At 39.3% G+C, this 72,089-nt stretch overlaps 1 protein-coding gene across 1 annotated transcript; it reads left to right on the forward strand.

The window, feature by feature from the left end:
• Nucleotides 1-15,769: 15,769 nt before the first annotated feature.
• Nucleotides 15,770-58,753, forward strand: hsd11b2 (hydroxysteroid (11-beta) dehydrogenase 2). Its single transcript, XM_033985776.2, has 5 exons — nucleotides 15,770-16,150; nucleotides 39,881-40,093; nucleotides 49,203-49,388; nucleotides 53,362-53,499; nucleotides 58,071-58,753. The coding sequence occupies exons 1-5, from the start codon at nucleotides 15,874-15,876 to the stop codon at nucleotides 58,472-58,474; spliced, it is 1,218 nt and encodes a 405-aa protein (XP_033841667.1). The 5' UTR covers nucleotides 15,770-15,873; the 3' UTR covers nucleotides 58,475-58,753.
• Nucleotides 58,754-72,089: the final 13,336 nt, after the last annotated feature.

The following is a 72,089-nucleotide window of genomic DNA, read 5'->3' on the forward strand; positions in this document are numbered from 1 at the left end:
GTCAAAATGAAGTTCAGATAGCTTTTGTTAGTTCAGTCCATACAGTGGGTCTACACCAGTGCTTCTCAATTATTTTCTGTCATGCCCCCCTATGAAGAAGAAAACATTTCACGCATTTCTTGTTCACTGTCCTGTGTCACGATCTGTTCACTCTCTCCTGTTCTTTGCTGTGTGCGTGCTGCGTACGCGCTGTCTACAGTACTACATTGTCATATGCAGAGTCATACGCACCTCCCCTGGCATTTTAGAACCACTAGTCTACACTAACAGTGAGGCAGGTAATTAAAATCAATACTTTTATACGCAGACCACCTGCCTCTGTGGGTGCAAAGGTCAGAGTACCTCTTCCCGCTTGGACCAAGCTCTGTTGTTGTGTCCTTAGGCAAGACACTTAACCCACTTGATCAGTGGTGGTTGGAGGGAGCCTTGGCCAAATACACATCAGTTCATCATAGTCGGTGTAACTGGTAGTCTGCAGGTAGGCCTGTCACATAATGACTATATCGATTTATCCTTTAAAATATAATAGCTGGAAAAATAGATTTTAGGGCTCAAAGTTTATTGTGTGTATAATGTTTTTTGCAAAAGTGTTGTGATTTTGAATATTTCTGTTATACAATAACATTTGAGCTGTAGAAGGGTGAGTCACGTCTATGGCTAGTTATTGCTTCATGGTGTTTATTTGTTGCAGCTCAGGCCTTTTAATAATACAGTATATTTAGAAATGGTTCACTGGGATTATCTTTCATCGTTAACGTGTCAGTGATATAAAGTAGTTTCAATATTATCATTTATCAATGTGTTATTGTGACAAGTCTATCTGCAAGTAACTGTATTTTTGTGATGACCTTCCTCTGTGATCACAGAGTCAGGAGGGTGGTCACAAAATGGCTGGTCACTATACTGATCAATAATGTTGCACAAATACAGAGGAAAAAAAGTTTGAAGTAAAAAGAAAATGTCCAAAGAATTGATGAAATATTATGCAAGGTAAGTTTATATGTATAGCTCAATTGGTACACAAGGTAATTCAAGTGTTTTACAGAATAAGAAAAACATAAAAATCAGAATACAACAAATGAAAACATAAATAATCATTGTAAAATGAACATTAAAGGAGAAAAGTGCACAATAAAAACCTTTCAGTCATATGCACAGCTAAACCTTTGGAGCCTGGATTTAAACATTGTCAAAGTAGAGGCCTGTCTCACATCTTCAGAAAGACTGTTTTAGCTGCATAAAACTGAAACGCTGATTCACCATGTTTAGTCCTGACTCTGGGCACCAGCAGGAGGCCGGTCCCTGAAGTTCTCATAGTGCAAGATGGTTCATATGGCACTATCATGTCAGAGATGTACTTTGGTACTAGGCCATGAAGAGACTTGTTCACAAGCAAAGCTGCTTTAAAGTCTGTTCTCTGAGCCACAGGAGCCAGTGCAGAGACCTGAGCACAGGACCTATGTGCTTGTACTTCCTGGTTCTAGTCAGGACCTGAGCAGCAGTGTTCTGGATCTACTTCAGCTGTCTTAATGCTCGTTTGGAGAGGCCAGTGAACAGGCCATTACAATAGTCTAACCTACTAGAGACAAATGCACGGATAAGTCTCTATAAGTCTGGTTTTGACAGTATATCTTTGATTTTTGCAATATTTTTAGATGGCAAAAAGCTGCAGATGTTATTGACTATTAGAGTATAAGTTATTCGAAGTTCTGTACAATTCCTTGAAGTATAGGTGTGTGAGCTCCAGTCACACGTATAAATGTTTTGTAACGGCTCAATGTGGTTATGATTTGTTGGATCAGCCCAGTTTAAATTCAATTATGAATGGAAAACACAGTCATTAGACACCACACACAGGATCATGTTTGGTCTGATACTACGCGAGCTGAAGGTGCGGCCTGATAGTTGCCAAGATTTGAAATTAAAAGCTGTCTATTAGATCTCAATTGATGTCATGTCTGAAGCGGTTATGCAACTCCAGATGACAATCTCTACAGTCACGTCAAGGAAACATGAAATCACTGTTTTGAAACTGAGCCTTACTATTGAAAACATGGATTAAACAATGTACAGTGCGGTGGAGGAGTCTGGTTCAAGCTATTGTCACAGATTAAAGAGTAAAATTAAAAGTCTCAAATGTAATACAAATGTAATACAGTTTCTACTAAGATGCATCCCCGATTTCAGTTTTGTTCAAAGTTTGAGTAGAAGAAAAGTAAGTTGTTTCTTAATCCACATTTTCTGTTCAAATGGCTGATTGTCAAGTTTTTGGTGCTTTCTAAAACATACATGACTGCTTACTCGTTAAAAAAAAGAGGGAAAGAACTGCATGGAGGACTAAGAAACAATGTGCAGAATAAGCAAGCATCGCACCAAACTGTTATTTACCTTAGAAGTTATACATTTTGTTAAGAATGTTATATATTTTGTTTCACATTTGAGAAACACATGCAACAAACTAGCAAAATTGACTTTCCAGAGCTTTTAACCACGTCATAGTTGTATCCTTCCCATTTACCATCTGAAGTGATTTTTTTTTTTTTTTTTTTAAAGTGATAGAGTGAAAGCAGGTTTGAGTAATCTTGATTTAATCATAATCCTGTACATACTTCATTCTCCAGTTTTATTTTCTCAATCACCATGTAGCCATTTTTTTCTGCTCACTGGTGTGATGCAGCTTTTCATAGGAGGGGCCAACAGCTATGCGTTTCTTTGTTATGATGAGATTTGCAGCAATGTCTGCTCGGAAGTCAGACTTGTTTCTTTTATTGTCATTTTAGATCAATATTAAGATTTAAAATGTACAAATTATAACATAATGATCCACAGATGCCATAGATTATAACTGACACAAACACAATAGGTCTGCTTTAAATTACTTTTTCTTGCTGGATTCTCCTCAGGTTCTTATCTCTAGTGCACACTGCAGTCCAGAGGTCCCATTTTTTTGTAAATAATAAAAACATGGGCGCTCCAAAGAACCGCAAGGCAGATCTGCTCTTTCTTTTCTATATTTTTTGTCTTTGGACCCAGCATGAAGTCACAACTTTTTATCGCATGTGCATGTCTCTGCCATAGACTGTATAAAGAAGTGGGCGTGAAAGTGATTGTGACATCACTCATAGCGTTCAGCTCCAGTCAAATAAAGCTCATCGAGGCCAGCAGATATACGGGTGAATTTGGAGCTGAGTTCCAAATTTGGAATTCCAACAATGAGTATCATAACAACCAAACAGCCAATTAGGAGTGAGGCTGTTGAAGGTAACACCCCTTCCCACCCACACCACTGGTTTAACAGTGATAGTGCGTGTTACAACACTGTCAATCAAACTTGTTGCTAACATTAGCAAAAACAACCTTGCTGAAAGAAGACTCTTGATTTGTCTGTTAGGAACACAGTAGTGAAATAAAAATATCAAGACCATGTAGAGTGGGTTAATACGAACATTTTAAGAACAAAATGACGAGTCCGAAAGCAGCAGTTACAGAGAGAGGGATGACTATTTTTCAATATAAAGTGAATTGGAGCCGATGGAGCAGGAGGCACGCCCATGATCAGTTACTATTTGGTCTCTACCTAGTAGTGCTCTTATCTCTAATGCCTCAAAGACATTTTTCTTGTATGTTATTGCTTCTGTTCAGTACATCGTATTCTCACAAATCGTACATCGTATTCTCACAAATCTCCTTCCCATCAATACAAAGTAGCCTAACTGTGCAGTTACGTAAGTAAAAGGCAAACTACATCACATCTGCAATAAATAAACTTCTGCCAATTCTGTGTATCTCCTCGCTATGTTGTCATTAGTTTTGCTTTAATTGCGTCATAAGTTTCATAAGGACTTAGGCTAAGGGAGCACGTTTAAAGTGAAAATGAGGACAGCTCAGTTGAAATATCCATGAAATGTGCAATTCACTCCATAGTCACCAGTTAAAGTTTGATTTATGCACACAGAGACACAGGTATTTACATCCTGTCTGTCAAAACAATGGTTCCAGTATGGGTATGTTCACCATTGACATGGCATTATGCAGCCTCCTGTGAGGTAAGGTAGAAGAACAGACTCAAAATCCTTACAATTTTAAAGTTAAATTGTTGAAATTAAGAGTTTTATATTAGGTTGAGTAGAAATTCTGACTTGATCGTAAGTACATAATCTTAGTCTTTTTTTCATATTTAAACTGGGTACATTGGTTTCCCCTATCAACACAAAACATGCACGATACAGAAGGTTGGAGGGATGGGAGGACATAATTGCTTATGGGGGCAATAAAGTGTAGCTTAACCCAAAACAAATTTTCAGTATGTATGATGAAGTATGATATTGAAGTAAACTATTTTCGAATATTTTTATTCCTGGTAGTGCTTGGAGGGGGCGATGGTGCAGTTTAACAGTCTTGTCTCTGTTAGTCTGCGCTCAGGTGGCTGAGGCATATAAACTTATTTTAAAAATGGACTTATAACTTAAGTCCAGAGCACCCTGTATTGCTGTATTGGTTCTACCTGCTACATCTAAATAAATAGAAAATAATGCATTAATTTTCATTTTTAGACTGAAGTATTCATGCGTGCCCCTCCATCCTCGCCTTCTCTGATTGGTCATTTCTGGGTTTCTCAGAAACCTGATATTAAATTTCTTCGAAGAGTTGTTGCGGATTAACATTACTGAGAAGCCAAAACGTTTCCAAGTAGCAAACTTAATTCTCACGCAGCCTGTCCACGAGAAATTTGCCAGACTCTGTTACCAAAATACCTAGAAGTTGGGAAGTAGTTGCAGATACAGAAGAGCTGTATTTACTATGGGCGTAGCAATGACATTGGATTAGACAGGTGCATTGTTTTAAGTGTTCTAGCACAACTGCTCATTTTCAACACTTGCCTATAGGGAGCTTTTAAGGAGGTTTAGAGTCCAGAGAGAAGGCAAGGCAGGCAAGGCAAGTTTATTTGTATAGCACAATTCGTACACAAGGTAATTCAAAGTGCTTTACAGAATAAGAAAGACATTAAAATCACACAAATCAAAACATAAATAATCACAAATAATCATCATAAAATTACCATTAAAAGAGAAGAGTGCAGAATAAAAACCTTTCAGTCGTATGCACAGCTGAACAGAACTGTTTTGAGCCTGGATTTAAACATTGTCAAAGTCGAGGCCTGTCTCACATCTTCAGGAAGACTGTTCCAGGTTTTAGCTGCATAAAACTGAAACGCTGATTCCCCATGTTTAGTCCTGACTCTGGGCACCAGAGGAGGCCGGTCCCTGAAGTCCTCAGTGTGCGAGATGGTTCATATGGCACTAACATGTCGGAGATATACTTTGGACCTAGGCCATGGAGAGACTTATACACAAGCAGAGACTTATGTGCTCGTACTTCCTGGTTCTAGTCAGGACCCGAGAAGCAGCGTTCTGGATGTACTGCAGCTGTGTTAAGGCTCGTTTGGAGAGGCCAGTGAGCAGGCCATTACAGTACTCTAACCTACTGGAGACAAATGCATGGATAAGTCTCTCTAAGTCTGGCTTTGACAGTATACCTTTTTTTGCAATGTTTTTTAGGTGGCAAAAAGCTGCAGATGTTATTGATTTGATGTGGCTGTTAAATTTCAAGTCTGAGTCCATTATTACCCCTAGATTTCTAGCCTGAGTTGAAGGTTTTAGAGAGAGAGACTGAAGGTGACTGCTGACACTTTCTCTATGTTTCTGTGGGCCAAAGATGATGACTTCAGTCTTGTCTGAGTTTAGAGAGAAGAAGCTCAAGTGCTACCATATAATTGGAATTTTATGGAAGTCAAATTTTACTTATCCAGGTATGAAAATAATCAAAACATTTCTTAGGTAAAATTGAGTTTTCTTGGTTGAAGCATGCTACCTGATATTATTGGAAATATTTGGGTTTCAAATGGCATTGCAACATATTTTACATGTATAAGTTGTACGTATAGTTTATAAACTGTATAAAGAAGTGGTCTAAGGGAGTGTGACATCACCTTTAGTATTCGGTTCCAGCCAAATGAAGCCAATTGAGGCTAACAGTTATAGTGGCTAATTTGGAGCTGAATCCAAGCATGTGTATCATGGCAACTAAAGAGCCAATCAGGATCAAGCGTATTGAAGGTAACACCTCCTCCTGCTCACACTGCTGGTTTGGCAGGGGGCAGGCTCTTAGCAACACTATCCATTAAACCTGTTGCTAACGCTAGTGACTACAGTAACTACAAGAAAGAAAGGCACCTGATTGGTCTGTTATCAATGTTAATAACATGATTTATGACAGCAGCAGTTATAGAGAGAGGGAGGACCATTGTTGAATTGGCTCTGTGAAAAACAGCGCCCAGCAACCTCACCGTTAGCTTCCTGTCCAATTATATCTTTTGCTGAGCCACTCTGAAATGAATAAATATTTAAAGATCAGGCAGTGGACAGGGAGCTGTGTGGACGTCCCTGACTTGTTTAACACTACATATATAAATAAAATGAATACTTCACCAGAGGACACCTTTGTGTTTAAAGAGACATGTTTGTGTCTGATGTTTGTGCCTCAGTGTTAATGCTAATGCTAATTTTGAAGCATAATAGATATTAAAACGACACCACAAACTGAAGTATTCTCCATATAAAAACAATCGGGTAGTCTTCATTTTAATGAATTTTAATTTTAATAGGTTGTTTACACTTTTAACAAAAGTTAGCATAAACTTTGAGACATAGCAAGCTAGGTAGTGTCCTGCTATGCACAGAGCCTATAGAGTCGATGGCACTGAAGTCTGACCTGTCCTCCAACTCAATTAGGTTAATAATTATTGCATAAAAATGATTAAGATAGTGTTTATTATTAATAGCTATATGATATAGCTATATGATATATGGTCCATTAAATTACACTGTGGTGTCACAAGAACAACCAATGTAAATGATCTATGTGTTTGGACCTATGCCTTATGGGTATTTCTTATTAATAAAAACATATTGATCCAATCCAACCCAACTTGTTTTATAGAGCACTTTAAAAACAACTATCAACCAAGCTGCTTTACACAAGAACAAAACAGTTAAAAACGAGAGACAAAACGGCAAAGTAAATACTACAAAAACTAAACTGATACTGGTTCTTGCCCTCATTCGAGCGAGGCCCAGTCCTGACCTGCTTCTTTGCCTCTTGTTTCAGTCAAGGATCTCAGAGCTCCAAGTGTCTTTAATCTGTGCTTTAGAGTCACCTCCTAACCCTGATACCCTCATGGATCTGCTACAGCGGGACATCCCAGGCAGGTGACCATGGCGCACGTGAAAGATGGCAGGCAGGAAAAGGAGATGAAGAGAGAGACAGACACACAGAGAGAAAGATAAGGAGAGGGAGAGAGAGAGAGACGTGTGAGGATTATGGGAAAGGGGTTAGTGTCGTGTGGAGCTGGAGGTAATGGTGTCAGACAAGGACGTCCCAAGAGCTCTGACCTGCTCACCTGGACCTGAGCGTGGAACGGCATGCTAATGGTCACACATTTACATATAGATCTTTACCCATGCTGGGTAGAGATCTATTTGTCAGCTGGACACATTGTTATAAGACGTTTTGCTGCTCATCCAAGCCCCTTCTTCAGTTCTGACCAGATTGCTAGTGGACACTGCCATATATCTATCTGAAGGATGGAGCTAACTACACTGAAACTGTAAACAGTTATTGTCTCTAGTTTCAACCTTAATGACCCAGTTCAGCCTATAATGGCTTCCTATTGTTCTCTTTGTTCCTGTTTTGTTTTGGGTCTGAGGATAGAGTTATAGATGGGGGAGAGATCATGTCTCAGGCCCCCATTCCTGTTTAAGGAAGGATTGTGTTTCCTAACAAAAATGACTTCTTTAACCCCCCTCTCAAACCATTTCTTTTCTCTGGCTAAGATCTGAACTTCACTATCTTCAAAGGAGTGGTTAGTGGCTTTGAGATGAGGATGTATGGCGGACTGGGGTCCAGAGGAACTCTCACATTGATGTTGATACATTCTCTTATGGAGTGGCCATCAGAAGTTTACATACAAACCCAAATGATGATGTCACATCTTTGGAAGCTTCTGATAGATTTATTGACAACTGAAAACACACTGCTCTTTTGTGTAACATCATAAGAAAGTCAAAAGAAATCAGCCAACATATCAGGAAGTCTGGTTCATCCTTGGGTGCAATTTCCAGATGCCTGAAGGTGCCATGTTCATCTGTTCCCACAATTATATGCAAGTACAAACACCATGGGAATGCCCAGCCATCATACCGTTCAGGTTCTGTGTCCCAGAGATGAATGTGCTTTGGTCTGAAATGTGCATATCAACCCAAGAACAAAAACAAAAGACCTTGTGAAGATGCTGACTGAAGTGTGTCATTATCCACAATAAAACAAGTATTGTACCGACTCTGTCAGGAAGAAGCCATTACTCCAAAAGAAACATGAAAAAGCCAGAGTACAGTCTGCAAATGCAAATATGGAAAAATACCTTAATTTTTTTGAGACATGTCCTATGGTCTGACAAAACTAAAATTGAACTGTTTGACCATAATGAGCATTTTAACATTTTGAGGAAAAAGAGGGAAGCTTGCAAGCCTGACAACACCATCCAAACTGTGACATACTGGGGGGACAGGATCATGTTGTGGGGTTGCTTCACTGCAGGAGGGACTGGTGCCCTTCACAAAATGTGGACTGAAGAAACATCTTAAGACATCAGCCAGGAAGTTAAGGCTTGGGCGCAAATGGGTCTTCTAAATTGACAATGGCCCAAAGCATACTGCCAAACTGGTTACAAAGTGGCTTAAGGATAACAAAGGCAAAAACAATGTTTTGAACAAAAGCCCTGATCTCAAACCAATTGAAAATTTATGGGCAGACCTGAAAAGGCATGTGCGAATGGTCTACAAACTTGGCTCAGTTACACCAGTTCTGTCAGGAGGAATGGACCAAAATTCCTGCCAACTATTGTGACAAGCTTGTGGAAGAATATCCAAAATGTTTGACTCAAATCATACAGTTTAAAGGCAATGGTGCCAAAGGAAATGTATGTAAACGTCTGACTTTGAATACAGTAATAGAAATTGTCTAAAGAATCTGTCTCTCATGACAGATAATCCTAACTGACCTAGAACAAGAAAGGTTTAGCCTGATTTCATGTCAGACTGTAAGAAAAGATTTATGTTATATATGCATATGTGTCTTTACTTCTGGTTTCTGTGTGTCTAGAGAGATGAATCTCACACACACACACACACACACACACACAAGCACGCACCCCCCCCCCCCACACACACACACAAACAGACACAGAGAGAGAGAGATACACACACACTACAAGAGCTGTGTTTTATTTTTTTTCTCTCAAATACTGTGCAGTTCAAAGACAAATAGCATGAAGTACCGCCATGTATACCTTTTATTTTAGGAAAGTAACTATACTCTGATGCCACTACATGAAAAAGTAACTGTACCAGAATATTTTCGCTACATGTATTCACTTACTTTCCACCTACAAATACAGTAGCTAACAAATTTTAGCTCAAATGCTAACTAGAGTTGTTTCTCAGCCCCCATTGGCAGATATTTGGCTCTTTGACCTGTGTGTGTTTATTGACACACACAGGTCAAGGAGTGATTTTACTGGTTGCCAGCAGAAATGAGACATGAGAGAGTGCACTCGGAGTATAACCTGGAAGCATGTAAGTGGTGCAGTGATGACACAGGAGAGGAGAGGCTGCAGTCTCTGTGTGTCTCTGTGTGTGTCTGTGTGTCTCTCTTTGTGTATGTGTCTGTGTGTCTCTCTTTGTGTGTGTGTGTGTATGTGTCTCTCGGTGTGTGTGTGCATGTGTGTGTATGTGTCTGCGTGTCTCCATTTGTGCCTCTGTGTCTCTCTCTCTGTGTCTCTCTGTGTATCTCCGTCTGTGCCTCTGTGCCTGTGTCTGTGTGCATGTACAAGCTGCAGTGGTGATACAGGAATGAAGCAGCTGCAGCTGTTGTCTCTGTGTGTCTCTATGGTGAAGTCAAGAGTAGAGCCCAGAGAACAGGCCTACCCAAGCAAAACCTAAGTATGTTTGTTTTCACTATCTCTGTGGACTGTGAGGTCAGACTCGAGACATTTGGGTAAAAAAGCCTATGAGTGACTGCGGTTACATGTGCACTAGAGTGCTAAAATTACCTGTAAGCAGCAAAGTTCTGTTTAAAGACCCACACTTCAGATTTTGTGATTTACATGTCAGTGAAATCATCTTAAATGTCCAGGATCATAATCAGATAATATTGTTGTGCATGTGAACATAGCCACTGTCAGTCTGGGCCCGTTTCAACTCTGATATTTAGCCAGTGTGTTTTCTTGGAATAAATGCAAACATATTTTCTATGTACTCTCTAAAAACTACAATCAGCTAAACAAGGTGTGAAAGAAACGGGGGAGGGAGAGAGAGGGAGAGAAAAGGGAGAGAGAAAGGGAAGGAGAGAATTTCCGGCATAAACAGTTACTTCAGGACACACGTTTTATAACAGAGTCATGAGACACTACAGTCACGATGAGACTTCTTTTTTTTTGTGCATTAAACTCCCTCTGTACCCCCACCCCCCATCTCACACTCAACTTTTTTCTCCCCCTCTCCATTTTTTTCCCTCTCCTCTCACCCTTACCCCCTTACCCTAATGGTAAATTGTTAAATTTTAATACAGCGCTTTTCCACCTTCAAGGCACTCAAAGCACTTTACATCAACAAACCACTCACCCATTCACATGCACATTCATACATCAGTGTACGCAGACACTGGGGGTGAGAGGGGTTGAGTGTCTTGCCCAAGGACACAATGACAGCATGTATCTGTGGGAGCTGGAATCCAACCACCAACTTGTGCACCAGCGGATCTGACCGAATGCTGTTTTTCTATGTTGAGAGCGGGATTTGAATCACAAACCTGAGCTACTCTTACCTTTCGTCCCACCCACCTACCCTCCTCCTCTCCCTTCCTCTTTCCCTCTTTCCCTCTCTCCTCCTCGCTCCCTCTCCCTCCCTCCTTCTCTCTGTCCCTCCATGTGTTACAGTGTGAACAGGTGACTCATATAGATCCAGCTCATCTCCAAATGTGAGTGTGGACTGTGGATCACGACACAGAGACAAAGGCAGGCCTCTGGTCACTCGGAGGCACTCATCATGTTCACTGGCCTTTAGTAAAAAACATTTAGACACCAACTCTTCAAAGTCGTGTTAAGTCAACACAAAGTACTTGGTCAACATGTTTTTAATGAGAACAACTTTTTCAGTTTTACAAATTTGTGCCTGAGAAGTTCCAGAGTGTACACTAAAGTAATCCAGCCTATTTCAATAGGCTAAACAAATCAAACTAAAACATGGTCGTTGCCACTCAACAAATCGGATCTGTGTGGTAGTGTCGCGTGCTTGTCTCCAAGAAGATTGGTAATTCTAAAGATATGCTATAATGCAAAATTTACTTTTTTGAGCTTTCTATCATGTTATAACACTGTTCCCTCATCAAAAACATGCCTGAAGAGGTTTTAAACCTCATCCATGCAAGTCTGAGTAATCTAGCGATCTCTCCTGGGCCTTATTTGCACCCTCCTTACGGTTAACAATAAGATTCTGTCCAATGCTCTGCCCACAAGCCTACAAAACATAATACAAAACAATACACAAACCTGGTGTGATATGCAATAGTTTCGTTAGCAGGATACACACTGATTGTGTTGTGATGGTGCCCTGAAGGGGGAGTTAATTAGCAAAGGGAGGGGGAACTTAGAGCATCAAAAACAGGTGAAACTTTCAACTTGACAAATATAGCATTTTCAAAATAATAAAAGGTAACCTGGTGATCTAAATATGTCACATTAGGAGTTAATACCCTGTAGAAGAAAAAATACACCCTCTTTAATACCACACAGGAGTAAAATACCCCCTCTTTAAAGAAGAAACATTATGTTTTGTCTGCTCTAGTCTCTAACAGCCGTGGATCATTATGTTACATAACCCATCTGAAGTGCAGCCCTGGTTCCCGCTCCTTTATGATACGTCAGTGTAAACGTTATCAGAGTGCTGGCTGCTGACAGACTCACCTGGAAAAGCTGCATTTCATGGCAGTGAGCTCTGAATTTGTTTGTTTGTTGTTTTCATTTGCCACGTGACACTCCTGAATCCTGCATGTATCCTGGTCGTGAGGAACCAGCACTAAATCCACTGTTGTATGTTTTAGGATGAGTAAACAAACCAACCCAGACACAGGCAGAATGTGCAAATTCTACACAGGAGAAGCCAACCTGGGACCTTTTGATTTTGAGGGGAGGGAGCTACAGTCACTCAGCCTTGATTGTCACCATGACAAGTTACTGGTCAGATCTGTGGAAAGGCAACCCTACTCACTCTAAGAATATATGTTTTACAGGCGTTCTTAGAATAAAAACATTGGTAATTGAATAAATGCAAAATACATTTTGCAACACAAAATAGTGTCCATAACTTGTTCCAGTGTTTAGATGGTTGATGCTGTGCAGTGCCCTCTGGTGTAGAATATTAACACCTGCAATTATTTCTTTATTTTAAAGAGGAGTCTTACATAAATTCTTGGCATTACTTTTTATTATTATTATTAATATTATTTTCCATGTGTACCCTCTACCTTCAGTTTAATGGTCAGTTGCCACATCTCTGTCCCTTTGCTCCTCTGGCTCCTCTGGCTCCTCTCTGCTCCTCTGGCTCCTCTGGCTCCTCTGGCTCCTCTCTGCTCCTCTGGCTCCTCTCTGCTCCTCTGGCTCCTCTCTGCTCCTCTGGCTTATGTCTGCTCCTCTGTGCTCCTCTGGCTCATCTCTTCTCCTCTGGCTCCTCTCTGCTCCTCTGGCTCCTCTCTTCTCCTCTAGCTCCTCTCTGCTCATCTGGCTCCCCTCTTCTCCTCTGGCTGCTCTCTGCTCCACTAGCTCCTCTCACTTCCTCTTTGGTACCTCCTCTCTGTTTTTCTCATGCTTAGCCCTGCTCCTACTCTGGCTCCTCTCCTCCTCTCTGCTCCTCCTCTCTCCCCCTCTCTGTTCCTCATCTCTTCTCTCTTTTGGCTCCTCACTGATCCTTTCTGCTCCTCATCTCTGCTACTCCTCTCTGCTCTCCTCCTTTCTCCTCCTCTCTCCTCCTCTGCTCCTCTCTTCTCCTCTCTGCTCCTCCTCTCTGTTCCTCTGCTCCTCCTCTCTGCTTCTCCTCATCTCTACTCCTATCTGCTTCTCCTCTCTGCTCCTCTTTCTCCTTCTTTCTACTCTCCTCTGTTGTTCTCTTCTTCTCTGCTCCTCTCTCCTCCTCCTCTCTGCTCCTCTATCCTCTCTGCTATTCTCCTCTGCTCCTCTCTCCTCCTCCCACATCCTCCTCTCTGCTCTCCTCTCTCTTCCTCCTCTCTGCTATTCTCCTCTCTGCTCCTCTGGCTCCTGTCTCCTTGTCTCTGCTCTCTTCTCTCCTCCTCTCTCCTCCTCCTCTCCTCTCTCCTCTGGGCTTATCTCCACATGGGGCTGCGGTCTTGACCTTGCCCGCTCAGAACACACAATCCTGCTTTGACAAATCACCTGCACTTTCAAGGTTGGACCATTTTCTATTTTCCATATGTTGTTTTTTTGTTCTCTCAGTCCATGGCTCTCACTCTGTAAACCACAGCGATAAAATGGGACTTTACTCTTAAAGGCACTGTACCTGATTTTCATCATCTTAAAAATGTGGAAAAACAGAACTAGTTCATTTTTGCAGTGGTTCCTCGCTTACCTTATGCATTCAGAACATGCTAATCACTCACCACAATGAGTTTATAAGCGCTGTTCAAAATCTAAGACCAGAGCAAAATTAAAGCGGAGATCAGGAAGAAGCTACATAGAGTTCCTTTAACTAAACCAGATGGGGTGAAACACAAAATAATCTAAAAATGCTAACATAAAAAATACAGGAGGGATGGAATAATATTTTGATTTCAGTAAAATACATTACTTTTTAGAATACTTTTTAAACTGGAACTTATCTGTTTGCACAATTAAAGGTCCAATATTACACAAACTTGACTCTTGTGAGCTTTAAGCCATGTTATAACACTGTTACCTCCTCAAAAACATACCTGGATTTGTATTTTATTTCATTCACACATGTCTGAGCCACACTTTATTATTAGTCTGTCTACATCTCCAAAGTGCTCCGTTCCACCTTGTGATGTCATGGAGTGATAGTTTACAAGTTTTCAAGTCTTTTTACCTTTAGTTCAGTAGAGGTTGACAAGCTAAAATCACCCAAATGATTGTAGTGAAGTGGAGCACTTCCTGTATTACCACATGACATCACAAGGTGGAACAGAGTGTTTTCTATTTGAGAGAAGAACTCTGTCTGAGTCTCTGTGTTAAACATGTGTGTATGAAAAAAAAACAAAAAAACAACACAACTCTGGTATGTTTGTAATGAGAAAACAACATAGATCAGAAAACATTTAGCTTAATTAAAAAATAGGTCATGTGCTATTTTTTTTTTTTAGCAAAAATAACTGATTAATACTTTAAATGAACTATATGCAAAATTTAGATTTTAATTTTCATAAACATGACCTCTTTGTGTCCCAGATACGAGCTAAAAATGTGTAAATCAAATATAACCTTTACTGATAACAATTGTAATATTGTTTTTTTCTTGTTTACAAAAGCATTGGAGATGATGGCCAGATTTTTTACAATACAATTTGGTGTTTTGGTTGCTGTCCATACACTGAGAATAAGACAAACTTGTATGTGTCCTCTATTTGGGGCATAAGGAACCGGCTCAGTTGAGATTTTAATACCATTTGAGCACTGTAGAGTGCAGGCTACATACTGCTCTTTTATTTATTTATTTATCGGTTTATTTGACAGGGACAGTGTACATTAATAGCATTGCTGCAAATGCACCAGAACTTAACTTACCTCTTTAACTATATTCAAAGTTTCCAGTGAGAATAAAAAAGTTATTGTTAAACCCTGATCATCCCAGTCCTAAACTTCAAAGAATGCTCCCTAACCAGCAAGTTGAGAACAAGAGAGAGACAGAGAGAGGACGTACACTGCAAAAACTCAAATGTCCTCAAGTTATAATGACTTGAATTAAGGAAACATTATCTTGAGTTTAACTTAGTGCAGTAAAATTATCTACCAATGCAACAAGCCTTTTTGTGTTTAAAATACGAAATATACATTGTGTTGTTTCTGTTTTGCTGTGCATATGACTGAAAGGGGTTTATTCTACACTCTTCTCTTTTAATATTAATTTCATCAAGGTTATTTATGTTTTGACTTCTTTGTTTGCATTTTAAATGTCTTTCTTATTCTGTAAAGCACTTTGAGTTACTTTGCGTTCCAATTGGACTACACAAATAAACTTGCCATGCCTTGCCTTGTTACACTAAACATAAGAAAAACACCTTTTTACACTTAAAATACAAGTCTTCAGTTGCTTGAGTTAAAAAAATAAAATAAAATAATAATAATCCATAGGTAGTTAAGTCAAGTCTTCTCAAATCAAGTTCAGTCTTCTCAGTCTTAATCTAGAGTAATCCCATCTAGATGTGAGTTTTTGCAGTGTAGAAACATGTTGTCGGCGCAGGCTAATCTGCTAATGATTATTGATGAGGAGTGCAGCCAGGGCGGGCCGTGTGACTTGTGCCTCTTAAACTTTGTATCCGTTTGGCTGGAGATTAAATGCTGCTGCCTGCTCAGTCCCTCCCACTCTGCTCCCTGCCTCTATATATGCACTCACCCTGCACTAGGAGAGACAGAGGAGCTGAGCACACCGGCTTACCAGCACCAAAAAAACTCCAAAAACTCACCTCAAAGTGCCAGCTACTCCTGGGACGACCCAAAGTCTCTCAAAAACCATGGAGGACTACACTTTGCCGTTCATGCTCTATCTGTGCGTGCTCACTGTGTTCCTAGGGGGTGCTGTGAAGAAGATTTTGGCATCCCAGCTGAGTGCAGCATCTACCTTCGTGGCGTGGTTAGGTGCGACAGTATTGGTGGAGAGGTTGTTGGCGTTCTGTCTGCCTGCCGCACTGGTGTTGGCGGTAACAGGGCTCACCTGGTTGGTTTATCGTAATGTAAAAGCCAAGCCGGTGCAACTTCTGCCAGCCAATGGGAAAGCAGTTTTCATCACAGGTAAGATTAATTAAATGTGCTCCTCCTACTGGACAGGTGGGCTCGTTACAAGTTAGAAAATGTTTTAAAATGGCACAAATTTGCGATTGTCTTGTTGCAAATGTTGAGTTTTGCGTTGAAATTGTTTGAACCTGACTGGACCGATAAAATGCTTTTGTTGCCTATTCTGCAATGCTACTTTTGAAAATGAAGTTGCTCCCTTCATACAGTCTTTGGTTTGTTCCCAAGTTAAATTGGAATGTAAAAACTGATGAAATTTGGTTAGCTAAGCTGGAAAATTTGTTATCTAAATGCATGTAAGCTCATGGTATTTGATTGGGATTCAAGTTGTGTGGATATATTCCTTATATTGGCTGTCATTTTGTGAGTTAATTTAAATCTGATCAGGTCTAAGGCAATTTGTAGAAACCAAAACTTAACCACAGACAAAACTGCCTACTTAATGTTACATATACATATTTTTGTAAGATCATGACAAAGAGAGACAGTACTGTGAGCACATGATCACATGCAGGTTATGGTAGGGTTCAAATCTGAGGTCTACTGGCATTGTCTACACATATGCTCAAATTACCTGTGTGCTTGTTTACAGACACCAATGAGCCAGAGATTGAGGACAAAGTTTTTAAAAGGTGAAATAAATATATATATTTTTTAAAAGGTTGCATTCTGTCAACTGGACAAAAGTACAAAAAAAAAAAAAAAAAAAAGAACAACCTTTGCTATGGACCTTACCTTATATATATATATATATATATATATATATATATATATATATATATATATATATATATATATATATATATATATATATATATATATATATATATGACATTTAATACATTAAACGTATCTGTCTTGTGGTAATTTAACATTGTTTTTCTATTGCAAGAATTCTATGAATTCTTTAAATGATTTTCAGAATTCCAGTGTCCTAACCTCCCTCTTATCAGATTCCTCCTGTTTACTGTTTCTGTTGTTGTTTTCAGTGTTAAAGGGATTATAGTAGACGTCATTGTTTGCAGCTTGACACACAATAGCCTCAATCAAGTCACAGATTTTTAAACATTTTTTTAACCAAATTCTTTCAAGAAATGCCATAATCTGCTCTCGATAAATCCCTGTAATGCGGGTTTTAAGAGGTCTAAGCAACAGTTATGAGATATTAAGTAATGCTAATGGTCTGTGTGACTTTAAGGTCCAAGTTGGGGCCAAGACGTGTTGTACCCAAGCGTGCTGTGCTGCGCTGAACAGGCAAAGCAGTATCTGGGAAACCTGATAGTCCAGACACGCCTGGCTGGACACGGGGTTTGGGTGTGGGCCACGGTCCACTTTGCACACTGTACCCACTTAAAGGTACATTGTGTAACTTTTCTCATAGACTGGAGTGGTAGACCTGCTTGTCTCTGTGGAAATACATGATAATGTGTTTAATGTATCTATCTTGTTTGCAACTATTAAATTAAAAAGGTTCCATTCTGTCAGTTGGACAAAAGGAAAACAAAAAAAAAAACCCAAAAAACATTTGCCTACTTGACCTTTAAAGTTTTTAAAGGTGCATATATATAACTTTCTGACACCTACTTGTCTCTATACATATGATCTTTTTTTGCCTGGAATGTTCCCTAGTTTGTCATTAAATTATCTGTCTCCATGGAAACAAGCAAACCTGGATCCAGTTGGACGCGTAGACTTGTGTGTTCTGGTTAATGGGATAAACTTTCAGATTACTGCTATAGTCCAAACATACACAGATGCTTTTAATAGAGCCATCTCAATCCAGACAATGTAATCTTACCTAATGAGCCCGTCGCTTTAATCCTTATTTAATTTGGCTAATTAAAGGGCCTGTCCCTGATTTCAAGGCATGAGTGAGGAACATGCTTTAACCCTGCCCACTTAGTCCTTTTTGTCACTTTGATATTGTACCACGACTCATCTGTCTGGGACAGTGTCACACAGTTGTTTCCTTAAAGTTCTCAAATCCCTGCTTACTATTTTTGCATTACTGTCAGCCTTGAAAATGCACCATGACAGAGAAACAAGTGTCAAACAAGTGGATTGTGTCAGGCAGTTGGCTTCCAATGATTCTTAGCAACAGTGTGCCCTGTTTGGATTAAACACTTAATAAAGAAGTGGATTAAAAGTGTGTGACATTACTCATAGTGCTTGGCTCCATTTAAATGAAGCTCATCAAGGCCAGCTGTTATGGGACAAATTTGGAGCTGAGTTCCATATCAAGAGTTACGACAGAGTATTATAGCAACCGAAGATCCAAATCGGAGCAAGGCTGAAGGCAAAGCCCCTTCCTGCCTACACCGCTAGTTTAGCATGGAGTCGACATTTAGCAACATTTAGCAATGTTACTAATGGTAGCCGAAGCGATCTTGGGGAAAGAAGGCACCTGATTTCTCTGTTATAGCTTGATTCACAGACACAAGAGTGATATAAAAACCCTAGGATCATGTAGAGCAGGTTAATACATACATTTTAAGATCAAAATGAAGAAGCTCACTGCAGAAGTTACAGAAAGAGGGACCACAGTTTTTCAGTGTAAAATGAATTGGAATTGATGGTGCCGGAAGCACATCCATGATCATTTCCTATTTGGAATGCTTCAGCTAGTAGGTTAGCTATGTCCATTTATATATACAGTCAAGGGATTGGATAAAAAAGTACTGGCCCTTTAATGCAATGGGTTTGTTGCGGCATTCTGCCATAGATCTGGACGATATGAGCACCCATGTGTGTTTAGGCTTATCAAGGGATTGAAAACAACAACTTGAAAAACCTGTTCTAATTTACAATAGATTCAACATTGTGCTTTGTGACTTCAAAGATGGTGTACTGCCGAAGTTGAGTTTCTGTTTTGGCTCTTACACAAATGAGAGGATCTAGATGGCTTGGTTACTTCTTAATTTAAAGATTGTAAGGTATTTTCTAGCAATGCAGCACTACATCAATGCAGAGCAGCGTGGGGGCTTACTAGCATGTGTAAACAATAAGATATCAGCTATGTTCTGGTTATTTTGGTTAAAGCCAGTTCTTTTCTGTAGCCTCTCTCACTAAGGAATGTGTGACCCCCACTCTGAGAGGGTTATAAAACAGTCACCTTGTTCAACTGTGCCTAAAGCTGTCAACATGCACATCTCAGGACTTTCATCCTCTCCTTTCCGGAGAGTCAATTGCTTCATTGTTCACATTACCTGTGTGGAACTCATTAAACCCTTCTGACTTTATGTTTCAGTTTCTTGGTCCTCTTTGACGCTTACACCAGAAACAAACATTCTATGTAACTTTTCTGGTGGAAGGTAGGCAGGTATCTGTTTCTCTATTGCTTTGCCTAGAATGTTCCACTGTAAAGACTTTTTTTCTCCTCTCTATCTATCTGTCATCAACCCTGCATCTATCCTGCATCTTTTGCATTTCTATGTACACTGGGCTGATGAATAAGGGGTGATTATACAAGAGGTGGGTAGATTATTGGAAAATAGATCAGCTTGATGTTGAAAATTTCTGATAAAAATGCCGTAAAAAGGGCTGATCAAGTGACTTTTGTGACCTTTAAACCATGTTATAATGTTGTTGCCTCATCAAAAAAATACAAAGAGTTTTATTTCATTCACACATGCGAGTAGACCTTTATAATTAATCTGTCTCTAAAACTCAAAATGCTCTGTTCCACCTTGCAATGTCATGACGTTTTCAAGTTAACAGCTACTTTTTACCTTTATTTCAGTAGAGATTTACAATTCCAGGTCTGAAATCATCCAACCGATTCTCTTGAAGGTGTATGGACTTTAAAAACACAGTGGAGCACTCCCCGTGTTAACCCATGACATCACAAGGTAGAGAGGACTGTTTACCATTTGAGAGAAGAGCCTAAATATGCAGGGTGTATGTATTAAACGTGTGTGAATGAAACATAACACAGCTTCAGGTATGTTTGTGATGAGGAAACATTAGAACAGAGATCAGGAAATTGCATAATATGGGCCCTTGAATTAGCCTGCATGTTTCACACGTTCTTCTTGGATGACATAATATTGTTGATTATTGCTGTCACGACACTCAAAAAAACAAAGCTAAAAAAACAGAGATTTCTACCTGCATTTTCTGGTTTCAGGTCTGGTACAGTACTCTGTCCTGGATTTAAAAGTATGAATGAAATACTGCGGTCCCTCTACAAACCACATATCTGACACTAATCCCTGTTTTTCTTAGTAGTGTAACAGAATCATTGTGAAGCCATCTCCTCCTCTTGCTTTATGGCAGACCTCCCATAGACTTTGAACAGAGGTGTGGTCCAAGCTTCCTACAGGGAACTCCACGCAGGAAGCTGTTTGATCCAGAGGAAGCTAATGTAGGTTACACAAATAAACGAGCAGACGTAGCGCTGTGTCAGCTAAAGTTACCCTGTCTATGCTATAGTGTGGGGTCTGATTGTACTATGGGCACACGGGAAAATGAATGGACTTGACTTGAGGGAAAGTTTGCAAGATTTTGAGTGAGGCTTCAAGATGAATCGTAATTTGAATGGGCGCAATTAGCAAATGACAATGATTTTTTGAAGTTCCATAATGTCCTCCTCAATCAACCATAATGTCCTCCTCTTATTCTGCATAAAAGCTGCTTACTCTGTAGTTTAGATCTGCACAAACATGTCTGAAATGCTCTCCCTGTGTCCCCCTGTGGTCCATATTACTTTATGTTCTGATCTACATTATAATGTAGTTTTCACGTTAGTTTAACACACAAACTCTGCATATTTAGGCTGAGTTCTTCTCTCAAATGGTAAACACTCCACTACTTGTTCCACTTTGTGATGTCATGTGGTAATACAGGAAGTGCTCCACTGTGTTTTTAAACTCCATACACCTTCACAAGAATCATTTCCATGATTTCCGCCCTGGAATCGCCAATCTCTACTGAACTAAAGTTGAAAGGTAGCAATTAACTTGAAAACTACCACTTCTTGACATCACAAAGTGGAACAGAGCATTTTGAGCTTTGGAGATGTAGACAGACAATATAGATAATAAAGCGTTACTCAAACATGTGTGAATGAAACAAAACATGACTTAAATTGTTAAATTGTTTTTACATACATTTGTAAGAAAGTACTTTTATATCATAATCAAATTTAAGTGTAAGCTAGTAATAGCTTATACTTAAATGTACTAGCTATTATGCACTATGTTGCCATCATGGCTCACATGTGACCTTTGAGTGGATACTTTTATAATCAAAAGCCAATTACATGAATCATATTGTTGCAGTGTCTTCGCACGTGCTCAGTAAGGAATCTCACGTTACCAGTCGCATGACTTTCACATATCTATCTATTAAAGGTGATCTATGAATGTTTCACAGCATTTTATTTATGAACTGTGGCTCACCTCTCCTCCTGAACTAGTGCTGTCACCTGTAATACTAGTTAGCATAAAACAATAACATCTCCATGGAGACGAGCAGGTGACAGACCACACTCTATAAAGTTACACAGTGCACTTTTAATGCTTGTCATATGACTTTTTTCCTGTCATGGTAAGAACTTGGCTTCAGGACTGCTTCTTAAGAAAAAAACTGCATGTCCTATTTTACGAGTAAATGTTTTTGTGATAATGCTAGTACATCCACTAAAATGTATGCTTTGTTCTTTTAAAAGTATTTAATCTATTTTTTCAGGCCTCAGAAAATAAAATAATGACAATGACACAATAGTTCCGCTTTACAAAAGTCTTTAAAATGATACTAACAGAGGTGGGTAAAGTAGCCAGAAATTGTACTCAAGTAAGAGTCACGCTACTTCAAAATAGCATTACTCATAAGTACAAAGTAGTGGTCCAACAAATGTCTCAAGTAAGAGTAAAACATATTTGAAAACACTATTTATTCAAGTAAGAGTAACTGTAAGCTGTATAACACTTTTGTCACTTGTAGAATTACTCACAGTGGGAAGAGTAACCATAACTTTTATACAAGTAAGAGTACTGTTACACTGTACAATATATTACTCAAGTAAGAGTACTGTTACACTGTACAATATATAACTCAAGTAGAAGTTAAAGTTTTTTGTTTGTTTTTTAAAGTTACTCAAGTAAATGTAACTGAGTACTACCCATCTCTGCTAACATATGTCACTAAGCCAGTATGACCAGCACATGAAGAGATATTTTGTTGATCATGAATGTTGTATTCCAAAGTTGACAAAGCTTGAGACCACAGTCCACGAAACACTAACCTGGCTAACGCTATAACTTGACTTCAAGCAGGACATGGTGCCAGGCTGACACTAAGCTAACACCTCATCTGAAATGGAGCAAAGCTTTAAGCCGTGGATTGGCTGAGCAGCGGGTCGTCTGCTCCCATAGCAACGCGGTTACAATCCCCCAGGCGCACACGAGCAGTTACACTTGACCTTGTTCACATCGCGAAGAAGAGGTCATGGAATTAGCAGACACTTTCAAACTATGACTGAGACGAGAGACAATTGTGAAGATGTCAAAATATTTTAAAATATGACATTAAAGAGAGCCAAAATTCAGGACTTCTAATATTTTTTAAGCTCATAAACCACCGGATTTGTTCTAAGCATTTCTGACAGCAGAGGGTGATAAAAAACCCAAATACCTTGTTGGAACTGGAGGTGTAGTTTTAAAAGGGGGGGAGGGGTATCCAGGTATCCACACTTCAAACTCTGCCCCTACACCCAGGTGTTTGTAAGCAAAAACACCTGGCTATAATCAGGGCAGTCCCATGTGATGTCACATAGTAATTGAAATTACAGAGGCCACTGGAGGCAGCGCAATTTTCTGACAAGAAAGCTGCAGATTGACCTCGTTCACACTAAAGTTGCCAAAAAAGACAGTAGATAATGATGTTGTAATAGCATTATCTAGAAACAGTAGCTAATAGTAAGCTAGTAATACACCATGACTCTGTGTAACTCTTACAAATACTGTTTGTTTTCAGTCCCATGTCATAATGTGAAGTATAAGTATATTCATCACAACTATATTCACTTTACCAACACACATGCACCAGACCCTTTAGAATGGAAGAACAAAAATCATTAGTATGCTATTTTTGTAGGCTTTACTAGAAAGAAAGAAAGAATGAATGAAGGGATAAAGAGAGAGATAAAAAAGAGAAAGGGAGACAAAGATGGAGAAAGAAAGGGAGAAAGAGGGGGGGGGGCAGTGAAAGAGAAAAAAGAGAAAGAAAGATAGAGAGAATGAGAGTAAAGGGAGAGGGAAGCGAAAGAGAGAGAAAAAAGAAAGAGGGAGAAAAAGAGAGAAAGAGAGAGGGAGAAAAAAGAGAAAGGAATACAAAGGGAGAAAGTGAGAGAGAAAAAAGAGAGGGAGAAAGAGAGAAAAGGGAGAGGGAAGCGAAAGAGAGAAAAATGAAAGAGGGGGAAAAAGAGAGAAAGAATGAAAGAATGACAAGAGAAAAAAAAGAAAAAGAGAGAGAAAAGCACAAAGGCAGCACATGATCAATACTATTAAAACATTTTATACGCATCAGTAAAACAGTAGACTGCATGTTTAGTTCCACTTTAAATAAAGGGTTAAACTAATGGTAAAATGTCCTCCTTGTGCTTAAACTGTCCCTGCATTTTGGATGTAGAGAGACAGAAACAGGGATTCCAGTTAACTCATGTAAAAGTAAGATCAATATTTCTTGCACATTATTAATTGGAAAAACAGGTAATAAATACTGTAAAAAAAACAAAAAAAAAAACAAAAACAAAACAAAAACATAAAAACCTGTTATCTGCACTTTAAACTATTGGCTCATTAAGCTTACCTTAAAAATGACTGAATATGTTTAGTACAGCTGATCTCCAGTTTACAGTGAACTGCTCTGATGCAAAACACACTACACACTGGTCAGATGTAGGCTACAGCGTCCTTCTTTGAGCGCTAATTCTAATGTTACACAAAGAGCCCTATTATCTAACATAGGAAGGCTGACATTTCCTCAGGTCTCTGAAGTTTGCTGAGGTTTGCATCTCAGCATCACGTTAACAAAACTTTTCCAAGCTTGAAGCAGGAAGTTGGGGACTAAGTGGTGATGGTAATGCTACTTATTTGAATGAGGTATAGAGAAGTACAATAGGTAGCTGTAGACTGTATTATGTAAGAATAGGCTTAGACAGCAGATAAACGCATTGAAGACAGGAATCACATGCTTGTATATATTTAAACTTGCTTGGAGCATCTATAGAGGCTGTGGAAAATGAAACAATGTGAGCTTGTTAGATTGTTATATGGGTTTGTTTTTTATACTTTATTTATATCACATTTTTGTGTTTTCACAATTCAACATATGGCCGATATGTTTAGAGTTAATGGGTTTTAGTTTCTTGTTTTATGGCGCCATGTTGAGGATTGTGGACCAAACAATGGCCATGGAGTTGGAACATGAAGATGTCATTTCCAGGTCCAACCAGAAAGTTCACAGCCTTGTTTTTGTTCTTCATTCATCAAACAGGAGACAATCACCTTTCAAAAGTATATGTTTAATCACAAACTGTATCAAAGCATAGACTGTATATATAAATGGACATTGACTCTGGCGCTACTTCATTTTCTATTGAAAAACTGTGGCCCCTCTCTCTGTAACTGCTGCTGTCAGGCTCGTCATTTTGGTCTTAAAATGTTCGTATTAATCCATGCTATATGATCCTGCATCTTTATTTCTATTTGTCCGTAAATCAATATATGAATATTAATAGAAGACCAAGACCGGGAAGGGGCGTTACCATTATTGGCTCTTTGGTTTCTATGGTACTTGCTCCAAATTCGTCTCTATAACTTCTAGCCTCGACGACCTTCATTTGAAGGAGCCAAACGCTATGGGTGACGTCACCCATAGTGTAACTCTTTATGTTTGATACATAACTCTTTATACAGGCTATGTATCAAACATGTAAATAACATAGTAATAATCTAGCATAGCATATGATTACCAATGTGTATATCTCGCTATCTGTTAGCCTAGCCTAGCCTTGAATGCCGGGTTTACAAATTATGTCTGTGGGCTATGCTTCAAAAGATATAATATTTTGTTTTGAGTTGTTCATTTCTATAGCAACAGTCCTAACTTCTCCTCATTCTGAAACCCATTAAAATATTGATTTAAATTTAAAGTTGCACAGTGCAACTTTTGTGGTTGTTGTCTGGGTAATGGTGAGATTCAAACAGTCTTGATCCAAGTAGAAAACAGATGATCTTGTGCAACATCGTTCATGATTACACCAATCCTCTTGGACTAAAATAATCCAGCAGCACTCTATGGAACTGCACTGGGTTATCGAGTTCTTCTTTGAACACAGTGAACCTAAGTTGTGCTGCTCCATCTCAAAAGCTAACTAAGACCTTCATTCACAAAAGTTCAATACACAAACCCTGCATATTTAGGCAGTGTTCTTCTCTCAAACTGAAAACACTCTGTTCCACCTTGTGATGTTATGAGGCAAAACAAGAAGTGCTCCACTATATTTCTAAACTCCATACACCTTCACTAGAATCAGTTGAATACTTTCAGCTCTGGAATTGCCCATCTCTACTGAAACAAAAGGTAAAAGGTAGCTGTTAACTTGAAAACTACCGCTTCAATACATCACAAAGTGGAACATAGCATTTCGAGCTTTGGAGATGTAAACAGACTAATAAAGGATTTACTCAAACATGTGTTAGTGAAACAAAACACAACTCCAGGTGTGTTTTTGAGGATTTAACAGCATTATGATCATGGCTTAAAGTGTAATAGAGGACCTTTAAAACACTACATGAGTCCTGCCTCTGTTTAAACTGGCTGGTTACATTTCAGATGTCATTGGGTTCTTCCGAGTTGAAATGAGGTTTTTCCCAGGACACTTTGAACAGCTGCACTAACCCGCGTCCAATAGAAACAGTATTTAACGCCATTACAGCCTATTACAGGACGCTGGTTTGGTCAGTGTAACCATTCTGAACCAGCTCGCCCCACACATGAGCTCGCCTCACATGAGCTCGTGTGACCCCTCTAATTATGGCGCTCGGTTGGAGAAGAGCTGAAACTACTGATTTCAGACTGGGAGGTAGAATGTGCAGGGTATTCCAAGCTATAGTTGTTTACCAAATTAAAGTGGCTGTACACAAGAAGAAGTTGATGAAAATGTCCTTTTCGTGTAGTACAGGTATATTGTAATTAGCAGGTCTTAGGCTAAGTTCAGGCTGCAACGTCAAAATGGCATCAACCAGGCAGGTTGGATGCTTTTGTATTTGAGGACAGAGCTTTGAAACATGTCAGAGCCATGGACTGTATGCAAATGGACATAGCTAATGCACTAGCCACCATGTTCCAAATAGGAAGCGAGCATTGGCATGCTTCTGGCTCCAACAACTCTGGCTCCAATTCACTTTACATTGAAAAATTGTCACCATTCTCTCTGTAACTGCTGCTGTCAACCTTGTTATTTTGGTCTTAAAATGTTCACATTAACCCACTCTACATAATCCTGGTGTCTTTAATTTGCTATTTTGCCCATGAATCAGGATATGAACATTAATATTTAAGATTTCTTTCTTCGATGTCGCTCCTGCTAACGTTAGCAACTGGTTTGATTGACAGCATTCCTAAGTGCCTGTTCCCTGCTAAACCAGTGATGCAGGCATTACCTTCAGCAGCCTCACTCCGTTGGTCTGATTGGCTCTTTAGTTGCTATGATGCTCGTGGTCGAAATTCCAAATGTGGAACTCCGGTTCAAATTGGCCCCTATAACTGCTAGCCAAATGAGCTTCATTTGACTGGAGATAAACGCTATGGGTGACATCACACTCCCTCAGTCCACTTCTTTATACAGTCTATGGCCTGAGCTCTTTTTGTCCAGGCTGATCACATTCACAAAACTCAAGGCTACTTTCTGCAATACGAATAGGGTTTGTCTGCATTTGAAATATAATTTCCAGTTTAGTCCATATCCAAGTTACCAAGGTCCTCTCCATATTGCACTGTCTATCACACAATATATTTTTTTAAAGGCACAGTTTGTGACTTTCTGGAAGTGGAATGTCAGCTGCATGATCCCATGGAAATGGAAAGTTAAAACCACTTTGGAACAGTGACCATGGAGAAAATACATTTTATGCCATACTCTGGAATATTGTAGTCAAAAGAACTTTACTATGGAAACAAGCAGGAGGAGGCCCTTCTCCAGACCTAACAAAAGTCTGTGGAGATGCAAGCACTCTTACATAGGGCACAAGTTTTCAGATCAATAAACATAAAAACATGCTTTTATTTTAGTCTAAAAAGTTCCATACTGTGGCTTTAACACAGTCATTTTTGGTTACTTTCCACTCCTTCACTTCATATTGTTTCTTCCGCTCTCCTGGTGTCTGATTGGCTGTAGTCCCAGTATTTCACCAGCAGGTTCCCTTTGAAGAGTTAATCTGAATGCATGTACAGACCACAGGAGTGCACGTGGAGCCCTTACACTCCTCTCACACTCCCCTCCTTCAGCCTCAAGTTTCTCCCATGCAAAATAAAAAGTGGATAGAAGGTGAAAAGAGTGTCTCATAAATCTTTGGCCTTGACAGTGACGCAGCAGGAGCGATGGACAGAGACCTGGCCCACAGAATGTCCTGTTCTTAAGTTTTATTACACTGCATAAGCTAAAGGACAGATGGCAAAAATACTACACCTACAAAAGTGTGTGTTATTGGATTCAAAATGTATTATCTTGACTTGAGTAGATTTGACTCGAAAAGTAAAGTTATCTATGGAACAATACTTGTTCAACTTAAAATGGAACTAAACACTAAATCAACTTTATTTGCTGCTAAACTTTGTATGTCAGGGTCTCATGCTCACAACTCTGTCTCTCTGGCCACTCTCTGGGCCAGAGAGACAATATTTTGTGGCCAGTAGAAGAATATGAAAGTTGAATGTTAGTGCGGCCTGCGGGTTTTATATGAATAGCACTTAACCATGTTGTCTGTGGAAGGTTCCACCAAAACAAATATTAGATACCGCCAAACAGATATTAAATTAGCTGCACTTGTGATTATCAGCTTGAGCAAAGGGCTGTGTACACTATCGCATTGCTGGTGTCTTTTTAGTTATCTGTAAACTCCAGACACACGTGTCACTCCCGCTGTGGACTGTTTGTTACAATAACAATGTATATCCATATAATCCACAAGAATCGACATATTTAGTCATGTGTGTTCAAAACAGCAATGACGTTTTAGATCTAACAATGCGTTTTTTTGTGGAACACCTGCCCAGTCTCACCCAGACTCTGCCTCCTGTGGCACCCGGGTCATGTGAGTTTGAGACCCCTGGCGTATATGGTATGAATGGCATTATCCACTGTTCCTAGGCATTTTTTGGCATTTTTTGTACAAACTGGGTACATTTGCAGCTGTTTTGTGTTGATAAAATGTGTGCATCCTTGTTCCAGTGGCCTCAGCAATTTCAAGAAGTTGGTGATATAACAAGAGATTGTCCTAATTACAGCCAAGTGTTTCTGATTACAAACACCTGGCTGCAGGGGTGGAGTTTGAGGTGTGGGTACGTATTAGATCATTCACAGTGCTCCTATGCCCCTCCTCCTCTCTCACTCTCTTGTATAGTCGTCCAGGTACTGCCCAGTTTAGCAGCTCTATTTGAAATGAGGTTTTGGGTAGTTTAGGTATTTCGTCTTTATTCAGTCATAAACCTAAATTACCTAAATTTTAGCTTTTGCATGGAAATCAAGCCTCTTTCATCATCTATAGCGCTTCAAAATAAAATGTTGACTTTTATTAACACATTTTTAGGCTGCAGTAAGTCAAAGATGTGTATCTGTATACTGTTGTTGTATTCTTGGGTAAGACACTTCAACCACATACCCTAATATGACTGTGGTGTACAACCAGGTGAATGGTGGAGGTCGGAGGGGCAGATGGCACACATTGGCCTCGTTGCTTTCATCAGCCTAACCTAGGGCAGCTTTGGCTTACTGTGAGGGAATGAATACAGCATTGAACACTGTCTTGTGGTTTGAGCTCATAGCTCTGATGTAAACTATTAATCATTGCAATTTAACACAAAAACTAGTCCAATTTCTTTTCTTTTTTTTCCCAAAGTCTGAACTCTGCCCCAAACCACATGCTTTACTGACAGAGGACTGGCTCTGGACCTCTCCATTAAAAAGACCCAAGGTGATCATTGGCTGAATCTCGATGTTGAGTGAAACTAGATTAATCGTCCAAACCTACCTTGGCACGCTACTTATTTCAAGTACTAGTCATATGCTTAGAACTGCAGTTTCACACAGGCCTGTTACGATAACAAAGTTTGAAGTGTGATATGTTGATTCTGAAAATATGACGATATATGATAATATTGAAATGAATATATACCACTTTCACAATAAGCTTCAAGCAGAAGAATCAAAGTCAGCCCTTTTCTAAGTGAATCATATTAAACATATTGTGGCCAGCGATATGTAAATACCACAATGAAACATAAGTAGTGAGTTCTAGTATCTATAACGTGTTATGTAAGTTAGTTATTGGACCATCTAAAAATGTTATCATATAGGCTTAATACTATGTAACTTTAAGAAAGGTACACGCCATATATATTGAGCCTGAAAAAGTATCTTTCCTCTAGCATACTGAATGATAAGTTGATATAGTAACTATCATAATAGGTCTAGTTTCATCTCCATATACTGTAGGACCAGGACTGTTCCCTGACAGTGTTAATGAAGTTGAACCTAAAGAGCATATCTTGTTTATCTGTCACTCTATTGAACTTTATGATTGTGGTTCTCACGCTCTCTGCTGATAACAGAACTGTGACAGGCACAGAGCCTCCAGGAAACATAAATCTGTTAACTAAAGTGTTCAGTGTAAAGATCTGGTTTCCTGGATTTAAAGGGGCCATAATAGGCTATTTTCGGGTCTATGTTATAATGTAGTTTCAAACATACCTGGGGTTGTGTTTTGTTTCATTCACACATGTTTAACACACAAATCCTGCATATTTAGGCTGAGTTCTTCTCTCAAACTAAAAACAGTCTGTTCCACCTTGTCATGTTATGTGGTTATACAGGAAGTGCTCCACTGTGTTTTTATCTTCATACACCTTCACTAGAATCATTTAGATGATTCTGATTGCTGTTAACTTGAAAACAACCACTACTTGACATCACAACGTGGAACAGAGCATTTTGAGCTTTGGAGGTGTAGACAGACTAATAATAGAGTTACTCGAACATGTGTGAAACTAAATGCAACTCCAGGTATATTTCTAAGGAGGTAACATTATAACATGGCTTACAGTTCATAAGAGTCAATTTTGTGTAACATAGGACCTTTAAGGTTAGGTTAAGCTAGACTGGTAGGAACAACCTACCAGAGGCAGTGGGACCCATCTCCAGATCTTGGTCAGGACTACGTTAGCTGAAGAAACTGACCTACTGAGCATGTTTTGGGTTGATCAAAGAAACTGGAGTGTCTGAAGGAAACCCACCCAAACACAGGGAGAACATGCAAGCTTCAATCTGGAACCTTGTGGTGTGAGGTGAGAGTGCTATAGCCACTGTACTGTAGTTAGATTTTCATTCAGAATTTCACACAAATAGAATTAGATCTTAACTAAAAATGTATTTAAAAAAAAAAACCCACATAAATAAATAAATAAATAAATAAATAAATAAATAAATAAATAAATAAATAAATAAATAAATAAATAAATAAATAAATAAATAAATAAATAAATAAATAAATAAATAAATAAATAAATAAATAAATAAATAAATAAATAAATAAATAAATAAATAAATAAATAAATAAACAAGCAAAAAAACAGCAGTGCACATGTTGATTACCACCACAGTGATGTGCAGTGTTTTCAGTTCTGAAGAGGCAGACACACTAAGTAAAAAAGTTCACCCAAACATTATGCATAAAAACATTTCTAGTGGAGAGTCCACTACTTGCTTGTCTTGCTTAATGTCATACTGTGGTATGTTCCACATGTAGAGAAGCAGTTGACCTTATCAAAGTAAACATTTTTTTCAAGGTAATTTTAACAATAAAAAACAACATAGATATGCCATGAGAATGCCATAATGTGGAACATTACAGGCTAAGCAATAACATTTCCCATTTCACCTGTTGTTAAACTTTGCCCTAAAACCTCGATTAAAATGACTCCCATATTTTCAACCCAAGGTGAACAACACAGTTAAATGTGTTTTTTATGTTTCACATGTGACTTTTGAGCAGAGGAATGCAGCTTTGGCTGTCATCATAAACACTGGACATGTGATTCTTCACTGGCTCAGATAGTTTAGATATGATGATTTAAATCTTTCATTTGATCTGAGTTTAAAACCAGATTCACTGTCAGCACCTCTGCGTTTGAGGCTAACTGCTGCAGACATATCAAAACAAATGAAATCTACTCAAACCAGTGCATCAGTGTGAGAGAGAAGTGCAGGACAGGGGGAAGAAGTGCAGGACAGAGGCGCTCTTACAATTACCATAATCACTCATTTAAACCAATAAGATTGGTGAAGTGTCTTGCCAAACGACAGTAATATACTGTTTGGACTACTGGTCAGAGCCATAGACTCTATATATAAATTGACATAGTTAGCCTGTTAAGTGCCACGTTACAAATAAGGAAGTGATGGGTGTCATTTGTTATTTATTTTTTTATTATGTGCACTTTAATAACAGACCAATCAGGTGCCTTCTTTTCTCAAGGTCAACTCCCACTAGCAACAGGTTCAATCGGCAGCTATTGTGCCTTGTGGCTAAGCAGGAAAGGCCAGGTACGTTGAACAACCTCGCTTCTGATTGGCTATTTAGTTGCCAAATATTCCAAATATGGAACATGGCTCTAAATTAGCCACTATGACTGCTACCCATGACTTACTTTTTCATGGAGACAAACGTCATGAGTGACACACTATGGTCAGAGCTAAAACTGAACTGTTGACCTTCGGGTTGGTGGATGAACTGTCTAAACACTGAGCCACCACATCCTCAACATCACAACAATATAGAGATCAAATGCACTATTTCCCCAGTCAGTGTGAGCCGTAGCGCAGCTCCTTAAAGGGCTTTCTCTGATCTGAAGTCATTTTTCGTGAGATAAGATAAAAGCATTTGTCTGCAGTATTCATCAAACTGCTGTCAAATGAAAGGGTTATGCTAGTAGGCTCTTTGCCATATACCCCTGTACATTCTGTGCATGTTAAACATACTAGATCAACACAAGAGGACAGTGAAATAGCAGATAATTCAACCAGGCTCCATTTTGTGGCTATTTAAACTAGATCAAAGCAACTATATATATTCTTGTACTGAAAATGTCTGCAGACAGCTCTAACATAAGATAGTTAAAGCCCATACTACACTGTTTTCTGACCTATGTTTCCTCATCACAAAAGTACCTGGAGTTGTGTTTTGTTTCATTTACACATGTTTAACACAAACCCTACATATTTAAGCTGAGTTCTTCTCTCAAACCGAAAACACTGTTCCACCTTGTGATGCCATGTGTTAATACATGAAATGCTCTACTGTGTTTTTAAACTCCATACACCTTCACTAGAATCATTTGGATCATTTCAGCCCTGGAATTGCTCATCTCTGCCAAACGGTAAAGGTAAAAGATAGCCATTAACTTCAAAACTACTGCATCATAAAGTGGAACAGAGCATTTTCAGCTTTGGAGATGTAGACTAATAATAACAGATTACTCAAACGTGTGAATGAAACAAAACACAACTCCAGGTATATTTCTGGGGAGGTGACAACGTTATAACATGGCTTAAAGCTCACAAAAGTCAATTTGGTGTAATATAGGACCTTTAAGTTTAGGGCTGTAACTAACAATTGTTTTGTATTCGCAATTCCTATAATACCCCCTCCCTTTGCTCCCCATATCGCTCCTCATATCGCTCCCCATATCGCTCCCCATATCACTCCCCATATCGCTCCCCATATCACTCCCCCTTTAGAGCGCAATCAATATCAGCGTAACCACAAAAGTTATGTTTTTGTATTATTAAAAACAGAGAGCAAAGTTATTATCTGGTTAGTGTGTAAAAAGTGATTCAGGATCTCTTCAAAAGTAACATATTAAGCACCTCTATTGTCTCTTAACCACAGTCTAATATTTAATTTATTGTCTCCATTGAACTTTGACCCTTTAACAGGTTTTGTATATTTGAGTGCATGTTTCACTTCAAAGCAGGGGTCTGGGAAGGTGTAGGAGTGTCAGCCACATATGTTAAAGAGTGGAGAGACAGATGTTTAGGTTTGACCTTATCTGAGACTCTCATCTGGGGCCCCCTTATGTAACACCGGCCCTGGCCCCAACCCCAATAACTGGCCCCAACAACTGGCCCACCGCATCTTCTTGTTAAGAAGACTGTCGACTCAAATATTTCAGCAGTTTAGTTTTTTTTTTTTCAGTGTCCAATTTTTGCTGGTTAAAGGTGCACTTTTCCAATGGAGGCCCAGCCATCTGTTTGTCTCTATGGAAAAATGGAATAAAATATATCTATCTAAATTTCTTTTAAAGAAGGACTAAACACCTAAACTCTACCCACAAGCACATTTAGATATGTGCTTGGATATTACCTGGAGGACTTAAGGGGAGAGTGAAGGTTGAGGAGGGGCAGGGTCTTGAGGTATAAAGGTCAGGGCAATTGATCGAACAGGTATCTACAAATCACACTTCGTCCCTGCAGCCAGGTGTTTGTAATCAGGCCTGGCTGTAATCAGGGCAGTTCTGTGTGATATAGCATAGTACTTGAAATTATAGTGGCAACTGGAAGCAGGGCGCACTTAGTATTTTTGACCAGAAAGCTGCAAATTGGTCTTCCACTATTACCTCCATGTAACTTCAGAGTAAATGATATATGCAGTATGTTGTACTACAGTATGACATGTTTCCCTCTGCAGTCACCTTGCACTCCTGACAGACAGAGTACTGGCTCAGGTTTATGCCCCGCAGTAGCTCTTCTTTGCTCGTATATTTTTCGCTGGGAAAAACAGATCAGGAAGTCATTATTGCAGAAGCAAAATCAGTTATAGGTTTTGAGTTGAGTCCAAGTGTTGCTCTGCGTGACAGAAATTTGGATTGCGTGTTGGATTGAGAAAATGTTTTATATAATTCATAAATAATAATGTTCAGCTTTGTCAGTCACAATATGAACATTATGAAATGTTACCTTCAGCTTGAGGTGATGGGCAGGTGAAAATAATCTTGATTTACCTTGTTTAATTTATTTGATTGGTAATGCACGGGGTACATTACAATACCATATACAAAAGAAATATGTATGTACATAAAGTGCTGCTTTATATTGATGCTCCAAAGGAGTAGGTAGAAGTTCAGACCCCTAGTTCTGAATCCTTGCACTTTTACACTTTTGTTGCTTTTTTTTATGCTCATAGGCAAATTTATCTAAAGGTGCCTTATTTTATTGCCTGCAATATTCCACAGTATGGCTTCAACTATTCTGCATGCATTTCATTACAAGTGATTTTATTGCTTTAAAAAAATATATATATAAATAAATAAATAAATAAATTGTTACTGTTAGTGGGACTGCCTAATCACAGATCTGTAGCTTAAGTCAGGTCAACGCTTGCTTGTCTCCATGGAGAAAGATTAGTTACCATATTGTGGAATACTGCAGGCAAAGCAATAATCCGTTAGAAATGTTCTTCAGGTCAAAAAAGCAGAAAAGAGTCTGTGTAATATTGAGTCTGATTTGCACTAGAGTGATATTCATTCAGTGGTTGTAAACTCTGAGGTGATAGTAAACAGCAGCTGTAGTACTGAAGCACTACCTGTTCCTGGGTTTTGGACAGTGTCCCAGGACAAAGGCAAGCAGTGCCAGGAGAGAGGAGAGATCTGAGCTGATCCTCACTCTGCTGCACACAGTAAGCTGATACAGGCCTGTAATGTAACCTGTGACCCATAATGATTTAAAGCTGCAATATGTCACTTTTCTGGTGATGTCGCCTGCTGTTCTTCATGGAGATAGCAAAGTTGGACAGCAACAGCAACATCCCCATTTGGAAAAGTTTCAGACCATCCATATAAACACTTACATATTGCCACTTCTGATTCATATCAGCGATTTCAGAATGATGAAAAATTAGGACAGTTTAAAAGTATTATATCTTTTACAAAGAGTCTTCAAAATAGTGCATAAAACATGTAGCTGAAACCCATGAATAGGCCTACATATATGTTTTTGTTTAAAGGTCCTGGTACAGATTTTTTCATGCATTTGAGCAAATTATGTCAATACAGATATATTGTATAGCTCTTAAGATCATAATAAGTCCACTGTGTACTGTCTACATCTATTTATAAAGCATTTTATTGTCTGATAGTCAGGAAGTGTGCATTAGCATGCTACTTGTTGTTAACTTTACCGTCACGGCAAAACTCTGCGCTTATAAACTAATCATTGTAAATAATTAGGATGCTCGGAAGGCATAAGGTAAGTGAGATCAACTTTATATGACTATCAACTATTTAAAGTGACCTAGTTTTGTTTTTCATGTTTTTAAGACAGTAACAATCAGGTACAGTGCCTTTCAGCATTTACCCCTGTACAGCAATTTACAATAGAATAAAGCCTTTAAGCCTATGAAAAATTTGAGCCTATAGAAAATAATAATAATTTTTGATAAAAGAAAATTGGAAGGTTGATCAGTGGCTCTCAGACTACAGCACATGCAACAAGAACAGGTTGGAATGAGTCTATTAATGTGCTCATTTGCATGTAGAAGGCTCAGAGTCTGATTGATGGGTGCGTGACAGTTTCACTTAGACACAAAATAATAGGCCTGTTGTTGAGCTATCCATTCATTCAAAATAGGACACAACTTTTCATTACACATCCAAAAGCATGATATTGAAAATAAATCATGCAGGATTAAAGGGACTCGTATTTGAGCAAAATGTGCTTTGCCCCAGAACAAATATATTTTCTGATCTGCTCTTGAGGTCAAATAAGTGTGCTGTCTGTGTCTATTTATAAAGCATTTTAATTGTCTGGTAATCAGGTCTAGTTGTTAACTTTAACTGTTGACTGCAAAACTATGCTATTGTCTATGAAAGTTGTGAAAAGTTCTCATAAACTCATCACGGTGAGTCGTATTTAGGTTGTTCTGATTGCATAAAGTAAATGAGGATTACCTTTGCACTGCTGCAAACCGTTTAAAATGATCTGGTTGTGTTTGTCACGTTTGCAAGACAGTAAATCAGGTACGTGCCTTTAAGGTTGTAAAAAGTATCACAGCATTTATTTATTAAGCTCTAGTCATCATTAAATTGTAATGATAATATCCATGGAAGCTGTAATTTGTTACTCATTGTCCGAAATGTTCCTCACACCCTTTTGGTGCTTATCTTTTGTTATTAACCACACTAAATATAGATTACAGAACTATTCAAAACACTCCCTTTGATTTGACTCTAACGTTGACTGGAGTACATAGTGTTCCATTTTAATTGCATCTGACTGGGCTGATGTCTTGACGTTGATACCATTCAAGTATAATAACCTTTTCTTTGTGAATGAAAAACACACGTCAACCAGATTTCTACGTGACATTTAGACATTTGAAACAGTGATCACACCTGGGTGAGTAGCCAAAAATTGTACTCAAGTAAGAGTAGCATTACGTGAAAATAATATTACTCAGGTAGAAGTAAGACTCAAGTACTAGAGTAAGACTAAAAAGACGCTGGAGGGACTATATCTCGTGACTGGCTGGGGAACACCTTGGAGTTCCACAGGAGGAAGTGTCTGGGGTGTGGAAGTCTGGGAGTCCCAGCTTAGAATGCTGCCCCGTGACCACGCCCTAAATAAGAAGAAGGAAATGGATGGATGGAAGAGTAAAAAGGTATTTGGGAAAGTACTATTCAAGTAAGATTAACTTAAAGAGTAACTGTCTGGACTTTAGATCTGATTTATAATTTGAAGTGAACGTAATGTGAAGTCAATAAAAATATTACTAAGGTGGAAGTAAAAGTACGCTGCTAGAAAAGTACTTTGAAAAGTACCATTTCTTTAAAAAAAAAAAAAAGAAGTCAATCTCACATACCTCTGACAGTGATAGAAACAAATAGAAGCATGGCATTTGTCCGAACAGGACTGGAGTTGGTGCGATCGCATATTTTGGCATGTGGGCCGGTGGAAAGTTGGCACAAAGTTAAGCCCTTTCAAGTATACACACCTGAGGGCATCTGGCAACACGAAACAAGAGATGATGAGAAAGTGTTGAGATTTGGCAACATTTGATGCATTTACGGGAGATGTAATGATAGACTGCTCTATGCTGTGAGATGGCCCCTCATGTTTTAGATCATGGTAGCTAATGTCAGGCTAAACACATATAGTCATTGTGTAAAAAAAAAAACACCAAAAAAAAAAAAAAAAATCATCAAGGCTAGCAATTATAGGGGCCAGTTTGAAGCCGAGTTCCACATTTGGAATTCCCACCATGAGTACCATAGCAACCAAAGAGCCAATTCACAGGGAGGCTGTTGAAGGTAATGTTACTTCTTGCCCACACTGCTGGTTTAGTAGGGAATGGGCACTTGCAACACTGTCAATCAAACCTGTTGCTAACGCTAGCCTTCAGGGAAAGAGGGCAGCTGATTTGGCTGTTTTAATGTTCATATCTTGAGTTACGGACACAATATTGAAATAAAAATACAAGGATCATGTAGATTGGGTTAATACAAACATTTTAAGACCAAAATGATGAGGCTGACAGAAGCAGTTACAGAGAGAGGGCCCACAGTTTTTAAATGTAAAGTGAGTCGATGGAGCCAAAAGTACGCCCATGCTTGCTTCTTATTTGGAACGCGACGGCTATCAGGTTAGCTATGTCCATTTATACATACAGTCTATGTTTGTACTGGACAATTAGTCAAATTTCAGTTGATACTGTTCACATTCGAGAATTTGGTGATGTCATGTTTTCATATGAAGGACTGGGGCCTGTGTAACTCTATGGGAGATTTATTATCTAAACTTATGATGCGTTGAACCTTCTAATTATTAGTTTTGGATCAGCCCCACAAACTTGTCATATTAATCTTGTGGCCTAAACTCCGCTCAACTGACAAATTAATTTCATTTTTTTTATTTACACAGACAGAGACACTGAGCATGTGCCCGGTTTGTTTTTCTTGTGGCTAGGCCCAGTAAATAAGATAATTACAGAGCTATTAACCATAAACTAGGTCAATGCCAGCGTCATTTACCATAATGCATTAGTAAGCTTTAAAGATGCACAGTGTAACCTTTCTGCTTGTTGTCTCCATGGAGATGTCATTGGAGAAATTAAATGTAAATGACCTCATAGACCCGCATTGGCCTGTGATTTAACTGGAGTGCAGATTTGTTTGTGGATCAGTCGGGAGCCGGACTCTTGCCAACACGAGTGGAGATGATACAATGAGTCTGAATCCAGTGATGTAATACTATTTTTACTACAAACTCAACTGAGTGGCACATGAGACACAACACAACCAATACATTTGGTCCAATATGTAACTCTTCTGGTGTCCTGGAGCTTTTATTGCTTTGTCTGGGATGTTCCACAGTATGGCGTTAAATGTTTCTGCCTATAATTTATTTAAAGGTCCTATATTACACAAAAGTGACTCTTGTAAGCTTTAAGTTACCGGTATGCTGTAATAATGTTACCTCCTCCAAAACATACCTGGAGTTGTGTTTCATTCACACATGATTGAGTAGCCCTCTATTATTAGTCTGTCTACATCATGAAAGCTCAAAATGCTCTATTTCACCTTGTGATATCATGAAAGAGTAGCGTTGAAGTTAACAGCTCCTTTTACCTTTAGTTCAGTAGAGATTGGCAATTCCAGGGCTGAAATGACCCAAATGATTCTAGTGAAAGTGAGTTTAAAAACACAGTAGAGCACTTCCTGTATTACCAAATGACATCACTAGGCGGGACAGAGTGTTTTCTGTTTGAGAGAAGAACTCAGCCTAAATATGCAGGGTTTGTGAATTAAAGATGTGTAATTGAAACAAAACATAGCTCCAGGTATGTTAGTGATGAGGAAACAACATTATAACATAGATGAGAAAATAGCCTAATATGGGCCCTTTAATGTTTTTATTGCTTATGCCTTTCTTCCCATGTTACTGTGGATTACTGCATATGGATGTGAGTGAATTGACTGTCTGTCCTTTGCAGCTAACGCCTTAGTTTAAAATACACGGATTTTAATACATGCATTTAATACACAATGGGTGTGTTCACACTTTCTGTTCTGTTCTAGTCCTGGTATGGTCTTTGTCTTGTTGAGATTTTTCCTTTAGTTTAGTTCCTTGTTAATTCCGGTATATAATGTTGAAATTAAGGTGTACTCACTGTCCCAGAAAGAAATTTGTAAATTTGTAATTGTAATGTCTTAGTCAGACTCAGGACTACCTTAGCTGGAGGATTGACCTTCTGTGCAAGTTTTGGGTTGATGGGCTGGAGTGCCTGGGGTTTCTTCCAGGCACTACAGTTTAGTGCCTGGAAGAAACCCCAGGCACAGTGAGAACATGCAAACTACAAAACCACACAGACATATTAAAAACATTACATATTTACAAAGAGAGGTATGAAACAAACAGATGCTAATGAACTGCCCCTCTCTCCCTCTATGTGTCATCAGGCTGTGACTCTGGGTTCGGGCAGGCCACAGCGAAGCATCTGGACTCTCTTGGTTTTGAAGTCTTTGCCACAGTTTTGGACCTGAGCTCAGAGGGGTCCCAGGACCTGTTCCAGACCTGCTCCTCTAGACTCACTCTGCTGAAGGTCGACATCACACAGCCTCAGCAGGTGCAGCAGGCCCTCACAGAGACCAGGGCCAAGCTTGGACTCAGAGGTAAGAAATACACAAATGATCAAATCTAGGGATAACTTTAAAAAGGGGTATTATGCAAGTTTTATTATTATTATTATCCATCCATCCATCCATTTTCTTCCGCTTATCCGGGGCCGGGTCGCGGGGGCAGCAGTCTAAGCAGGGACTCCCAGACTTCCCTCACCCCGGACACGTCCTCCAGCTCCTCCAGTGGGACCCCAAGGCATTCCCAGGCCAGCCGAGAGACATAGTCCCTCCAGCGTGTCCTCCTCCCAATGGGACATGCCCAGAACACCTCCCTAGGGAGGCGTCCAGGAGGCATCCTAAGCAGATGCCCGAGCCACCTCAACTGGTTCCTCTCGACGTGTAGGAGCAGCCGCTCTACTCTGAGCTCCTCCCGTGTGACCGAGCTCCTCACCCTATCCCTAAGGGTGCGCCCGGCCCCCCTGCGGAGGAAACCCATTTCGGCCGCCTATATCCACGACCTTGTCCTTTCGGTCATTACCCAGAGCTCATGACCATAGGTGAGGGTAGGAACGTAGATTGACCGGTAAATCGAGAGCTTCGCCTTTGGGCTCAGCTCCTTCTTCACCACAACGGACCAATACAGCGACCGCATCACTGCAGACGCTGCACCAATCTGCCTGTCAATCTCACGCTCCATCCTTCCCTCACTCGTGAACAAGACCCCGAGATACTTGAACTCCTCCACTTGAGGCAGAGACTCACCACCCACCCAAAGAGGGCAAACCACCTTTTTTCCGGTCGAGAACCATGGCCTCGGATTTGGAGGAGCTGATTCTCATCCCAGCCGCTTCACACTCGGGTGTGGCCTTTGTGACTGCCCGAGCCGCGGCACGCTTGGCCCGCCGGTACTCATCAGGCTCGATAGGACTCCTTCTTCAGCTTGACGGCATCCCTTACTTCCGGTGTCCACCACCGGGTTCGGGGATTGCTGCCGTGACAAGCACCGCAGACCTTACGACCACAACTATGAGCAGCCGCATCCACAATAGAGGTGGAGAACATGGCCCACTCGGAGTCCATGTCTCCAACCTCAACCGGGATCAGGGAGAAGCTCTCCCGGAGGTGGGAGTTGAAGACCCCTCTGACAGAGGGCTCCGCCAGACGTTCCCAACAGACCCTCACGATGCGCTTGGGCCTGCCAGGTCTGTCCGGCTTCCTCCTCCGCCAGCAGATCCAACTCACCACCAGGTGGTGATCAGTTGATAGCTCAGCCCCTCTCTTCACCCGAGTGTCCAAGACACGCGGTCGGAGATCAGATGACACGACAACAAAGTCGATCATCGACCTCCGACCTAGAGTGTCCTGGTGCCACGTGCACCGATGGACACCCTTGTGCTCAAACATTGTGTTTGTTATGGACAAACTGTGACTAGCACAGAAGTCCAATAACAAAACATCACTCGGGTTCAGATCGGGGAGGCCATTCCTCCCAATCACGCCCCTCCAAGTGTCACTGTCATTACCCACATGGGCATTGAAGTCCCCCAGGAGAACAACGGAGTCCCTGGTTAGTGCACTGTCTAAAACCCCTCCCAGGGACTCCAAGAAGGCCGGGTACTCCGCACTGCTGTTTGGCCCGTAGGCCGACACAACAGTGAGAGACCTGTCCCCGACTCGGAGGCGCAGGGACACGACCCTCTCGTTTACCGAGGTGAACTCCAACACGTGGTGGCTGAGCTGTGGGGCAATGAGCAAGGCCACACCAGCTCGCCGCCGCTCCCCGCGGGCAATGCCAGAGAAATGGAGAGTCCAACCCCTCTCAAGGAGTTGGGTTCCAGAGCCCAAGCTGTGCGTGGAGGTGAGGCCGACTATATCTAGCCGGTAACGCTCAACCTCCCGCACAAGCTCAGGTTCTTTCCCCCCCAGCGAGGTGACATTCCATGTCCCCAGAGCTAGTCTCTATGTCCGGAGATCCGGTCGGCGAGGTCCCTGCCTTCGACTGCCGCCCGGATCTCTCAGCACCCGCCCCTCATGGCTCCTCTCGCAGGTGGTGGGTCCACGGGAGGACGGCCCCACGTCGTTCCTTTGGGCTGGGCCCAGCCGGGCCCCGTGGGGAAAGGCCCGGCCACCAGGCGCTCGCTGCCGAGCACCCACCCCAGGCCTGGCTCCAGGGTGGGGCCCCGGTAACGCCAGTCCAGGAGACGTAACTGGCCTTGTTGTATTAGTCTTCATGGGGGGTATTATTATTATTATTTTATTTTATTATTTTTTTATTTTTTTTTGCTTTTGACCATGTTATAATGTTTTCCCTCATCAAAAACATACCTGAAGAGGTTTTAAATGTCATCCATGCTTGTTTGAGTAATTTAGCGATCTCTCTGCGGCACTATTTGAACCTTTCACGGTTAGGTCTAAGTTTCTGTCCAATGCTCCGCCCACAGGCTTATGTCAGCCATGCTCCCACATGACAATTCTCCATAAATATACAAAAACATGATCCAAACTGTACACAACAACTTAATTTGACAAACCTGATGTGATGTGCAATAGTTTCATTAGTGGGATACATGCTGATTGTGCTGTGATAGCACTCTGAAGGGGGAATGACTTAGTGCAGAGAGCAAAAGGAGTGTTCGGCAAATATAACATTTTCAAATTAATAAAAAGTAACATGGTGATCTAAATATGTTAGGTGTTACAGTTAATACCCCATATAAGTCAAATACCCTCTCTTTATGTCGTAACCAGCAAGACAGAGGGACCAAAAGTGCGCGACTCTCGAAGGGTTAAACAATGTTTTTATTCACAAAACGTGGGTACACAATAATCACAGTTCAATAATCCGGGACCGGGGAACGAGGGTGCTTCACAGCGCAGTTCATGGACAGATTCAGTTCTTAGATGCAGAGAAGCTGGGGAGCGTGGGAAAGACATATGTGCAAGGCGCGGGTAGCGTGAGACCATACCAAGGTAGAAGTGCAGGTGCAGGGAGGTCCGGAGCTGGATTTCATGGTTTTCATGGAGACATGGATTTCACAAAAAGTACGAAGGTACAGAGTCGAGCAGAAATATTCACGTGTGACACGCGGACATTCCGGCGCAGAGTGTCTGGTCCTCGCTCCTCTTATCCACAGCAGGTGGTGTTGATTGCATAGATGGGCTGCAGGTGCACGCAGGAGGAGCAGGACTCCGCCCAGCTCCGGAGACAGGCAGGTGAGGGAGGGGGGAACACAGCACAGGAGGACAGCAAACCGGGATCACGACACTTTAATACCCTGTAGAAGTGTAATACCTCATCTTTAGTACTCCACAGAAGCAAAAAAAAACCTTGGTAAATTAATTCTATTATTTATTTATTTATTTTGTATGGGTACAAAAGGTGAACACATGTCCCTCTTTTGTTTGTCCTACACAGCCTTTAAGCCCTTGTCCCATTCATTTAGAGCATAGGTGTCAAACTCTGGCCCGCGGGCCAAATTTGGCCCGTAGTGTAATTATATTTGGACCACAAGGCAATTTCAAATTAATATTAGAGCTGGCCCGCATTATTATACGGTGGCAGCGCTGTAACACCGCATTCACCACTTATACTACAAATCCCATAATGCTCTGCTGTTGTTTTGGCGCATCAATTAGGACAGAGGCAGACCAACCTCCAAATGGAGCTGATTGAACTCCAGTGTGATGAAACACTGAAGTCAAAGTTTGATGCTGTTGGGGCTGCACAGTTTCCACAGTTCATCCCTGACACGATGCCTCAGCTCCGCACCGAAGTTGCTCAATTGCTCTCCATGTTTGGTAGCCCTTACCTATGCGAGCAACTTTTCTCCTCAATGAAGATGACGAAAACGTCTCACAGGAGACGTCTAACTGATGAACACCTTTGTTCAATAATGAAGGTTTCTTCAGCTCAAACCCTGAGCCCCAACACTGATGAATTGGCATCCAAGAAAAGATGCCAGGTATCTGGCTTGGGCGCATCAGAGTAGATCAGTGTGTCGCAAAATGAGCAGTAAATACATTTTCTATGCACTTTTTCTTGCTACTCCAAGGCCTGAATGGTTGATTTATTCATAGTTGTTATGTTATTTCATTTTCAAATTTATTAGCCTGTGTAAGAAGCTAATTTTCACATTTAACTCAAAAGGCTGCAAACAGAAAGGAGGCATTCAATTTTTATTTAAATCTTATTTAATATGCCATTGATATGTTTTATTATTATTATTATTATTACTACTACTACTATTATTATTAGTAGTATTATTAGCAACTCGATTTTGCATGCCTGCATTTTAAAGTTATATAAGCCTTGCTTGTTCAATATTCATTGTTAAATCAAAACTTGTTTGGTTCCATATTAAAAGGTTCATTTGTTCAACCTTGGCCCACGGCTTTGTTCAATTTAAAATTTTGGCCCACTGTGTATTTGAGTTTGACACCCCTGATTTAGAGCATGTCACAATTTTTCACATGAAGTGCATGAAAAGTGGGATCTGTCTGCATAGAAAACATTAATACTCTTTGGCACTGGCATTCTTTCTGGGCTGCAATATGTTGGCAGTGGCAACCTGTAGAGCTGGCGGCGACCTTCGTTTAGTTGACTAATCAGTCAAACTTTTAAATGATAAGGATTTATTTGGACAAGAAAGAAGGAGAAAGAAGAAGTGAGTGAGTGAATGACATTTATTTAAACCATAGACTGTATATATAAATGGACATAGCTAAACTGCTAGCCACCTCATTCCAAATAGGCTCACTTTGACCTCTGTAACTGTAACTCTCTCTGTAACTCCTGCTGTCAGACTCGTCATTTTGGTCTTAAAATGTTCGTATTAACCCGATCCTGGGGTTTTTATTTCACTATCTACTCAAGATATGAACGTTAATAACATATTAAATCAGCTGCCTTCTTTCCTCAAGGTTGCTCCCACTAGCGTTAGCAACAGGTTTGATTGTTAGTGTTGCTAAGCACCACCCCTCCTCCGCCAAACGGAATTCCAAATATGGAACTTGACTCAAAATTTGAACGCTATGGGTGACGCCACACTCAGTCTACTTCATGATTCACACGTTTAAGCTGTCTTTATACAAATACGTTGTTTCCTAGTACTTTTTTTTCATAAAGGGTAGTTTGGGTCAGATACATGAAGATATTTAATAGTTTTGAGAGTTTTTGCAACACCCCTTTTTAGTCAACTAATTGATTTGCAGGACATGTTTTTAGTCCAAGATGAATTTCAATGGCAGTCCTGCCAGTCTGTGTTACCATATCTTCATACACCATTATTATCTGTCTCCATCTCCACAGTTCATTCATTCTGTAAATTATTTTGTTTGACCAAAGCTGACTTTCTAGGACCAATTTATACTAACTTTATACTTTTAACAGTTTGAGGTTCAATCTTGCTTCATTACATACTGTTCTTCTGTCCTTGGACAACACACTTCACTCATCTTTCACCTGCGAATGTATCAGTATGACTGTGACCCAAAAAGGACATTGGCAGAGATTGGCAGCCACATTCCTGTCTGTTCGCCCCAGGGCAGCTGTGGCATTCTTGAATGAAATGTTCCTCTGTGTTATGTTCAACAGCCTGTTTACGTGGAAGGTGTTTGATCAGAGCGAGGCCAGACAGTAACCTGACCTGAGAGAAAGAGAAGGTGGGAGAAGGAGGGAGGAGGAGGGAGAAGGAGAATGAGGAGCATAAGAGAGGAGGAGAGGGGAGTGGAGAGAGAGAGGGAGAGATACATACAGTGAGGTGGGGGTTTTGTTTTATCCCCTCTACAGCTTTCACAAAAGTCAAATTTTGTGGCGTGTCCTACAGGGTAGTTCATTGGTTGATGGCCAAGTCAGGACCGGCTGTACCTAGCTGCTAAAGGCTAAACTAGCAACATGCACCACTGACCACGGCCCATTGACTTCCATGTTCAGGCCTCAGGGCTTGGTTGCTGCTAGTTTGTAGCTGATGTCTTTCTCCTTCTTACTTATAACATTGCTACACCACTGAAGCATAGTCTCTGATTGGTTGATCCAAGACTAAAGACCAAGACCAAGACTCAAGACCTGCCACATCAATGCCAGTTTCCCCAATTGAACCATTTGAACCATTTGAACCTGGCAGCTGGATTCTCTGTAAGAGAATCCAGAATACATCTGTACACATGAAAATTGGGTTCTTTCATTCTTATACATGGCCAGTCAAAACTTTGGGCACATCCTCTCGTTCAGTGTGTTTTTTCTTTATGTTTACTACTTTCTACATCTTTTTATACGAGACATCAAATATATGAAATAAGATATATAGAAATATGTAACGAATGAAAAAAAGGAAAATAAGTGTTAAATAACTGACTTTTGCAGTGATCAAAGCAAAGGGTAAAGCTATTTTACAAAATATTAAATCTTAAACATGTTTGGAGTTCTTTTGAGTGTGTTTTTGTTCACTATATTCCAGATGTGTCATTCATAGTTCTGATGCATCAGTGAGAATCTACAGTGTAAATAATGATATATAAAGATAATAGACAGAGATAATAATGAAAAAAGAAGAAACATGAATGTCCAAACTTCTGACTGATACACTGGGTGTAACCTGCACTTTAAACAAGTACTCCTGTCATTATTTATCTCTACAAACCTCATGGAACAATCACTCAACAAGCAACATCTTTCACTCCCTCTCTCCCTCCCACTCCTCTCTCCCTCTACCCCTCCTTTTTCTCTCTCTACCCCTCCCTCCATCTCCCCCTTCCTCTCTCCCACCCTGTCTCCCTCTCCTCTACCCCTCCCTCCGTCTCCCCCTTCCTCTCTCCCCCCTATCTCCCTCTCCTCTTCCTCCTCCCTCCCTCTCCCTCCCTAGGCCCCACCTCCCTCCCCTCCATCTCTCTTCCTCTTTCCCTCCCTCTTTCCTTCCCTCCCTCGCCCACTGACCCCCTGCCTCCCTCCCCTCTCACCCTGACTCCCTCCCTCTCTCTGCCCCTTCCTTCCCTCTCACTCCCTTCCCTCCCTCTTTCTCCCTCCGATTCTTCCCACCTCTCCCTTGCTCTCCCCTCTCTTCTTGTGTAAACTTGAGCGCACAGTTTAAAGATCACTCAGATAAGAGGCCATTCTCATAGGTACGCAGTGTATGAATGAAGAGTACTCCAGTGCACAGTTGGCTCCGTCTTATCTTCAGAGTGTGTCAGAGCAGAAACATAATAAACACTAGTACACACTGATATCAGGAGTTATCTTTGGAATCCGTTGAACATTAGTGAATTAATTAAATGTACCCAATCTTACTGTAACGATGATATACGACTGTCGATAAGATAATAGTCTTGTACATTTGACCCATCCTTCAATGCTGCTGGGGGAACCTGTCAGGAGCAGCACACCCAGATCTTGACCTAGTCTTGGTCAGGACGATCTTAGCTGGAGGATTTGACTTATACTGTGCAGGTTTTGGGTTGATGGAGGAACCATGAATGGCCCAGGAGTCAAACCCAGAACCTTCTTGCTGTAAGACATTGCCACTCAGACGCTGTGCCACTGTATAGGCTGTCAGAGTGGTTAGGTTTAAAGCATAGACTGTATATATAAATTGACATAGCTTAACTGCTAGCCGCATTCACGTTCAGGTTTGCTAAGTGCCTGCTCTGTGCTAACCCAGTGGTGCAGGCGGGAAGGAGTGTTTCAACAGCCTCGCTCCGGGTTGGCTCTTTGGTTGCTATGATACATATGGTCGGAATTCAACATATGTAAAATCAACTCCAAACTGGCCCCTATAACTGCTAGCCATAATGAGCTTAATTTGACTGGAGCCGAACGCCATAGGTGACGTCACACTCACTTAGTCCACTTCTTTATACAGCTTATGGTTTAAGGTAAAGAATCTCGAATCTGAGTTTGCAGAAAAACAATGAACACTTGCTGTATCATAATAACACAAGTTTAATGCCGTACTGTAGAACATACAAGGCCTTCCATCAGAAACATTAGCGCACCTTTAACTACTTCAAATTGTAGTTTATTAGCTCAGAGTAAGCTTTTTATATCATGTCGTAGTAGTTATTTCAAGTAAAAATAACAAACAAAACAGCAGATGGCATGTTTCTTCTGACAACAGTATATCTACAGTGTAACAGAGAAGCTTAGATCCAGCTCCATAAAGATACCCACTTGTCCAATAACTTTCCTCAAAGTAAAAGTCAAAGGTTTATGCCTAAAGCTGTATTTATTTTACAGCCCTGTAAATCTGTTTGCATTACCCACGATGCCTTTCTTCTGTTGGATGTTGCATCATTGAGCTCTTAATTTGTGTTTGCCGTGCCTGCATCGGACCTTGTGGAGCGGTGCCACAGTTTGAGACACTGTTTGCCAAGTACATGGTTCAAATCCATTCAGCCGATTCCCTTTACATAAACACCACTAAGTCCTGGCTGCGTGTACCTTTCTGTCTTTCCCTGTGTATTCCAGTTAATAGCCCCTCAGGAATGTTGATTTAAAAATAATATTAATTGTAGCATTATGTTTTACCACACGAATGCCAATTTTAATACCCCTATATTATACAAAATGGACTCTTGTGAGATTTAAGCTATGTTATAATGCTGTTACCTCCTCCAAAACATACCTGGAGTGGTAATTTCTTTCATTCACACATGTTTGAGAAGTCCTGGATGATTAGTCTGTTTACATCTCCAAAGCTCAAAATGCTCCATTCCACATTGTGATGTCATGAAGTGGTAGTTTTTAAGTTAACAGCTACCTTTTACCTTTAGTTCAGAAGTGATTTAGAATTCCAGGGCTGAAATCATCTAAATAATTCTAGTGAGGGTGTAATATTCATCATTCTAAAAGACATTAATAGATTGTCAATTCAAATTGAGATTGTCTTTCAAAAACAGACTTAAAACATTTATTTTGTAAATGAGTACAGTTGAGTGATAATGAGTATAGTTTAAAAATTGGAAGGTTTGAACTGCCAAAAAAAAAAAAAAGTTAGCAAATTGTCCCTGTAGTTTTTATGGAATTTTCAGTGCTGATGACATAAGTAGAGGTCTGTTTAAGAACTCAGAGCTGCTCCCTGTATTTTTGTGTAAACTGGTCCTGTTTGTCCCTCAGGTCTGTGGGGTTTGGTGAATAACTCTGGAGTGTAAACTGGTCCTGTTTGTCCCTCAGGTCTGTGGGGTTTGGTGAATAACGCTGGAGTGTGTGTGAACTTTGGAGACTCGGAGCTGTCCCTGCTGTCCAACTTCCGCGGCTGTATGGAGGTCAACTTCTTTGGGACGCTCTCAGTGACCCAGAGCTTCCTGCCTCTGCTCCGACGAGCCAAAGGAAGAATCGTCACCATCTCCAGCCCTGCAGGTATGACACTGCATACGCTACTGCTGTTCACTACTGATGTCACGATACTAACATCTCAATTTCAGTACTTAGAATAGACTTGATACCGATTCTGATACCACAATCATAATAAAAACTATTTCTTTAGACAACAGAATGTGATGATCAACATCGCTCAAAGTCACTTTATAATTTCATACATTATTCAGTTTGTACCTGGTGGTTGTAGCCACAGCTGCCCTGGAACAGACTAACAGAAGCAAGGCTGCCAATCTGCACCCACCAGCCCCCGACCTTCACTCCCACACCACATTTGTACTCAGTAATTTGAAGCGTCTTCCCTAAGGACAGTTTTTACTACGGGCACCTGGAATTCCCAGTGGTGTCCCATCCAAGTATTGACCAGGCCTGGTTTAGATTAGCTTCTGAGATCTGACGAGATCTGGCTTTGACAAGGTGGTTTGGCCACAAGCCTCAAGTAATGTAATATGTTACTTTTTGAGGCAGTAACTAAGTTGTGTAACATTTTAACTCATAATGAGTAACTCGCGTCAAAATATTATCTTTTGAATGAGAAAAAGTGAGGGATAGATTTTGAAACAAATTTAAAGGACTGATGTTGTTACAGGGAGTCTTTGACAGAGTCATTGTTCCTTTAATAAACCTTGAAACATTAATTTTAGGCCTGTATCATAATGCAATGTAATTTTTTGAAGCGGTATTGGTAGAAATACTTACATTTTCAGTAAAAAAGTACTGCCTATGATCATTTGGGCCAATTCAACAGGAGGCCTGAGGGCCAATAACATTGGTCTGAGGGATGCATTTAGCCCCTTGGACACCCCCACCGAAACCCATGGATAGGCCTGAGGTGTTTGGATAAATATTGTGGAGAAAAGTGGGTGCTCTACATATGGACTAAACAAGCTTGTGTGCCTGATAAATGAAACTTCACCTAACTTAACCCCACCTTTGTGTGGAGTTGGCTGAGGTCTCCCTGAGTTTGTGTAATAACAGTACAGTCCATTAGTGTGGACACGCCTCCTCTCACTGGACATTGGACTGTTTTACACTAAGATAAGCTCAGCCTGGTGGGCTGTCTGTTTTGGTACAGGGACAGTTAGATATTTACAAAGCATGATTTTGTATTCAGAGCAAATTAACTTTAAGTTACTTTACTGTTTTCAAATAATTTTATGTTTAAATCAGAAGACTTAAAAAACCTGAACAAATGCAAATTATGAAAGTTAAAGGCGCTGTAATTGATTTTTGCTGACTTAAAAACATGAAAAAACAGAAGCAGTTTATTTGAAACTGTTTGCAGTGGTTAATGCTGATTTACCTGTTTACAGTTTGTTTGTCTGTAAAGTGCTAAACATTGTCTCCTGACCTGCCAGAGACCACAGATGGAAAGTAGCCATTGAGCTAATTCTGGCATATTTACATATGTTCATTCATATGCATTGTCCATTTAAATAAATACATTTGAATCTAAAACTCTTATGCATTCAGAGCATCCTAATTATTCACCATGATGAGTTTACAAACACTTTTCACAACTCTCAAAGACCAAAACAGAGTTTTGCCATCATGGTAATACTAACAACAACTAGCATGCTAATAAGCACTTCCCAGTGCTTTATATTTAGGTGCAGACAGAAGACTTATTTTGACCTCATGAGCTGCTTATACAATTTATCTTTACTGGGGCAAGACACATTTTGTTCAAATACATGGGAAGAAATCAGGTACAGGGTCTTGCCATACCATACCATACTGTGAAACCTTCCAGGCAAAGCAATAGTAAGATCTCCATGGAGACAAGAACACAACAGACAGAAAAGTTACCTAAACCCCTTTAAAACTATGTGGTTTTCAGATTCTAAAATGTGATGATGCCATACTCCCAGAGGGGGACAAGAGCCAGATTTCCCCATTGATTACATTACATTAATATTTATATATATATATATATATATATATATATATATATATATATATATATATATATATATATATATATATATATATATATATATATATATATATATATATATATATATATATATATATATATATATATATATATATATATATATATATATATATATATATATATATATATATATATATATATATATATATATATATATATATATATATATATATATATATATATCATGACATGGTGGAATAGAGCATTTAGAGCTTTTGAGACAGACTAAGAATAAAATATCACTCAAATATATGTGAATGAAACAAAACACAACTCCAGGTATGTTTTTGAGGAGGTAACAATATTATAACATGACTTAATCTCACAAAAGTCAAGTTTGCGTAAAGTAGGGCCTTTAAATATAACTGGCCTATAGAATTTTACGATGTTATCTGAAACCCAGCAATTACTTTTCTCTTGTTTCTTGTATTAAATTTGATCCTTCTCGACCACCGTACCCTGGTTTAACCCTGTATATCAAACCACACACATGTTGTACCCCTGTTTGTCTGAAGAGCAGGGCCTGACTTGGCGTCCTCTCTCTCTGATAATTCCCACTTATATCGCGTTACTTCCAGCTGGCACAGCGTTCTTCTGTCAGGACGCGCCTCCGAGCACAGCCAGAACTTGCTCTCATGCCATAAATCCACTCTCACTTCTCGGAAAGCAAAGTTACATTTTGGTTACCTATTAACTTTTCACAAGACATGTCTGATATACAGTACAGCAGGACTGACAATGAACATATTTAAAGGGCCCATATTACACTATGTTCTTTTCATATTATCTATGTTCTAATGTTGTTTCCTCATCACAAACATACCTGGAGTTGTTTTATTTCATTCACACATGTTTAAACCCTGCATATTTAGGCTGAGCTCTTCTCTCAAAACAGAAAACACTCTGTTCCACCTTTTATCTGTTAACTTAAAAACTACTGTTTCATGACATCACAAGGTGAAACAGAGCATTTTAAGCTTTAGAGATGTGGGCAGACTAATAATAAAGGGTTACTCAAACATGTGTGAATGCAACAAAATACAACTCCAGGGATGTTTTTGAGAAGGTAACAGCATTATAACATGGCTTACAGCTCACAAGAGTCACTTTGTGCAGTACAGTACATTTAACAGCTTTTAATAATTTTCAACGAAGTTCTTTAAAAGTCTCCCGTGACCTGGGGTTAAAACTCTGCTTGAGCTGTAAGAGTTAAAGGCCCTGTACCCAACTGCCCCATGTATTTGAGCAAAATGTGTCTTGCCCCAGTACAGATATATCGTATAAGCAGCTCTTGAGGTCAAAGTAAATCCACTGTGTACTGTCTGCATCTAATTAGAACACATTTTTTATTTTTTATTTTTTTGTCAGGTAATCAGTAAGTGTGTTAACATGCTAGTATTATTGTTATTATTATTATTGTGATGGCAAATCTCTGGTCACCCAGAGTTGTGAAAAGTGCTTATAAACTCATTGTGGTGATGCTAGGAATGCATAAGGTGAAGAATAACTTTGGTCCACTGCAAACTTTTTAAAATCATCTACTTCTAGTTCTATTTTGTTTTATTTTTTTTATGTTTTTAAGACAGATTCAGGTACACTGCCTTTACTGGAGTTGGCCGTATCCAATGTAATTGGTATCTTTAAGCTGTACTGCGTAACTTACGGTGGGAGTCCATCACTCCTGTGGGCGATACTGTGGGGGATCAGCCACAGTATCTATCTGTGTACATTTCAGTCATAAGTGTTTTCATCAAAATATGCATTCTCGTGAGCGAGGTTGCCACTCCGCAGATTTGACTTATAACTCACCTGCTTGTCTCCATGCTATACTGTGGTACACTGGTATCAAGCACTATGACCCTGGAGCCGGGTAGAGCCTCCCTCCCCTGGAAGGTATAATGTCGAGGGATTCTCAGACAATGCTCACTTGAAATGTGATTTCAAATAATTGTGCAGCGGCAGTACATTTAGTCTGAGGTGTTGTCTCCCTCTTCCCAGGTGACCTGCCGTTCCCCTGTCTGTCGGCCTACGGTTCGTCCAAAGCGGCTCTGAACCTGTTCATGAACACTCTAAGACATGAACTGGTGCAGTGGGGTGTCCAGGTGTCCACCGTGTTACCGGCAGCTTTCAAGACAGGTAAAAGATATCACCCACACAGGCTTAGGTGTTTTAATGGTTTTTATAATTATTACTTGGTTTAGTATCAGTTTAAGAGCCCATATTACGCTAACCTGACATATGCACTTAAGTCCTATCGCTATGACAGCTTTTTGAAATGCTTTTGTATACTTTTTATTTCATTTTTTATTTTGTTATACGTATATATATATATATATATATATATATATATATATATATATATATATATATATATATATATATATATATATATACGTATATATATATATATATATATATATATATATATATATATATACGTATATATATATATATATATATATATATATATATATATATACGTGTATATATATATATATATATATATATATATATATATATATATATACGTATATATATATATATATATATATATATACGTATATATATATATATATATATATATATATATATACGTATATATATATATATATATATATATATATATATATATGTGTGTATATATATATATATATATATATATATATATATATATATATATATATATATATATATATATATATATATATACGTATATATATATATATATATATATATATATTTTTTTTTTTTATGGGGGATTGCTTAAGCATAAGTAAAAGCATTTTATGCACCCTAATAAGATCCACTGACCCACAGGTTGGCAGTGTGATTCCAGCTCCTACAGATGAATATTGCCATTGTGTTCTTGGCAAGATACTTAACCCACCTCACCCCCAGTATCTGTGTTCACTGTTGTATGAATGGATGTGTGAATGGGTGAGTGGCTCCTTGAAGTAAAGCACTTAGATGTTTTCATGGTTTTTGTAATTATTACTTGGTTTAGTATCAGTTTAAGGGCCCAAAGTTGCATAGTGCTGCTTTAAATGGATATATCTTGTGTTTGTTTTAGTGAGTGGTCTAGTCCGGGTTCTGGTTGTGGTCTGACCTCCTCAGTCCTCCCACTGAGACTAATACTGACATAATGGATTCCACGTGGAGCAGGACATCTGCTCTTCACTACTGTCCTCCCTCTCACAGAGTGATGAGGAATTGCTTCAAAAATTCCCACAAAATCACAAATACATCTGTGCTACATAAGTGCCCACAATAATACACTGACCTCTGGTTTGTAAAGCCGTTAGTACAGATGTTGTGTACAGGTGCTGTGTACAGATGTTGTGTACAGTTGTTGAAACAAAAAGTTGACCAAAAAATAATACGAAAATATTCGTCCATCCATTTTCTTCTGCTTATCTGGTACCGGGTTGTGGGGGGAGCAGTCTAAGCAGGGACTCTCAGACATCCTACACCCCAGACACTTCCTCCAGCTCCTCTGGTGGGACCCCAAGGGGATCCTAGGTCAGCCAAGAGACATAGTCCCTCCAGCGTGTCCTGGGTCTTCCCTGGGGCCTCCTCCCGGGAACAAAAATTTTTTTTTATAAACAATTATGGTTCTACTCTAGTGTCTTTTGAGCAAATCAGTTCAATTAAGGCTAAAATATCCATTTACCATAAAAATAGCTCTTCATGAATGGAACAGAGCAGTTTGAGTTTGGTGATCTCTAATAATAATCCTAATAATCCAGGATTATGCAAAAATGTGTGAATGAAACAAAGCACAACTCCAGGTATGTCTTTTAGGAGGTAACAACATTCCCACATGACTAAAGGTTCACAAGTCAGTTCTGAGTAATATACAACCTTTAAAATTGAAAAATGATGAAGATTTTAAAGTGATTTTAAAGTTAACTCTTTGTTTAGACATGGGAGAATGATGACGTATGTGGAGGTGATTCCATAACTGTTACCTAACAACCAAAATGTAGGGCCAAGGCTAATCTAAATTGCACAATAGTTATGATATGATACAACTGTTACTTCTAAATAATTAAGAGTGCTTGTAAGCACGAGCAGAGCCAGACATTTTTGGTTCGAGGAACATATTAATATAGAGCCTTTTAACAATGGAGCATACCCCCACGCCCTAGTCACTGTTTTAAACAAGTTTGAATGTAGTTGCCTATGTAGTGATTTATAAAAGCTAATATGGAATTGTTTTTTTTATTAATGTGTATTGAGTATTATTTTTGAACATTTTTAATCAAGATTGAATGTGCTATGAAAATGGGGCAACAATCTTTGGGGGGGCTGTATTGGGGAGCATTGACCCTTCCAGGGGAGGTTGGTGCCCCCTCAAGCCCCCTAGCACTGCCCCTGATAGTAAGAGCAACTGTCTTGGCGTGACATTTGATTTCTAACCTAAAATGAATGTAATTTGACAGACAAAACATAAAATAATTCACAATAAATAAGTCAAACTGAATGATATCTGAAAGAGCTACAGGAAACAGAAATGTTGAAATCATAAAGCCACCAGAAAGCTCAAGTCACTTTAGTCTTGGTCACAGTATAAAGAGGAATCACAACTTTTACTCAAGTAAGAGTAATGTTACTCTGCAAAATATATTAAATAAATAGAAGTAAAAACATTGTCTTCAAACTACTTAGAGAAGTACAGTACACATTACAGTGAAATAGAATTTAAATCAGATTCTCCTACTCTTCCTATCATATGGCAAGGGCTAGTTTTCTGGTCCCCTATGTATCTGGAGTAGTGTTTTGAGTATCTGTTCAGTCTGTAGCACCAAATAAGAAATTGTTGCTATCACAAACAGTGAATATACCTTAACCTGATTTGACTTGTGTTAGAGGTGCAAAACCACTAGCACTTTTAATAACATTAAGGTCTGTGTAGGAAGGAACTACACAGACCTTTTAATGTTATTAAAAGTCTGTGTAGGAAGGAACTACAAACTAGCTGATGATTACAACTTTCTGCAGTTTTGCAATGATTAAAGTGATATCATTTTGTCCAATTAACAGTGCTCACCATTTGGCAGGTTTAAACATGAAAATCTCTCGACACAATGAGTTGTTTTGCCAAATTGTGAACAACCAATTCGGACGTCAGCCAAAAGGACATTCAACCCGCGAGTATCCCAGAGATTAGGGCTTAAATCCTGTCTGGGAAAACCTGTTCTTCTCGGATTAAAATGTAAAAAGGCCGGATCAAGTGTGCTGGAGCAAAGCTTCCATGCCCTATTAGTCAACATCCACCTACACAGAGGAAGAGGAGACGCAAGGTCAAGCAATGCTTTTAAGGTTTACAATATGGAGCCTGAGTCTTATTTACCAAATAATTTAAGGTAAAGGAACACTTTAGTGCCCCCTGTAGGAACATTATAGAACATGTATATCAATACACTCAAAGGTCCAGTATGGAAGCTTCTGGAGGTGGCACCTACATGATTCCATGGAAATAAATGGTAAATTGTTACATTTTACATAGCACTTTTCCACCTTCAAGGCCCAAAACACTTTACATCAAGGAACCACTCACCCATTCACCCAGTTTTTCTTATTTTCAGTGCAATAAACAATAAACAATAAACAATAAACAATAATTTTTGTATATTTTTTGGCAAAAAGTTACATGCTGTGGCTTTACTCTACTACTAAAAGGAATGCACTGTTTGGGTTCACTGGTCCATGTGTTTGTGTTGTTATGTCCACTGCGGTCAGCGTGCCTTGGTGGTCGACTCAGACAGCTCAGACAGCTATGGCCACAATAATAATGCAAACGTATACAGCCTTCTCCAATTCTAGCATCTAAGACACATCCACCCATACAGCAGTAGCTCTCCACCATTAAGTGTGGGACAGAACACAGTGTAAAAGATCTATATGGAACTGTTCATGACCACCTGTGTGGTTACAGATTTTAGAAGCACTTTGACTGGAATGTTCCACAGTATGGCATTAAACGTATCAATCTTCATCATTGATTAAATTACAGGTGTTTTATGGCTCAAAAATATCCACCTGATCACCTGGAGATATAAGTTCCATACCATACTGTGGAACATTCCAGGCAAAACAATAAGATCTCCATGGAGACAAGCAGGTGGCAGACTCTCCACCAGAAAAGTTACACAGTGCGCCTTTAAAAAACACAATATACCCACATCTAATGCACAAAAACATTTGTTCTGAACCCCATAATAAATCCCTTCTTAAAGAGGGTATTATGCAAAATGTATTTTTTTTAAAAGCTTTTTACCAACGTTGTTCCCTCACCAAAAGCATGCCTGAAGAGGTTATACGTCATCCATGCATGTTTGAGTAATCTCTTATGGTTAGCTCTAAGATTCTGTCCAATGTTACGCACACAAGCCTATGTCATCCATGCTCCTACACAACAATTCTACATAAATATACAAAACCATGATACAAAACTCTGCAGAACAACTTGACAAACCTGATGTGATATGTAGTAGTTTAATTGGCAGGATGCACACTGATTTTGTTGTGATAGTGCTGAAGGGGAACAAAGTGAGAGGGGACTCAGAGAGTAAAAAATTATATTAAAAATATGCTAATATGTTGTGTCAAAACAATAAAAGGAAACATGGTGAATATGTTATGTGTTAGCTGTTAATGCCCCATAGAAGTCTAATAACCCCTCTTTAAACTCTTGTCTGCCGCAGGTCAGTCCAGTAACCACGCCTACTGGGAACAACAGCACAAGACTCTGCTCCAGTCACTTCCTCCATCTCTGCTTGAGGAATATGGTGAAGACTATCTGACTGAAACCAAGGAACTCTTTCAGTCTCACGCCCGCACCGCCAACCCCGACCTCAGCCCTGTCGTCAACACCATTGCAGAGGCTCTGCTCGCCCCTCGGCCCCTCCCACGATACTACGCCGGGCCAGGGGTGGGGCTTATGTACTTTATCCACAGCTACTTCCCGTTCAGTGTTTGCAACAAGTTCCTCCAAAAACTGTTTATGCAGAAGAAGTTGATGCCCCGAGCTCTGAGGAAACAAGCAGAGTTCGATCTCAGTATTGATCTTCATAATAACAATAATAATGACGAGAAGTTTGGGAAATAAAAATGAAAATAAAACTCATGGACAATATATCTGCAACGGCGTCAGCACATAGCATGGACTGAAGCTGTGTTTTACTTCGGTTTATTAGTTGCCATGGTGTCTAGAATACACACTCCTCCAATACTTTACAACAATATGAGGCTGGTCACCGGTTAATCTGCCCGAGTTCAGAGGGGCGTGTTTGACAGCCAGTCAGGGAGACGCATGGTCCATATCAAAACAAATATGGCTACTTATGAGGAAAAGAGAAAAGTAAAAGTATCACAGGACTGAGAAAAAAATTAAATAATAATAATAATAATAATAATAATAATAATAATAATAATAATAATAATAATAATAATAATAATAATAATAATAATAAATCAATTAAATCAGGTCCATCTGTGTAAAACACACAGAGACAAATCGGTCTGGACTTCACAGGCAAATTCATGAGCTCATATTGAAAGTGCATAATTTATTTTCCTGCATCTGGACAGTGGTGGAATGTAACAAAGTAAAGTATTAAAGTACTGTACTTAGTATAAGTATACATTTTAGGTATCTGTACTTTAGATTTTAAAGTGGATACTTTTTACTTTTACTACATTTGAGAGCAAGTCTATACTTTCTACTCCAGTACATTTTTGATTATTATTATTATTGTCTGAGACCTGCTAAAAAGGGTTTATTTTAACACATTCATAATTTGAACGAAACAGAAATATACAAATAAAAACAGATAGAATAAAAGATTGATTCAGTTGTTTCTATTGAACAAAACACAGCAAAAATGGCATTTGAAGCCTTATAAGCCTCAAAATCTGTGAAAAAATATTTTTACTTTTTACACTTTAAGTACATTTGTAAATGGGTGCTTTAATACTTTTACTTTTTAGTACTTTTTTCATGTGATACTTTTACTTGAGTTTTTTATTTTTTTCTTTTGTTGCTCCAGTATCTGTAACAAAATTGAGTACTAGATAAACAGTCAGACCTGGATACAGGCAAAACAAAAGTGCCTCTTTCCTGTGTGGACCTGTAACTTGGCATGGTGGGATCACCTTCTTGTCTCCATGGAGACAGATACATTTAATGCCATACTGAGAAACATTTCAGGGCAAAGCAATCATATCTCCATGGAGGCACGCAGATGGTAGACCCTGCACTGAAAAAGGTATTTAGTGCAGCTTTAAATTCAAGAACAAATGGTGTAAATTCATACAACAGCAAGACATGGCTTCAGGTTTATGTATGTCCGTTTACCCGCTGTGGACTCTGGATATTTGGACCTCTCGTATACCACACTCAGAGTTGTCTTTTTTGTAAATTATTTTGTGCAACAGTTGAAGGGATCAAAAATAATGCAGAACTCTTGTTTTATTTCTGGGACATTCACCACAAACACAAATGAATTAGAACTCATAATGGGCCCTTTTTATCCAAGCACTGCAGACATCTACGTATGTCTTGAACCAATAATGACTGAAAAATGTGGATCAAATATAAACTTGCTGCTACTTTGAAGTTACATCCACAAGAGGTGTTCATCTCAGAGCAGAGAGCTGCTGCAGTGAGAGCTGCTGCAGCCCTGTTCATCTTCATTTATTCAATTATGAGTCTTTGATTTCTTTAAAAAAATACATGCATTCAAACATGCAGGCTTGCCTTTCCACAGATCTAACCTGTAACCTGGCCTGGTGGTGTCCCCTGCCTTCCTCTGGTAATCTCCATTTTAAATGAACATATAGTTTGTAATTAATTTAAATACCACACTAATTTTACATGTGCACTAAGTAACCTTTCTCGTGGAGGGTTCATTACATGCTTGTCTCAATGGAGATGTTATTGCTTTGCCTAGAATATTCCACAATATGGCATTAATCTCATCTTTCACCATGGAGACAAAGTCATGTCATCAGACCAAGTTACAGGTCAGATCTGTAGAGAGGCGACCCCGCTCATGGTATGAATGAGTATGTTTCTAGATATTATTGAGCAATCAAAACATTGTAATGAAGTAAATGGAAGACGGATAAGTTTAATGCCGTACTATGGAACATTCCAAGCATAGCAACAACATCTCCTTGGCGATGGTGGACCACCCCCAGAGAAGTTGTCTAGTGCACCTTTAAAATAGCTTCTACCTGTTCCCAGTATGTTTCTATAAAATGTAATGCTAATGCTAATCCTCCACTTAGGTACTCCAGAAGGCAGAAGCACATGTTACATTGTGATTACCCTCAATTGTCATTTTAACCTTTGTTTTTATACTATTAAAAAAAACAAAAAACACTCAAACACATTATAAAATATTAGAAAACACTCAAAATTCATGTTTTTATATTTTATATCACAAATGTGTTGCATTTTCACATAAAGACATGTTAAAGGTCCTGTACTGCACTGTTCTCTGATCTGTGTTATCCTATCTGATCCTTTTCACAAACAAACCTGAAGTCATGTTTTGTTTCATTCACACATGTTTAACACGCAAACCCTGTATATTTAGAGTGAGTTCTTCTATCAAACAGAAAACACTCCACCTTATGATGTCACATGGTAATGCAGGAAGTGCTCCACTGTGATTTTAAACTCCATACACCTTCATCAATCTATACTGAACTAAAGGTAAAAGATAACTGTTAACGTAAAAACTACCACTCTATGACATCACAAGGTGGACCAGAGCATTTTGAGCTTTGGAGATGTAGACAGGCTAATAATAAAGGGTTAGTCAAACATGTGTGAATGAAACAAAACACAACTCCAGGTATGTTTTTGAGGAGGCAACAGCATTATAACATGGCTTAAAGTTGGCAAGAGTCAGTTTGTGTAATATAGGATCTTTAATAGAATTTGTACAGCACACAGCAGTTTCCAGTTTTTCTTATAACCCTGGTATAGTCCACTTTTATGTATTTATTGTGATGTAAATTTACGACTCACATAAAAATACATTTTTGTTTTACTATTTGTATCTGTACTGTGATATTTGCTAAAAAACACCTCCAACAATTGCTAAGATCACTGATTATATTTTGTTTTTAAATCCAACTATTTATAATGTATTTTGTGTATGCACATAAACTGTGAATTTTTGTAAAAAAAAAAAAAAAAAGAAAAAAGAAAAAGAAAAAGAAAAAAGAAAAGAATAAAAAAGAATGATAAAAATATGAAATTGTTCACTCAGAATAAAGACTTTTCAGAGACCGACTTTCTGTTAAAACTATTAATGAGATTTTCATTACGTTCATAATCCTGGTTCAAGTCCTGGTCTAGACCTGATTTACTCAGAATTTAGTCCTGCATTGATCCTGGTTTAGTCTTAGTTTAATGTGAGGGTTAGAAGCAAGTATAATAGGGGGGAGACACCCATGGTGAAATTTGAATCGGCCACTCTCTGCTCAGAGGGCAAAGCTTACCTACCTAGCTCCATTGTCACAGGTCACAAGCCACAACATGAGAAGTGAAACGTCTTCACACATTAACTTTTGTGCAGTTACAGATTAGAATTTTTCTTTTACTTTAAAGAGAAAGACATTTACTTTTTCAAACAGCCATGTTATGTTATGTTAATGTTGTGGCATGTGACCTATGACAGTGGAGCTAAGTAGGTAAGCTTTGCCTTCTGACCAAAGAGTGACCAGTTACAGATTAGAATGTTTCTTTTACTATGGCTCATAACTGGACGACTGAGGGATTACACAGACTTTTTCTTGAAAGCATGTTCCATTCACTCCACACTGAGCGCTGGTTATACAAGCCACAGCTGCCCCAGGGTTAGACTATTGAAAGTGAGGCTGCCAATCTGTGCTATCGCCATGTGTGCCATCATAATAGCAAAACCAGCAGAAAATCAAACTTTGTTACATCCAGTTGAGTGAAAAGCACAGACATCTTCCCTGTTCCACAAAAGTTCAAAGTTTTACCTTCTGCATGTTCTTCACATACGAAACAGTCTGTACTGAAGTTCGTCTGTCGGCGTCGCCATGTTTATTTTGGTTTGTTTGGGCATTTGGCCTTTGACTTCTGCACAAACCTCAGTGCTGTTCTGTGACTGGTCCATCCGCTGTAAGGCAATTTTGAACCTTACAGCGAGACTATCTCAAGATGGATTCTGGTGAGGTATAGCTATATTGAACACAACTAAAATGTTGCTGCATCTGGCCAGATGAACACTGGTTAAACCACATGAGTACTAGTTAAACCATCAAACTATTGACCTTATTCCACCTCCTCCCTCCTCCCTTTAAATGCTACTGAACAGTGCTTTCTTTGTAGTGGCATTTCCAGTTAAACCGGAATCCCATTCATTTCAATGGAGAATCTGTGAAACATTTTGCCGCTGATATAATATAGTGTTAATTTGTGTAAAACATTCAGTGTTCATGAGACCAACAAGTCAACACTGAACTGATTCTCTCTCCGGGCTTTAAAGGGGGTTTGCAGTCTGCAGTGGCCCCGGTGACGATGGCCCAGAGCAACTTCCGGAATTAGGTGGATACAGACTTATGAAACATGTTTCTACAAACCTGACCCATTGACCTAGATTTGAGTCTCACATTTGAGTCTCCTGTGAATCATAACACAGTATGTAATACTTAACAGCTGTCCCAACACCACCACTGAGCTCAAAACAAAACAGGCCCATATACATCACTGTAAGCATGTGGCTTCTATTAACTGTAGCAGCAGCTCATTCTGTGCATTCACATCAATAAACCACAATACAATTCAATTTAGACACACAGCCAAACGCTTGAGTAGTATTACAGTAATGTGTCAGTTTGAAGGAAAACTTCCAAAATGGCAGTATTTTAGGTTACAGATGATACATAACACTACGAAGTTAAAGGGGCACTACGGACCTTTTCTTCCACCTGCTCATCTCTTTGAAAATGCCATTGCTTTGCCTGTAATCTTCCACTATATGGCAGTAAACTTACTCATTTCCATTGAGAACAGTAGGTTATACCTCCAGGCCAACTTAAATGTCAAATCTATGGAGAGGCGGTAGAGTATTTCTGATCAATAAAATCACCTATAAAAGTGTTTAATGCCATACTGTGGAACATAAGCAAAGCAATAGCATCCCCCCCCTGCATAATTCTATAAATATTGGGTGATGATAAGGTCCAACTGCAGCCACATCTGCCCTGGGTTGGACTAACAAAAGCAAGGTTATCAATCTGCACCCCTAAGTAACCACACAAATGAACCAATATCTTCACTTTAAACCACGTCACAGATCAAAACCCGCCCATGATGCGTAACATAAGGTCGGTGAAGCTCTTGCCTAATACTGTAGAAATGTGCTTTATCTGAATCCAAGCAAAAGGCAAGAAAGACTAAACTCACCTGTAATGGAACACTTTTCCCCCTGTATAGTTTTAATTGCCAAACTTTTTGTAGTATCTTTTCTCACTTTAGTTCATAGAAGTTAGTTCTATTTCTTCCTTATATTTTTGTTATTTCTAGTTATTAGTTGGTCATTTTAGTAAATTATTCTTTTTGTAGTTTTGTTTCTGGTTCTTTCCCATAAATTCCCATTCATTTTTCTCAGAGACTTTACAAAAAATAAAACAACAACAACAACAACAACAACAACAACAACAACAACAACAACAACAACAATAATAATAATAATAAAACCTGTGCAATGCCTTTGAACTTTTGGTATTTTGCATCGGAAGTGCGGGGCTATTGAGCTCCCTGAGCTTTGTCGAGCTTAAATTACACAGTTAAGTCATTCCCCTTGGTCTGGCTTAGGCTACATAATATGTCTCAGCTGAATCAAAAATCACATTTGATTTGGCATCATTGTTCAACCACAAAGGCTACAATTAACAATTTTGATAATAGAATGTTCTTTGCAAAGAACAACATCTCCTGTCTGTCTATAGAAGAATCTGGTTGTAGCTGCAGTTCAGGCCTCCACCACACAGGCTCTAAGTGCATGGGACACTTGTGTTAGATTATCAGGTCATTTTTCAGTCAAATGTTAAAGGTTACGCATAACTGACCCTTGTGAACTTTAAGATATGTTAGAATGCTGTTACCTCCTCCAAAACATACCTGGAGATGTGTTTTGTGTCATTCACACATGTTTGAGTAACCCTTCATTATTAATTTGTCTACATCTACAAAGCTCAAAATGCTCCGTTCCACCTTGTCATCACAAGGTGCAACGGAGCATTCATGTCATGAAGTGGTAGTTGAAAAGTTAACAGCTACCTTTTACCTTTTATTTAGTAGACATCAGAAATTCCAAGGCTGTATCATCCAAATGATTCAAAATGAAAAACACAATGGAACACTTCGTGTATTACCACATGGCTTTTCTTTCAACTGAATGTAACAAATGTTTGATTTTCCGTCTTGTTGCGCTGTTGTGACTCTTCATCCAATCAGGTTCAAATAATTGTCATGACGTTCCAGGTTTCTCCATTTTACTCCAACCGCTTTCAACGAGAGCTATCTCAGACAGATAATATACAGAAGTCACTCCACACATTAATCTGGCATGAGCCAGGTTACAACATAATAACATAGATCAGAAAACTGTGTAATATGGGCCTTTTAATGGGGTAATATGGGCCATTGAGCACTTTGGGCAGAATCGTACTTTTTAAATATAAGTCTAATCACAATCTCATCAGAAACATCAGAAAAATCAATTTTGACCCCAAACCCTGCAGCCCAGGCTCTGGCTGTACACAAACCAATCTGCAATGTTTTGGTTTCCATTTTACTCCAAGAAGTGATGTCAGGAGGACAGAGGGGGTTTCTCTATTTAAAGGCAATAATGAGGCAGTAAACATTCATCAATTGTATCTTAAACACCAACAAACCACAACCATGTTACAGATTACGTCACTTCTCTATGGGAGGTCCATTACCTGCTGTTTGGTCATGTTATTGCTTTGCCTATAATGTTCTACGGTACGGCATTAAAAAAATACTTATACTGTATTACAGTTGTTGCAATATAAGTATTTTATTGCTAAAAATAGCTTGAAAAATATTTATTCTTGCCATGAGTGTGATCAGGCTCCTCTCCACAGATCTGGCCTGTAACATAGTCTGCTGTCGTCAGAGTAATAACATCTCCATAGAGACGGTCCCTGTGGCGCATCCTCTACCAAAACGTTACATAATGCACCTTTAAATAATCACTTTACATGTATTTTGGATTTTATATAATGGTTTCCACTTGTGAGATCTTGAAACAGAAGACAGAACACGAGTCCACACTCCATTTTTCCACACTGAAAAATAACAGAACATTTGTATTTGGTCTGAACTGGCCGCAAGCATCCTTTTAATTAAAGACTCCAAGTACAATATGTTCTTTCTAGTCAGATTTGATTCAAAACATAAAAGGCAACACAATAACTGCCAGATACAAGGGACAGAGTGTGGATTAAAGTTACAAGAGAGTTTGTGCTTTGCCAAAAAGAGTTTTCAAGGAATCTTGGAAAAGTTTTGTGGAATATGTTTCAACAATGAGCTATCACCGGGACGTGTGTGATAAATTCATAGACTGTATAAAGAAATGGACTGAGTGAGTGCGATGTACAGTTTCTGTATGTAGGCTAGATCTGTTGAGCTACACTAAGTGTGCACTGTGCCTGAGTCATAATTAGTATATTAATACAACTCTTCATGGGTATTTTCACACCTATTGGCATCCTGGATTTATTGTTCTCTTTGTTTCCTTTGTTTGCATTGGGTCTGAGGATGGAGTTATAGATGCGGGGAAGAGAATGTACAAACACCTCGAGAGAGCTCCTCTGGACCCCAGTCCACCATACATCTCCATCTTAAAGCCACTAACCACTCCCTTGAAGATAGTGATGTACAGATCCTAGCCAGAGACAAAAAATGGTTTGAGAGGGGAGTTAAAGAAGCAATTTTGGTAGGTTTTGGTAGGAAAGACAATCCTTCCTTAACAGGAATGGGAGCCTTAGACATCACCCAAAACACATCGCATCAGACCCAAAGCAAACAAAGGAAACAAAAAAGAACAATAGAGATAGCCAGGATGCCAATAGGTGTGTGAGCACCCATTAAGAGTTGTATTAATATGCTAATTATGACTCCATTCCATTCCAATTTCCAGTTTCAGTGTAGTTAGTTCCTCCCTTCAGATAGATATAAGGCAGTGTCCACCAGCAATCTGACCAGAACTAAAGAAGCAGCTTGGATGAGCAGGCAAACGTCTTCACTCCTACAACTTTTTGTCCAGTTGACTGATTTTACTATTGGCTTTTGCTATGAATCAGACCTGGACAACTGAGGGATTACACAGACATCTTCTCAAGTAGTACTAGTAGTAGTAGTAATAGTAGTAGTAGCAGTAGTAGTAGTAGTATTAGTAATAGTAGTAGTAGCAGTAGTAGTAGTAGTATTAGCAGTAGTAGTAGTAGTAGTAGTAGTAGTAGTAGTAGTGTAGTAGTAGTGTAGTAGTAGTAGTAGTAGTAGTAGTAGTAGTAGTAGTATTAAACATCAATTTTTCCACTGTGATATGATTAGTATTTTGTATAAAAACCCAATCACCAAATCCCTTTGCAACTAGTTCACTGCCAAAAAAGTCATCATCTTGTTCTTGTTTTTGTTCTTGAAATGTGCTTGAAATGTAGTATTCTCTTTTATCCCACAACTGTGTTTACAATGGAGAGGCCAGGATGAAACTCACTCCATCACCGCAGTACAAATAACAGAGTGTCCAGATGAGGCGTACTTAGAAACACAGCTCTTTAGTTCTTCTGTGAAAGTACTGCGCTGGGACCCGGTGGGAGGACAAGACTAATGCCTTTTTCCATTATACGTCCAGTTTATATTGTACACAGAGCTTTGTCCCGCCCCTTTATCCTACTGACCCCCTTCTGCAGAGAAATTCTTCAAACTCCAACAAAATGCCATTCTAATGGGGAATAACTGTACCATATGGACTCAACTGAAAATCCATCTGTGTTTCAACTTCGCTCTGTCATTTCGAGCATAATGTGTGTTTTATGAGCTCTGTTGTAAAGGTTATGCTAAGAGCTCCCTCTGCTAGCTAGCATATACATATACATGTCAGGTTTAATGTGTTAAATCATTTATATACATTCAACTGCAATGCAATAAGCAGAGCTAGGGAGAGTATTGAAAAACTGTGCTCAAGTAAGAGTAAAGTACCTCAAAATCATATTAGTCAAATAAAAGTACAAAGTAGTGGTCCAAGAAATTACGTAAGTATTTAGGGAACTACTCAACTAATAGTAACTTAAAGAGTAACTGTGGGGACATAACATAACGTGTGATGTATAGTTTTAAGTTAATGTGATTGAAAATGCAAAACATGAAATAATGCACAAAATGTGGTATTTTCAAACACACAAAAATGAGCCGAACTAAATCATATCTGAAGGAGCTGCAAGAAACACAAAAAACACACAAAACAATAATTTCAGGTGAGAGGAGGGGAGACAGGTTTCACTTATGCAATCTATGGGTGAAAAAAATGTATCTAATAAATATATAGTTGGTAGCTTTAATGCCCTGTGTAAATCTGGACAACTCTCTATCTGTCTATTTCACTTTGACAAGCTGTGGGTTCTGATCTAATGTTCCTATGTTTGACAATGCATCATTTTTCAAAGATTTACAAAGAACTGCAAGTGCGTCATGTTGGCTCTGGTAAGGACATATTTATCAAACACATATTTCATCCTCAATAATCTTGCAATCACAGTACAAAGCTGCAACAGAATACGAGGAACTAAGCCAGCCTTGGATGCAGCCTCATGGCAGTAGACATCTGCAGGAGAACACACACATTTATAGACTCTATTTGCTTAAGATAATTTAGTGTGTGGGCTCCAAGTGGGTTAAAAACACACCCGGACCATTTCTCTTGTACGTTTAAACCCAGGACACTCATCCATCAGGAGGCCTTCTGCAGCAGGACACGGGTTCAAGGGGCAATGGCATCAACTGTTCCTGTAGTTACGACATACTTATTTTTCATTAAAGGGGGCGTAATAAAACTTTAATGAGTTTTAATCATGTTACAATGATGGTCCTTCATCATTAGGTTACGTAAAGATACAGTATGTAACTTTTTGGTGGTGCATGTTACCTGTATACTTCTGTGAAAATGGAGTTAAAACCATATTTCCAAATATTCTCCATGGAGATAGAGATGTTTTATGCCATACTGTGGGACATTATAGAGTTGGTAAGTGTGATGTCACTTCAGGTCATGTTTACAATTTAGTCTTTTATAAAACATATCTCAAGTTTGCAAGATATTACAGCCATTTAAAGCTAACAAGGTCATAAGCATGGATCTCTGGTTATAACAGACAGAAAGTGTACAAGGGAGGTTGAGGTAAGAAGCTAGGTTAGGCTAGGCTGAGGTAGCGTTAGCAGTGACAAGCAGTTAGAGAGATATACACACTGGTAATCCTATGTTATGGTAGATTATGACTACATTGTTTACATATTTAATACAGTTTGTGGTTAAACATTTGAAGGTAAATTGTCTCTTGTTTGATAAATAAAGAACAAAAACAAAGCTAGAAATCAGCTGTTAAGATTCTGGTTGGACCCAGAAGTGACATCATCACTTAACAGTTTTATAGCCTGGCTCCAAGTCACTTTACATTAGGAAATTTAATTTGGAACAGGAGCTATGGATGATGTCATGTTCCCTTCATACAGTCTTTGGGTGAGAGGCTAGACTAGGCTAAGCTAGTGTTAGCAGTTATTACTACATTAATTACATATTTGATACAGTTTGTGAATAAACACTTTTGAAACTTAACTGTCTCTTCTTTGATGAATAAAGAACAAAAACAAAGCCAACAATCAGCTGTGAAGTTTCTGGTTGGACCTGGAAGTGACATCATCACTTCATAGCCAAAATAACATTTCCATGGAGACATATTCCAAGGAGAGCCAGGGTGGAGGAGATGCAAACCCGCTCAGAGGAAGGACATATGTTTTTCTGAGTTTTTTTAGTGCAATAAACAGAAACATTGGAAAAGCTTTTATTCTACTGAGTAAAATTAAACAGCAATTTTCAGTATTGTGTCTGTAAATCAAGATATGATCTTTAATGACAGACTAATCAGGCATCTTCTTTCCCCAAGGTTGCTGTGGCAAGTGTTAGCAAGAGGTTTGATTGACAGCGTTGCTAAGCTCCCACTCCCTGCTAAACCACGAACGCTATATATTTGATGTCACTCTCACTTAGTCCACTTCTTTATGCAGGCTATGGGTTCAATATTAGTGAATTTACCTTTTGGATATTTTTACTGAAATCACCAGGAAAATCTGACTCTTGCAGCCTGTCTGAGAGTATGACATCATCTCATTTTATAATACGAAAACCACCACATTGTGTACTTGGTTATTCTTACTATATATTTATTTTTATATGATTTTGAACTGAAGTCCTTGCATTTTGATTTTACCTAAAACAATGCATTCATTTCATCCAATTATCTTTGTCCATATCAAATAAATACTCTGCTTTAAAGTTGCACTGTGTAATATTCTAGACTTCTTCTCATTTCTTAGATACTTTGTGTTTTTGATTAGTGATACTCAGATGTTTCGAGGGAACGTTTGTGGTTGGACCTCTGTAGAGTGTTGACATGTTTGGATTATATATTTGTCATAAGCTGTAATAAAAACAGCATGTGTCTATCAAAACGCCACAAACGACTCTCACGTGTGACAGCATGCTCTCTGGGCAAAGGGACAAACTGTTCTGGATGCTGTGTCTTTGTGCAGATGTCAGGGCAGATTTACGAGAGGCCACATGGGTCTGGTTTGGTTTAGTTCCCTTTGGGTCCTTTTCCCTGTGCAGTTCTACAGCTCACTCCTCACACTGTGTTTGCAATGCACTTGACACTTATTTGGGAAAAAGTCTCTACTGATGGAAGACTTGAGGCGAGGAAAAGTACAACATTAAATCCAACAGTGGAAGAAATACTCCATTGTGTTACTTGAGTAAAAGTACAGATTGTGATACTTTTACTTTTATAGAAGTAAAAGTAAAAGTAACACGTGAAAAAATCGACTAAAAGTATTTAAGTACCTGTTTAAAAATGTACTTAAAGAGTAAAGAGTAAAAGTATTTCTCACAGATTTTGAGATCAATAATAAGGCTTCAAATGTAATGACTTGGATAAAGATTTGTGCAGAAACAATTGAATCAGTCTTTTTTTTCTGTCTGGTTTTATTTGGATATTTTCAGCAGGATTCAAAAACTTTTCAGTCCATCCATTTTCTTCTACTTATCCGGGGCCAGGTCGCGGGATCATCAGTCTAAGCAGGAACCCCTAGGCTTCTCACACCCCGGACACTTCCTCCAGCTCCTCTGGTAGGATCTAAGGCGTTCCCACACCAGCCGAGAGACATAGTCCTGCCAGCCTGTCCATTTTTGAACGGAACTGAAAAGTCCTGTAAATGTAGTGAAGTAGAACGATGCCTGATCTCAAATATAGTTAAATAAAAGTAAAAAGTATCCACTTTAAAATCTGCATAAGTAAAGTACAGATACCTGAAATGTATATGTAAGTACAGTGCTTTTCTACTTTTACTTTATTACATTCCATCACTGATTAACACTATCTTGGCTACTAATCCAGGCAAATTCTGTGTACTAAAACCCTCAATATGTATCTTTTTAGTCAATAAGTAAATATAAATACAGTATATTAAAATAAAAGTTTGGTTGTGTTCCTTACCCTGGAAAACGTCCTTAGTGTGAGCGGGCTTGCATCTCCACAAACCTGACTCTTATTTGACCTGGAGGAGGGCCTCGTCCTGCTTGTTTCCATGGAAAACTTATTACTTTGGCTATAATATTTCACAGTTTGGCATAGAACCTGTCTATCTCCATGGGGAATGTGAGTATGATTTTTATTTTGTATTTCCATGGAATTCTTTAAGCAAGACTCTGCACCAACCTTGTCTAGAAAGAAAGTGTTTACAGGAGTGGTGGAGGGGCTGAAGGCACAGATTGGCAGCAGGCTTTGTGTCTTGAAAGGTGCTTAATAAACCAAATGCATTATTATTAGTAGTCCAATATGATACCTGTCAGGTCCGCCTTCAGAGGTTTCTAGCCTTAATTGGAATATGTGTCTCAGATAAAATGTCCCTGCCCTGTGAGGTGCCCCAGGGGTCAATCCTGGGACCCCTGTTGTTCAATCTCTACATGCTGCCGTTAGGCCAGTTAATACTCAGTAATAATGTGTCCTACCACAACTATGCAGATGACACTCAGATCTATGTCTCACTGGCAGCAGGTGAATATGGACCAGTGGATTCACTCTGCCACTGCATTCAACAGATCAGTGTGAAGATGCAAAACAACTTTCTCCAGCTAAACTCAGACAAGACTGAAGTCATAGTCTTTGGCCCACAGAAACAAAGTGTTAGCAGTCACCACTCTCTCTCTAAAGCCTTCAAATCAGACTAGAAATCTAGGGGTGATAATGGACTCAGACTTGAACTTTCACAGCCACATCAAATTAATAACATTTGCAGCTTTTTACCATGTAAAAACATTGCAAAAATCAAAGGTATCCTGTCAAAACCAGACTTAGAGAGACTTATCCATGCCCTTGTC

Source organism: Periophthalmus magnuspinnatus, chromosome 3 (assembly GCF_009829125.3).
Source record: "Periophthalmus magnuspinnatus isolate fPerMag1 chromosome 3, fPerMag1.2.pri, whole genome shotgun sequence".
Classification (NCBI taxonomy): domain Eukaryota; kingdom Metazoa; phylum Chordata; class Actinopteri; order Gobiiformes; family Gobiidae; genus Periophthalmus; species Periophthalmus magnuspinnatus.

Excerpts from the sequence above, each read along its gene's own strand:
- hsd11b2 (XM_033985776.2), top strand. The coding sequence starts at position 15,874 with ATGGAGGACTACACTTTGCCGTTCATGCTCTATCTGTGCGTGCTCACT. Across the intron at positions 49,389-53,361 it reads CACCATCTCCAGCCCTGCAG|GTGACCTGCCGTTCCCCTGT; the intron begins GTATGACACTGC and ends CCCTCTTCCCAG. Across the intron at positions 53,500-58,070 it reads ACCGGCAGCTTTCAAGACAG|GTCAGTCCAGTAACCACGCC; the intron begins GTAAAAGATATC and ends TGTCTGCCGCAG.